This window comes from Megalops cyprinoides, chromosome 13 (assembly GCF_013368585.1).
Source record: "Megalops cyprinoides isolate fMegCyp1 chromosome 13, fMegCyp1.pri, whole genome shotgun sequence".
NCBI lineage: Eukaryota > Metazoa > Chordata > Actinopteri > Elopiformes > Megalopidae > Megalops > Megalops cyprinoides.
Window position 1 is genome coordinate 4,475,163 of NC_050595.1, and position 72,089 is coordinate 4,547,251.

The 72,089-nt window shown below is 41.5% G+C and overlaps 3 protein-coding genes and 1 long non-coding RNA gene across 4 annotated transcripts in view; 3 read left to right on the forward strand and 1 right to left on the reverse strand.

The window, feature by feature from the left end:
* Positions 1-6,274: 6,274 nt before the first annotated feature.
* Positions 6,275-12,753, reverse strand: LOC118788349 (ataxin-1-like). Its single transcript, XM_036544310.1, has 3 exons — positions 12,628-12,753; positions 9,652-10,810; positions 6,275-8,411 (listed from the first exon to the last, which is right to left on the reverse strand). Exons 2-3 carry the CDS (start codon positions 10,657-10,659, stop codon positions 6,996-6,998), a joined length of 2,424 nt encoding a protein of 807 aa, XP_036400203.1. The 5' UTR covers positions 10,660-10,810; positions 12,628-12,753; the 3' UTR covers positions 6,275-6,995.
* Positions 12,754-16,074: 3,321 nt separating this feature from the next.
* LOC118788359 lies at positions 16,075-17,442 on the forward strand. The gene is made up of 3 exons (XR_005005400.1): positions 16,075-16,133; positions 17,017-17,122; positions 17,356-17,442. It is a non-coding gene; the product is annotated as an uncharacterized LOC118788359 (long non-coding RNA).
* Positions 17,443-17,507: 65 nt separating this feature from the next.
* LOC118788244 (protocadherin Fat 4-like) lies at positions 17,508-53,099 on the forward strand (the record flags this gene model as incomplete). Its single annotated transcript, XM_036544200.1, has 36 exons — positions 17,508-17,537; positions 17,808-17,948; positions 18,038-18,193; positions 18,291-18,432; positions 18,651-18,823; positions 19,402-19,530; positions 19,718-19,903; positions 20,073-20,249; positions 26,169-26,267; positions 28,326-28,511; positions 28,672-28,858; positions 35,553-35,725; positions 35,898-36,038; positions 37,099-37,254; positions 37,333-37,474; positions 37,695-37,867; positions 38,457-38,585; positions 38,773-38,958; positions 39,129-39,367; positions 39,462-39,604; positions 39,689-39,913; positions 40,386-40,498; positions 43,336-43,461; positions 43,877-44,026; positions 44,146-44,301; positions 44,753-44,897; positions 45,718-45,890; positions 46,510-46,638; positions 47,281-47,466; positions 47,860-48,104; positions 48,219-48,361; positions 48,577-48,804; positions 50,038-50,262; positions 50,986-51,116; positions 51,885-52,025; positions 52,651-53,099. Coding segments are annotated over 36 exons (5,850 nt in total), but the record flags the coding sequence as incomplete, so codon positions are not given.
* Positions 53,100-65,248: 12,149 nt separating this feature from the next.
* The window catches only part of LOC118788346 (B-cadherin-like), an 11,616-nt gene continuing 4,775 nt past the window's right edge, over positions 65,249-72,089 (forward strand). Inside the window, exons 1-7 of the mRNA XM_036544308.1 lie at positions 65,249-65,426; positions 65,958-66,075; positions 69,613-69,863; positions 70,531-70,671; positions 71,471-71,626; positions 71,724-71,865; positions 72,085-72,089. The exon at positions 72,085-72,089 is cut by the window's right edge and continues 168 nt beyond it. Of these exons, the coding sequence (XP_036400201.1) occupies positions 65,376-65,426; positions 65,958-66,075; positions 69,613-69,863; positions 70,531-70,671; positions 71,471-71,626; positions 71,724-71,865; positions 72,085-72,089 (864 nt within the window). The 5' untranslated portion in view covers positions 65,249-65,375. The remainder of the gene's footprint in view (positions 65,427-65,957; positions 66,076-69,612; positions 69,864-70,530; positions 70,672-71,470; positions 71,627-71,723; positions 71,866-72,084) is intronic.

The window sequence follows — 72,089 nt, forward strand, 5'->3', positions numbered from 1 at the left end:
AATCTGATGACCTTTTGCAGAATATCGGAAAAAATCACTTGTCTCATCATTGTACTAAGATGTACATAGCTGTTCTTAAGGCATTACTGACAAGCGTAGTAATATACAAACCACCCTACATATATATAGATATATATTCACGAACACGTAACTGCTGGTTGATTGCTTTTTAATGTTTTTATATATATATAAGACTATATTAAAGAAATCCAACAATTAACCAACAGTTTGTTTTTGTAACACTACAAGTCTAAGGAAATTAAGTGCAACAGACTTATTTTTTAATTCATATAAAAGAAATAGAGAGACAATCAGAGAAAGACGTGAGTGAGGTTTCATCAAAGTGCAGTGCCTACGGTCACCCCTCAATTGCCTGGTGCATTAACCAGGCTGACAAAGAGCTGGTCTCCACCCCACCTGAGGGAGGCGCTGTGTATCTGCATGTGAGTGTGTGTGTGAGTGTGTGTGTGTGTGTCCTGTCTGTGCAGTGTGCTACTTTATCAAGCATGCTGAGAGAGGATTTGTGTCACACACAGACCTGCAGATGCGTGGAGATGACCACAGCAAGGACCATGCAACAATGCTCGGGTTCCAACTGTCGCAACGAAACTTCTCCCTCCCCCTCACAGAGACGATGTGAGGGAAGAACAATGAAAGTGGAAGAGGATACTGAGCTCTCCACGCCCTACCAAACAACCAATCAGCGCTGTGGAGGGCACAGGCTCTCTCCAGCAACTGACTGTGTGTGACAAAGACACCCACACACACACACACACACACACGGAGAGCCACGCATCAATCAAACAGCCCAGGCCTTGTGAACTAATTCACCATATTGATCAGATGGGAAAACCGAGCCCTCTAGTAAATAGATTTTCTGCTGCTGCAGGCGTTTGCATGATTGCCTCTGGCAGGGGTACCAGCTTGACCTCAGCTGAACTGCTAAACTCGGTCTTTGTGGTGGCCTCAGAGAAGACTACAGTAAGGCAGAAATTACATTTACTTGTCTGCATTTAACACCCTAGCTGAGCAGTCCACGTGGAGCCTCAGACCATTCAGTTACCTGCGGTCACACATGGAAATGGTCGCACTATGACGGCTGAGAGCAACACAGCCACAAGACGAACTGTGCACACAGTCGAGAGCAGACTGCCAAGTACTCTCACTGCAGGTTACTGGTGCTAACAAGAATTCCCAGTGCAGGTTATTGGAACTAAAAAACATTTCCAGGGCACATTACTGGTGCTCAGTTCCCAAGCTACATGACATGATTAACACAAGGAAAGCATTGCAGTTACAAACCATTAAGGTTATATTGGTCATTTTGGAATGAAATACTTTCTTTGATTTTTTTTTTTGCTAAATTTGGGGGAGGAGGGGTATAAGAAATTTGCAAGCCAACATTTCAATCGATTAAGCTTTTGGTCCCTTTCCAACAAACAATTAGCGACATGATTTCATTCAACTCGAGCCAAGTCTGCGCTTTCAAAAAAAAACGAGAGCAATCGTTACGACGCCGGCCCCTGCAGACACTTGCGAGTTTGTGCGCTCATGATAATAAATGTTAGGCTGAGAGAGGGAACAGCAGGCTTGGGCAGATCACCACTTTGTTTGAGCGCAGAGAGAGGCAGGGTGGTTCAGAGCTGTGGAAGACCAGGGCAGACGCACAGATACTGAGTGGAATGTGAGGACCTGCAGAGGCGACATGCACACAGACTGCCTCCCGATCCAAGTGAGCTAACAGAGTGTGAGGTAGTCCTTACTGCGCATTACACTTTACCTGCATCAGGTAAGCACATACTTGCCGACAGAGGGGAAAGGTTTAAAACGATGGGGGGGGCGCCTGAGACAGAATCTACTGCCATCATTCCAGAGCTTCCGTTCCCTGCAGAACAAGAGAGGCTACACGAAACCATGGAAACAGCTGAAGCAACAGCATGCAGAAAATGGTGCCTTGCTTTAGACTCATGCTCCTGCAGATATTCAGAGGAATCTATTATGAGCTTGATTCAGAACAAGGGGACGCCTCCTACGTAGCACTGACACCGTGACCTGGCTAGCTATTTACTAGCTGGCTGTGTAACCTTGCTTGATACATTCTCAAACCATGTTCTTTGAGAACTGATACTGTCACTGCGGTATTCAAACAGTGCGATCAATTGCCATCTACCCCGCAGTGGCCGAACAGCAAACATTATGGGGCTTGCTACAAACTGTCACGAACAGCAGAAGAGATAACACAAGAGGAACTCTGGGATATCAGATGTCTACAAGCACGTGCATGTCAAAAAGAGCGGCAGAGGGCATGTAAAAATTTCCTCATTCTGGACCGGGACACCCCCCCCCTGACAGGTGACTCAACAATTCTGGCATCATGTGGAGGGGGAAGTGCTGAGGGTGAATCAGCGAGAATACCGTTCGGGACATAGCCACTGATAACACTGTGGGGCATGCAGGGCGTGACAGGGCAGACCAGAGGAAACACACACAGATAACACCGAGCGGGGTTGCGTGGGGAAAGCCAAGAGCAGCGGATGACAGATAAGGCACAGCTGAACTGGAGCGACATCATGACATCAACTGGGCTCCTCTCGCTTGCTCCACTCCCGGCATTTAGCCTCCTGTTATTCCCTACGCAAAACCCACAGATCGAAGCCCAGCTCTGTCTGCTCAACCAAACTATCCCCTCTACCCAACCGCTCTCATGGACCAGGAACAAGACACACCACAAGACAAAATGGAAGATGAGAGAAGCCCGAGACAGTTTCAGCTGGAAGTCACTGTTAAGGCAATACACCTCAGAAAGTCTCACCTCAGCGTCCGTGTCAACGTGACCTCCCTCCCAACAACACCCTTTCAGGTGCATCTAAATATTGCCTCATAATCATATCTAACTGTGGAGAAGACAAAAGCTATGTCCCTGCTTTGCAGGAAACAGTGAGGTAATAAGACACCAGGACAATCTATCAAAACAAACTTCTGGGCAATCTGCAAATGTAAGGGATGTACATTTTAAACATATAAGCTACAACGGCAATAACGCAATAAAAACCCAACGAACCCCAGGTCCCCTGTGTTGGGGCACAAGGAGTCGTGGTACTGAACAGTGATATTACTGTAAAATGACTGCATCATGTGACTTCCACCAAGAAAAAAATCCTGCACATAAGCAGGTAATGACACTGAAAAACAGAATATATCGTACATGTCTTACTGCATAACATGCTAAAAACATTTCTTTACTCTTTCACCCTCAAGTGTTGATTATACTGCTTTCTGTATACGTCTGGCAGATTGTATGCCGGAATGCAAAATTTATGTATCAAAACATCACAACAGCGTTCCCATTCTCATGCCTATTCTATCACACTGATTATACATAAATATTTATGTTTTACTATGCATTTTCATCGGAATCCTAGGCCTTCAAAGGCCACACGCCTTCAAAATAATTCCTTTTTTTTTTCGTTCAAAGGGGGAATGTGACCAGAGAATGACTAAAATGAACAAACTGGGGTTCAGCTTAATCACAAGAGAGTGGTCCTTCTGAACAGTTTGGACAACACTAGCCTCTCATTGGTTAGGATGTGTTACACTGGGTGTCCGCACAAATTACTGGACAACGCGTAGATGGATAAAAAACAACATGAGCTTCTTCATTCAGATGCTCCTGTGGTTCTGTGCTGCACATCTATAGACAACTGCACCGGTGATACAGCTGTAATAAACAAAAGCAACTTTCAGACCATAATCAATACGTCCTGGCATTTATGCACAGATCTCCGTGGCTAGTGGTCTGTGGAGAGAGGGGCCTGGGGTTGCAAGCCCAGTGTTTCCATAAATCCTACAGATTCTGATATTAGGAGAGATTCTGGAGTGAATCTCTGTGAAACTAATTTTGACACCAAAGGTCTTTAAAAAGAAGCGGAGCTTGAAGTCCACTTCCACGTGGACACACCTCAGTTGAGGTTACCGGCCAAGGAAGACACACCGCAGCATTTCCTGGAATATCTACATACCCTCAAAATCCGCATCTGCCTGTCAATGCTTGGAATTCCTGGCCTTTTTTGGGGTCACTGTGTACATTCCAAAGTGACACATTTTGTTTTGTTTCGCTGTTCTGAGCGGAACAGTAACCACAAAATGCGGATACACAACTGGCGTTAATCAGGATCACCCCACGGGACACCACACTGACATCTAACCATGGGAAACGCAGAGTGTGACAGAAAGCATTACTGTCATTTAATGTAACTCTTTTTACCCAACGAATAATTAACTCCCTCCCACCCCAAGCCACATGCACGCACATACCTCTGTATTCCCAGAGAAATTAGTCATGAGAGAAATTAGTATCCCCAACAGAAATGAACCAGATGAATAAATAACTATTACAAAAATGCTTAGTCTTTTCCTTACTACAGTTTGAAGGAAAAAAAAAAGAATTATCATGAACTGAGTCACTGTTTTTGTCTTCTTTCTTCTTTTTAAATCTTACATAAATAACAGTGAAATGGAAGTAAGGGTCCTGCCATGCGTTGATTAAACTCTCCTCATCGCTGCAGAGGCAACGCTGCCTCCTAACGGTGTCTGTGCTTCCACAGAGGGAAAGCAACTATTATTGCGGTAAAACAAGGCAGAGAAAGTCTATATTTACACTCAAACTAAGATTGATGGGAATATTATTGTTTCTTTTGGAATTCCGACACAAATTGTTTTGTGTGCGTGTGTATGTGTGTGGTGTAATTGCACTTGCTCTTAATTTCACCCACGTGATTTTTTTTTTTCAGTAACAATGGAAATATGCATAATTATCTTCTCATCAAGTCTGTAAACAGCGTCTTCCATATACGTCAGTTCTGTTCTAGCAAATAAACATTTGAAATATGTTTGAAAATCACACAAATACTTCCCTGCTGAGAAAAGTAAAGAAATTCTACTGTATTTCAGTCAAAACGTCAGTGTGGGTCAAATGCAACTTGCGATGTTCCAGCACAACGTGCTGTGAAGAGACTGTCACTATAAAACACACTGGCTGTGCCAAACAGCAAAAGACAAGAAAGAAACCATATGAAAGAGACAGACATTATTCCTCCACCGATTCCTACTAATCAAGCTTCTCCTGCTCAGATTTTTGGATTTCCATCCCCGATTCCCCGCTTGCCTTCATCTGTTCACAATGAGACAATTTTCCACATTTCAACCATTGGTGTTTTTTTTAAGTTAACCGATTTACCAATTTTGGTAACAAGTAAAATGATACAATCCCAATCAAGGATGATAAAATTGAGCGTCACCTACAGAAAGATTTGGATCAGGATTAGAGAGCTTTAGCAACTATGAAGGTGTCGCAGATCCTGTCTGTATTTAAACCACAATGTAAACAAAAAAAAATCTAAACTGTGTACATGTAACCCAGTCTTGCTGTGTAGGATAACTATTGCTTTGACATAGATAACTGAGTAACCAGTAGCTGATAGGACTTGTCAGTAGTGGTGTAATTTTTTTTGTTTTGTTTTGTTTTTATCTCCAAGGTCTCTGATCTTACTGACTTCCAACACTGCAGCCAAGGGTTTCCAAACGTTTCTTGGATCTTTGGAGAGAGTCACACACACACGCACGCTCACTTTGTTTTTTGCTACATCTTGTAGCAGGAGCAGAACAGAGTTGCCTGCAATCAGATCCGACTCCACTCGATGTTGACTTAGGGGGGAAGAAAAAAAAAAAACGTCAACAAAACTGTCATCAACCAGGAAGAGGAATGTTCCAATCAGGGACAGCGAGGTATTGAGGAGGTCCAGGTTTCCGTTCACCGTTGCACACACAACAGGTGCTGCTTTAAGAAGAACGACCACTGTGCTGCAACCTGCAAAATGGTCGACCGTGGCGCACATACAAATAGAAACACAGGGTGTACACAGAGGTTTCGAGGAATGACAAACGTGGGTCCTGGCTACTGACTGATTGGCTGAACAACTTCAAGGGATGCTGTGCTCTCTTTCCATGCTGCAACTTGCTCTCTCCATAGCAGAATCTCATTGGAAGAAGGAGGGAGGACTGGGAAGAGTATAGCAAGCAAACAGCTACAGAGGTCCCCTCCCGAGAGACACGTGCAGAAACCGTTACACGGAGTTCACTTTATCGAACAAAAAAAAAAAATCTTTAAAAAGGAAATGTAGGAAAAGGGAGAGTAAATGCTCTCTGGGTAACATTAAGCTCAACTTGCTTGACTGTGTGTAGCCAAAACGATATCAAGAGAGAGAAAAAAAATTGATTGTTCTTCTGGAAAATGTCATCAGGAATTTCTCCTACAACAGAGTGTAGGGGATCAAGACGCGCTGCCCTTTGGCTCCCCGCGCCAGACCCAAGTGTCTGACGAATGCGGTGCTCCACGGGTTCATGCAGGACATCAGTCTCAGGTTTCTGCATTTGATTTTGGTCAAAGATCTGACACTCGTCATGACGGGATCCCACCTCCTGTGGGAACGCAGATTAAAGAAAAAGAAAAAAAAAAAACACTTTGGTCGGTACTTTTAACAGGGACTCAATGCTGGCAGAGCACTTTCAAAAACACCAGTGAAAACGATCCAGCAGAGATCTTCATCTGTGGCCAGAGCGAGCCATTCTGGCCCAGTGCTATCTTCAACGATTCGATGCCAAGATGGCCGCCACAAACACAGACGCTGCTTTTCGGCTTCTCCAACCCCTCCAGAATGTGATAATGACGTCCCCTGGGTCTGCCGTGCGTGCCCAGCTATGAGAAATGGACAAAACAGCCTGACCCGGACTGACAGGCCTCAATCGGTCCTGATTCGGAGCCATTTTGTTAGGGTGAAGGAGGTTGCAATCTTTTCTGAGTGTGCAAAATCTCAAACAATCTGAGGCTGCTCTTTCTCTCTATCTCTCTCTCACACACTTTCTCCCTCTCTCTCTCTCTCACACTCATTCACCCTCACTCTCTACATCACGCACTCTTTGACAATCTCTTGCTGTTGCTACTTCCCCGCATTGGAGCGCCCCTCGATGGACAGTTTGACCTCCTGAGGGATGAAGGAGGGTCTCGAGGAGCTGGAGGAGGAGGAGGAGGATGAGGAAGAGGAAGAGGCAGACGGGTGGGCCGCTTCCTCACACTTGATCTCGTATCTTTGGAAGCCGGGGGCTGACCAGCGCCTCTGGGCCGCACTCGTAAACAATGTCACCCCCCCCGCCCCTGCCACTGGCTGGGGGGGGCCCTCGCTGTGCAAATAGTAACTGCTCCGGCTCCTAGTGTGCTCAGCTGAAGTCCTGTCAGGCCTGGAGGGTGTGTCTCCCACCTGCATGGGCTCCTCCTCCTCCCCTCCTCTCCGCTCCCGCTCCCTCTCCCTCTCCCTCTCCCGCTCCCGCTCCCTCTCCCTCTCCCTCTCCCTCTCCCTCTCCCTCTCCCGTTGAGTCCTCTCAGCTCTGAAGTGGGTCGGGGGCCGCAGGTGCTGGGGCGCCGGCGGCCCCATTGGCCGGAAGGCAACGGCGGGGGCGGAGCTGGCTTTGGCGGAGGTCCGGGATTGGCTCTGCTGCTGCGGCTGCTGCAGGGTGATTGACACACAGACGTCGCCCGCCTGCAGGTGGTGGCAGGACAGCCCATAGAGCTGGGCTGTCCGGTCGGGGCTGCAGGAGGACCAGCCCTGGCCGAAGACGAAGAAGGGGTGCTCGGGAGGAACGTCGATGGCCACCCTGCTCTGCTGCTCCCCGACAGTGAAGTGCAGGGACACCAGCCCTGGCCTCTGGCTCTTGCGGATGTCCACCACCATGCTGGAGTCGATCTTCAGCCCGCCGCTCACCTCCGCGCTTCTCACAAAGTCCTGGGTCTGCAGGTCCTCCACCCGCTTCAGCTCACCGGTGGCCAGCTGAATGATGGCTCCCTTGGTGAAATGCGAAGGGCCGGGGGAGGGGGAGGGGGCGACGGCCTGCACCCCTCCTGGGAACGGGACGGGGGCGGAGTCCCGCTGAGGCTGCTGCAGCTGGGCCTCCAGCTCCACCGTGGCCCTGTCAGGGGGGTTTGGCCTGGCCGGAGGCTCGGAGGCTTTCGGTGAGGCGGCCACATCGTTGGGCGGGGCCTGGTAATGCGGCTGATGGTGGTAGTCCAGAGGGACGAGGACCGGTTGCCCGTTGGCCAGCACCACGGCGTGTTGGGGGGTGGGCTGCTGTTGCTGCTGCTGCTGCTGCTGGGGGGGGCCCCTGGAATCATCAGGGCCAGCAGGGTGTGGCACGAACACCGTCCGGCCTGGTCCATAAACATCGTCCCCACGAGCCCCCAGCAAGGCCTCTCTGTCGCGCGGAGACCCCTGAGAGAGGTTCAGGGGGCCCAGAGAAGCCTCCTTGCGAATCCCAGTCACGGCCTGGTTTGCCGACACCAGACGCCCTACGACCTGCTGGACCTTTGAAAAAGAGGGAGAAGACTCAAGTTGAGCAAACTGCGCCTGCCCATGCTGGCTTTCATGCATGCAATGCCCCTTCAGCATGACTAAATATTTATTCACACTAATCGTTTGCCAGGGCCTCTGACCACAGACTTCCTCTCTGCTCTGGGCGGGGACCACAAATCACACAGCAATCTCTGCACCTTCCCAGACGCGCTGATGGGAGTCTGGGTTGCCCAAACAGCGGCACACAGATCGTCTGCAATGAGGAAGGAAGTGGAGAGGACCACCTTCTGCTGTCAGTGCATTGGCGGAGCCAAAGGAAGTCCTTCGGCCTATCTGTGAGAGTGTATCCACTTCAGCTTATTTAAAGACAGCAGTGGGGAAAAATGTCTAAATTACATGTAGTATCGTGATGTGTTTTGTGCATTCTATGATCTAGTGACTGATGTATGGTAGTATACTTAGCTTCCCTTGTCTAGTCAGGTTGCACAGGTTAACTTGTGGTAGGGCTTGAATAGTGTTATGCTCACACTCATGGGTCTGGGAGTGTGTTAGCCTGGTCTGACACTGCTGCTGTTGACACGTGCTGCAAGCCACTCTGGATAAGAGGGTCTGCTAAATGAAGGTAAAGTAATGTAATGTAATGTAAACTCCAGTGGACTGCTCCATAGGCCAAAAACGTTTGCATTCACCTCCAATTCCCAAACCTCAGTACAAATCCATGTGAGAAAAAATGATGGCATCCTTATGGAACATCTTTAGCAAGTCCATATAAAGGTATTACTAATTTTAATTCTTCTTCTAACTAGTTCTATCTAGCTATGCAACAGGGGCCGAGGAACCCAAAAACCGAAAACGGTAACATTCAGGGCAGCTAAAATTTTCCTAAGCCTTGATTCAATCAGCACTTTATAAACATCTGCTTGAACAGCAATCAACATGATTAATGAAAAAACTGTGTCTGCACTGAAAAAAGTAGCACTTTTAATTGTGAGGCAAAGTTGAGGGGAAATGTTGACTGAATCCAGACTTGAAGTCATTATGTAGTCACACCCCCCTATAAACGTGTTATGCACCATCTGTAGATTGGTGTGACAAAAAAATAATTCCAGTGATTAATTAAATGTACCAGACACTTATTATTTCACACCATGGAGGGGCAAAGGCACTACAATGTAAGAAACCCAGAGGGTTGTGGTCCCTGCAATGACTAGTCAATTACCGATTCAGCACAGACACCAACACTCTTCCTCACCTCCAGGTCTGTGTCCGGGGTTTTGGGGCGTCCTGGGGAACCCCTCTCCTCAGCCCTGCGGCTCGGGGGCATCCTGTCTTGAGGGTGCTCGGCCTCGACGGAGCCGGGCACCGCATGCAGCACCCGGGCGTTCCTGGAGGCGTAGGCGGAGTCGTGGGGAAGCTGAAGCTCCCTCCCTTCCTGCTCCTCCTCCGCCCCGTTCACCTTCTTCTCCCGCTCCTGTTGGCCCCCGTGGGAGTCCCGGTAGCTCGAACCCAGAGGCGGCTGGGCTGGCCTGGAGCCCGGGTGGTGGTAGAAGACCGGCACGCCCCTGGGGGCGACCTCGGCAGGGCCCAGGTGCTGCTGGGCGGTCTGCTCCGGGGACAGCACCAGCGGGAGGTTGCCGGCCGCAGCGACTTTGGCAAAGGCATGGGCTGAGGTGGCAGGCTGTGGGGGAGGGGAGACCACGCCCTCCTGAATGACAGACGGGTAGGGCACCAGGTGCGAGACGTGGTGGGGCTGGGGGACGGTGGACTGGGGCGATATCAGCGGGCCGGGGACGAAGCCTGGCGGCACGGCGTAAGGGACCGCGTAAGGGGAGCTCACAAACTGCAGGGAGGAGTGGGGGATATGGGCGTATCCTAAGGGGGGGTAGGGGATGCCGGGGTGCTGCAGGATGGAGGAGGGGACCGTGTAGGCGGGGGAGATGTGGCTTAAAACCGGGTGCAGGCTGGTAGGGGAGTAGGTGACGGAAGGGAGGGCCACTTTATAAAGCATGCCGTACTGGTCGACGGGCACGCCCACGCCGTCCGAGTTCTCCACGCTGTAATGCACCCCGGGCTGAACCCGCATCCATTCCCCGGGGGCAGAGGCGGCTCCTGATTGGGTGTCACGGCCCGTGGAGGCGGAGCCGTGGGAAGGGGCCGGTTCCTCTCCACCCCCTCCTTCCCCCGCGCTGCTGCTGCTGACCGGCAGGTCCCGTTTCTTGGGAGGAAGGCACTCCTGGTTGCGCTCGTGGGCAGGCTTCATGGTGGTCCTGGCTGGGTGGGCTGGAGTGGTGGGGGCAGGGGCGGGGCGGGGCAGTCTCAGTGCGCGGTATGGGGGGCGAGGCCCGCTGACAGGGTGGTTGGCCCCATGGGAACTAGCTCTGAGAAGCTCCTGCCGACAGTACCCAGCTCACCTGGATGGGGCGGGAAGAATTGTGCTGTGATCATCACACAGAACTTGAGGGAAACTTCACAGAAGGGGCGCTTTGCGATGCTTTCGAGACACCCGAACACAAACAGTGTCCTCAGTTTTTTGCTTGTTCAACGCGGCAGCGAACAATTTGTACAATCGTAGACGGGGTTGTGAAATATTTGTTTGTCGGCGTAACCTACAACTGACCACGAATTGCAAAATGCGACTGATGGGAAGAGGAGGGCTACAATAACTGACCACACAAGCCTTATTTTAAGTTCCCCTTGACTGCATGACTGCAACACAGCTTGTTTGCCATGGCAACCTGTCATTTTTTGTCTGAATGACTGGCCCACGGTGTGTGTCACAGGACTGTGTGTGAGTGTGTGTGTGTGTGTGTGAGAGAGAGAGAGAGAGAGAGAGAGAGAGATGTTACCCTGCACAACAGCTGCAACAAGGATGAACTACTCCTGAAAAGTAATGGCTCTCAGATGATTCAATATTCTGGACCCTTTTCTCCTGACTTAATTTTATTGTCTCATCTCATGATGCTGCTGTGATTCCTCTTTGGCAAATTAGCTAAACTTTCAGAATACCAAAATATCACACACACACACTACAACAACAGTACTCCTTAAAATTATATATATCATATGTACTTATATATTACATATATTAAACACACACACACTGTTAAATGCACATGACAGTTAGAAGGTGTTAACAGACGAATGCACCAATAGCACACGACCAGACAAGCGACAGTGGAGAGGAAGCCAGGTATGACATTACTGAGCGCTTGCAAATATGCAGCTCTCCATTCTGATATTGAAATGGAATAATACTGCAGAGAACCATATTTTCTCAAATATGCCACAAGAATGACTGTTTATTTAATAACCTGAATTTTCACAGAATCGTTGCACTCTTATATATATAGCCCAGAAAATTAAGGCAATTGTACACTAGGATACAGCCGCATATATAACTATTGACAATACACATATAAAACAGCTGTCGAAAACTTGTAACGTATAGTTGCCGTTGTTAGTTTTGTTAAAATGTGTAACATTGTTAGTTTCCGTTACTAACTAGCAAGCTACTTCCATTTAGCCAAAGTTAGCCTACAAAGCAAATAGCGCAACTTGTGTGTAATCTCTCGTCACTGTGTTGTTGCTTTACAAAATGTGACAGGACTACTTGTCAAGAAACCGCTAAAAAGATGAAATTCACAAACATAGCATTTTTCCTCGGTGGATTTAAGCATGCAACTCTACAAACAAGTCCACAGCCAAAATCACTTTTTTTTCAGGTCACACCCGGGCAATAACGTGCCATCAACGTGCCATCAACAGCTACGATATCGGATATCTGTGTAATAACTTAGTCAGCAAATGTGATTACCATCATCACTCAAACAAGATAATCTTCCAAGAACGCTTCAAAAATAACAAAAAGTAGCTAACGTCAGCTATATAACATCAGCACAGTACTTGTTTTTTGTTCTGCTTAAATGCCAAAGTTGCTGCTATCTATTAGCTATTTAACTTAATGCTAGAACACAGTGAACACAATTTCAGTGGTTACAAACATCTTGGAGAAAATTTACTTCTGTAGCTAACCAGCTAGCTAGCTAGCTATCTATGGTACACCGCCGTGATGGTAAATAGTTAACAAGGCCAAGCGGCAATACAATTCACGGCAGAACACTGCTTGCCAATCGATGCTAGCTAGCTAGCTAACTGTTTATCTGCCATTACAACTACTTGTTTTCCTTACTTAGCTACACCAGTAACAAAAATATATGTTTCCGCTTACCTCCCCATGGCATTGTGGTACTGACGCCCCTGCTTAAGGTTTCTTTGTGAGTTAATTTGATTCCAATTTTGATCGAATCAGAAATGACAAGTTCTGCCCATCTCACAACCTACCCAGCAGGCGAAACCTCAGCGGCGCCCGTGGATGACGTCACCCTGACACGGTCGTCTTCCTGGACGATGACGCAATAGCCACTGACAATATAGGGTTGGGAAGAGTTTATGCTTGGTCCAATGTAGAAGTTCCCGTGTATGCCTAATTTGTGGAGTAAAGGAGTTCCGTTTGCTTTCAAAAAAGGTCAACAGAATGAGCTCAAAATGTCGCAGCTAGCGGAGAAATGGAGCATCTCCACTGGAGAGACGCTGAGTTACTGAAACGTATAGAGCAGATATTCTTTGCAAGTCAGTAACAAAACATCGAACAGGCACACGGGCATAATTTTTAAATTAGTGCATATAACCTATCCTGTTGGTTTTTCACGTGTCAGAGTGTCGTATCGAATGCAGGGCCACGCCAGAGAAAGGTGCACGCGACTCTTGAGCTCTGCCTACCAGTGGTATACATGCGGTAGTTATACACTGTATATTAGAATACCGTTACAAATAAAACAGAAATTGCAGTACAAATATTCCTCAGTTTGTGAAGAGTTATGGCAGTTTTTTTTGTGAGGGTGTTTAGTCATATGATACCTTCCTCTTGTGGGGTGAGATGGCTGGAACCACAGTTCATGATGGCGCGTGCAGTTACATGAGCGTGAAAAAAAAATTATTATAACTTGCCAGTCTTGATTGTGTGTAAGGTATAAGCATCTTAGCCAACACCTTTCTAAATACTTAAATGTGGGCCAATCAATGCAAGCCAGAGTCGTTAATCGTTCAGAGCAAATGCACCTTCGACATGGCAATGGATCAGGCCGTAGTCCTGCCCACCTTTGTATAGGTGCAGTGCACTAAGAGAATACATAACGTTACATTATTGTCCACGGTTGCCCAGAGTAGTCCAGGTAAAAATCTCATGAGGTATTGCCGTGTATGGACACCTGCAAGGTGTTCCTCCGTGATCAGGTAAGGGCTGGCCATTCATCTGTTGACCTCTTATTTTACTGCGTTTCTAGTCGGCTCACATTCTGGCGACTTGTGACCCCTTGTTTCTGTGTGATCTGCATGTCCACATGGTGTCCACTGGGTGGTGCTGTTTTCATACAGTTTACAGATTTTGAATTCTCAAATCATGTTGGAGATTCTAGATTAGATGCCGGATTAGATGCTGCTAGCCTTGTAATCGCCTGGAATAGTGTATTGTCTTCACTCCCACCATGACATTTAAGGGGAAGTCCATTGTGGAGTCCATTTAGGCAGGAACCCATGTTCAATTGCCTTTTCATGGCATTTTATATTTCCAGATTGGGAACCATCATAGGTTTATTAACTTCTCTGCCTTCAGTATGTGTTTTTATAATATATTTTTACATTTTTCTAAATGTATGTCAATACACCATTGTCCTTAGCAGTAAAATCATTAATAGTAATGTGCTTTTGGGTTGTTAGGATGTTGCTGTAACTCCAGTGTACTGTAATTTGTCGCCAACTTTTGCTCCTTCCATGTTGCAGAAACTGGTATAAAGCTGAAACTCAGCACCATGCTGGAATTTGGAACAGAATGACTACAACATTGTTCTTTACCAGGACAGAACTGTCTTTGCTAGAGTGCATGAGGAGGCTTGCGTTACACAAGGGTTTTCTCCTTATATCCCAATGTCGACACAGTATTCATGACTTTTTGTGCACCCCTGTGGATTGCAGTTGCACCCCTCTGTATTTCCTCCCGTCGCTGAGCCTGCTCTGTAGTACTATAAATTTGAATTGAAAGCATTATTATTTCACCTATGATTTCATAATGTGTTTCTCAGACTTCAGAAAACTCTTCTTTCACAGACCACGTTGGTAAGGGGGCCCTGCAGGGACTTTTTTTAATCAGCAACAAGATTTATGCCTGTTCTCACAACCTGTCTGATCCAGCGTCTAGCCTAGGCTGTTGTACCATCCCATTCAGGATTCTGCGGCTCCGCAGTGTTACAGCGAGCAGCCCGGAGCTGTTCACAACTGCGTTCTCTGGGACACTCAACAGCGTAGCCAAAAGATGTGCAGCTGGAAGCTGTCTTTGTGCCGAAACAGACTTCCCTAATCATAGCTGCGGCTCGTTCTTGTGGTGGCAGATAGCTGTTTAAAAGGAGAAGCCGTCCAGACCAGCTCACAAGCCCTCTGCCTCAAACACAGCCACCTGGTTCTTAAACGAAGCACTACTGTTCATATTCTCCTCACAGACAGAGGAGGTGACTGACTTCTGTTCCTGGAAACTACATCATGCTGTCTGTGCTGTGTTCAGACCATAGGTTCTTGCAAAGATCCCCTCCTGGTTAGCTGTGTATTACTGAACTAGACCCTGAAGTAATTGTCTCGTGGAGAGAGATTCTCGTGTTGTTGCTGGTGAATGCTAATGGCTTTGAAGTATATCAGAGCCATTTGTTTTAACATTACCACCTGCTGTAACCGCGTTACCTCTTAACTGGCTAATCTCACAGTCTGAGTCACCAGGCCACCTCAGACTATTCAGAGTGCTGGACTCAATCCACTAAAATAAGCCCACGTCTCCACTTCTATGTGTTTCCTTTCATTAGATTCCAACCACTGACATAAATGTCTGTTTACTGTATTTCTGTCTCAGCTGTACCTATTATTGTTGCTCCTTACTGACATGAATAGCACAACATGTCATATTCGCTTTGTCAATTTCTAAAAGAGATTAAGATAATCTGACAAAAAAAAAAATAGTACAGTACCCTGAGAAGTGTCTTGGAAATTGGTTATCAAAAGTACACTGGCGCAAGAGCAGGAAGAATATCGGGGCATACTTCATATAGAGTTATAGAAAGGGTAAGATAAATCCTGAAATATAAAAAGGAAGAATAATGTTCCAAAGATTTTAATGTGTTTCTCCAAGTCGCCGCAACGTTGATGGGCGGCGGTGTAGCATAGTAGTTAAAGGAGCAGGACTCGTGCCAGTTTGATTCCCTGCCGGGGCACTGCTGTTGTAACCCTTGGGCAAGGTACTTAGCCCCTAATTGTCTCAGTAAAATATCCAGCTGTATAAATGGATAACATTGTAAAAAGTGTAACCTATGTAAGTCGCTCTGCATAAGAGCTAAATGCCAATAATATAATGCTAGCAAGACCAGCTTGCAGCATTCAATACACTACTACTGTTTTAAATGGACTGTGAAGGTATTCATGGGCCCAAAGCCAATGGTTTGCTCTAGATATTTGGAGCTTCCTGTGAAAATTGTTGTGGTTTGGGTGCAGACAGACAGACGATGCTATTTAAACTGAGGAAAGACAGCATATGGCTGAAAGAGAGAAGTGGTTAAGAAGCTGCTTCTCATTTCTCTGAAGCTCTTTAACCTGATGGGTCCTGATATGTCTGTTGAAGCAATCCTTCTCTTCATGCTTGTAAGTTTTTGTTTCATCACTGTATAGCCTACTCTGCCAGGAAAATACAAGATCAGAATTTGTTTTAGATAGTTACTTTCATTTTTAGACTAATGGAGGACAACTCCAAGTACAGAAGTATATTTGAAAGGCTAAATACTAATTGGAAGACTAAATCACAATTAAGAAATGCTAACAATGTATAGGGCTACAATAAAATGTCTTTAAACTGAGTAGTTAATTTGTCAGCCAATATCATCAAATGGAGAGATCAAGTCACAATCAATACTGTTGTTCATTTGAATTGTACTTTACTGTACATTACTGTTCATACATGTTTCGATTGTTCTGTGAGCTCTATTTCTGTAATAATTAGGATCTACCATTGTATAAAAATCAATGCTGCCGTTGGAGAAGAAAAAGAAATTTTATAATATTTGCTATACAATGTCACTTGTGATTAAAGATATACAGCCTACAGCCTTGCAAAAGTGTTCAGACCCTTGACCCTTTTTTTTTTAACATAAAACCAATGTCACCTTAAAGTAATTAATTTTGGGTTTCAATGTTTTTAAATAAAATGTCACACAGAATGAAATGTCACAAATGTATCATTTGTAATTCAGTAAAATATAAGAATTGGTCAAGGATCTGAAAAAGTTTGCAAGGCACTGTATTCTGTATGGAATATATAAGGAAGTATAAAGACAGAATAAGAAATGAAATATTCTACAAAATAAAGTTTTGAAGCTTTCAAGTCAAATCCATAACAAAATGGAAGTGTTTCTAGCTTTTTAAATGCATATTTAATAAATGGGTAAATAATTCAATTTTTTTTTTGTACAAATGTCTCCAATGAAAATTGTAGTCAATTTTAGTTTTAACAGTTTTACGTAAACCTCAGGTATGGGCTACAGGTGTACTGGGAGAGACATCACCATGGCAAACGAGCAACATCTCCATTGACTCAGACGCAGCTCATCTACCTTGGGACAGGATCATTAATACAGGTACATGTTAATGCATTCAACATATAATGTGCTAGACTACACAACCGGAAACATCCATCTTAGCATTGATGCCTCTAACGTAAGAGTCCAGTCTTTAAGTCCTTAAGTAAGTTGTGAATCTGTCACTTGTATAGATGAAAATTAGCATCTCAGAGCTGAAAATGAATGAGCTTTACACAGCATTTACACAGCCATTCAGATTATTCATTTTCAAACATGCACTTTTATTGAAGTGGAGACAGACAGAGCGGTCAATGTGAAGAGGGCTGTGACCATGCATGATGGACACAAGAACCTCCCAGTCAAAGCTCTGGACTCCAAGGGGAACAGAGCAGCAGCTAGAGCCAGACTGCATGAGCCCAGCAGCAGCCGCCATCACCATCACAGTGAGGTGGACAGTGTCACTCAGGAGCAGGTAAGAGCGGTGCCTTCCTCTGTAGCAGAGGCAGTGCTGTAGTGACCCCTGCTGGTGGCATGGTGATTATCTTGTATCTTTTTTTTTTCATTCCACTGTCTGCTTTTATGAAATAATCTCAAAAAAAATTTTATGCAGTAATCATTGGTGTTCCACGTATTGTTTTCATTTTAAATTTTCACTGTTATCAAAAAAAGTTTGTGTGTGTGTGTGTGTTTAAATCTGTCATTTACAGTGAAGTATACTACAAATAACATCTTGCCTCCTCAGGCTGAACCTGCTCCAGCTGTCCCAGTGCTGATGTTTCCACAGTCTTCAGGAGGTCTGAGGAGGAGGAAGAGGGACTGGGTCATACCCCCCATCAACTTCCCAGAGAATGACAGAGGCCCCTTCCCTAAGAAGATGGTGCATGTATGTGACTGTAGCTCTAATTTGGGTTTTGGTTGCAGTCCACAGTGGCAATTTCAGTCAGTAATATTGGGATGTGTTTGTATTTACAGATCAGATCAAGCAATGATAAAGAGATTAAAATGCAGTACAGCATCAGTGGCCCTGGGGTAGATGAGCCCCCTGTTGGGCTTTTCACCATTGACAGAAACACTGGTGAGCTCTTCGTGACTCAGCCTTTGGACAGAGAGACAACAGACAAATACAAGGTGAGTGGTTTTCTTAAGAGTACCTGAATTTCATCACAACTGGACATTCGTAAGAGGTTTCTTGAGGTTAATTGTTGTTGTTTTCCCCTATTTACAGCTTTTTGCACATGCTTCGTCAAGTCATGGTATGGCTGAGGACCCCATGGAAATTATTATCAATGTAATTGATCAGAATGACAACAAGCCTGAATTTACCCAGGATCCCTTTCAGGGCAGCGTTCCTGAAGCATCACCAAAAGGTACAGTCATTTCACAGTTGTGTTTGATTAATGATGTAATGCCATATAGCTCAATGAAACAAAAATTAAAACCCATATTTTATGAATGCAATATTCATAGTTGCATTCTGGATCATCTGTCCATGATCCTAAGGAATATCTGTGGTAATTTCTTGTCTTCGTATGAACACAAAAATTTTTCTGATTTTTATTTTCTGTTTATCACTTTCAACTCTCAGATTTTGAGTTTATGAAGGTAACAGCCATTGATAAAGATGAGCCTGGAAATCAGAATTCTGATATTAGATACACCCTTTTGAGCCAAGACCCAGAGCAGCCACAGCCCAACATGTTCACCATCAACCCTGTGAGCGGAGGAATTCGACTGAATTCAGGTGGACTGGACAGAGAGGTGCGTTCTCTGCTCAAAACAGCATCGAAATGTAGGATGCAGTGACATTGATTGAGGGCAGTTTCTCTCCTACTTTGTTGGACTCTGACTGTACTAGAAGTGTGGTTCTGATCTCTCTCAGGGTGAGAGATTCTGTATTTTCGGTCCACCAAATATTTGTGCTGTATAAATGCAAACACAGTCCAACCAGAAATACCACTCAAAAAAATCAGATCCATAGTTGTGGGAATGCCATCTTGTGAGGTAACATATTTACATTCACTTCAGACAGCTCATATGACGTGACGTGAATGGTCACCCAAAGGACCGTGTCTTCCACCCATTCTATGTTGATCTGAGCTAAACTGTGAAGTTTCAATCGAATTCTGGTCCACATGTAATAAAAGAGGACGAAACCAGTTTGAATTGTTCAATTTCAGTACAATGGACTTTTTTGGTCAGAAATGAAGCTAAACTAAATTTGAAAAATTCTTTTGCAAGTTGACCAGATACAAATCACTGCCAAGTAACCTTTGTGTGAAAGTGAGGAAATGCAAGCATGCACTAAACTAAATATTTATTTTGCGTTTCTTTTCCAGAAATTTCCTAAATACACGTTGGTCATTCAAGCTGCTGACCTGGAGGGGTATGGTCTCACAAATACCTGCACAGCAATCATCACAGTGACAGACAGCAACGACAATGCTCCTCAGTTTGAGCAGACTTCAGTAAGTTAGTTTGTTCTTTATGTTTATTTTCAGGTTCATGAAGGTTTATAATAAAATCTATGTCCTAGATGTGTAAATATACATGTATGAGTGTATTAGTGATTCATGTAGGAGCATTCTTTAACACTTGCTGTGTTTAAATCATGTATTCTTCTTTAGGTAATACATATACACTTTCCTTCAACAGTACACAGTGTCTGTCCCTGAGAATAAAGTGGGTGCTGTGGTGGTGAAAATGCCAGTAACTGATGGGGATGAACCTCACACACCTGCCTGGTCGACTACATACAAGATCATCCAAGGGAACGATGGAGGGTTCTTCAATGTCAGCACTGGACCCAGCAAGCTGGAGGGCATTATTACTACAGTAAAGGTAAAACTCCATTATTTGGAGACCAAACATTTCAAAATGTCTCTGAAGCAAAGGGCATTGTCATTTTTGTATAATTTTTGGTTCTGTTTGTAATACTTTGCTTCAGGGCCAGATTATTACTTGTTACTAATTTGAAAATAATTAACTGAACATTGGCATCCCTATCCAGGGCCTTGACTTTGAGAACAACAAGTATACTCTGTTGGTCACCGTGGAGAACGATGCTGCATTTGCCACACATCTGCCCACCTCCACTGCAACAGTGATTGTGAATGTGGAGGATGAGAATGAAGCTCCAGTTTTTAATCCAGTTGAGAAAGTGATCACCAGACCAGAGAACCTGACTGTTGGCAGTGACCTATGTGCATATACAGCAAGAGATCCTGACACAGCGAGAAATCAAAAAATGTGGTAAGCACATTTTCTGTGCATAGTACATATTAAAGACTAGAATGTTCATAATTTATAGCATGTATCCAGTCATTTATTGACGATTTCTGGTATTGCTGACTTGATCTATAAATTCATTTGCACACTAAGTCATTATTAGCCTCTGCCTTATACACATGAGTGTTTTTGTGTCTGAGATACACATTTGAATTTATGGATAAGGTGTCAGGCTGAATTCCTTTTTATTCTTCAGGTATAAAACGGGCAGTGATCCTGCAGGATGGCTGAATATTGATAAAGAGACCGGACTCATTAAAGTCAAGAGCCCCATGGATCGAGAATCTCCCTTTGTCAAAGATAACAAATACAGAGCTCTGATTCTAGCCATTGATAACGGTACTGGATTTTGTTAAATCTCCATAATATTATTTTGGAATTATTTTACCAGTGTCATACTTTAAGTGCTGTAAACTAAGGCTGCTGTTTTTGGATTCATAGATGATGTTCCTGCGACTGGCACCGGGACCCTGTTGATCGAGTTAAAAGATGTGAATGACAACGCTCCAACAATCAATGAAAGATCGATCACCGTCTGTAACCAAGCAACTCAGCCCATCCTTCTGTCCGTCAGTGACAGAGATGGGCCGGGCTTTGCAGACCCTTTCAGAGTGGAACTCCTGGGATCATCACAGAACAGCTGGGCCATGGAAATGAACAGCGCGAGTAAGCGTCTCTGTGCCTTACAGACGGGTCTTGTGGTGGAATCATGTTTTCATAAACTTTTATATTTCCAGATTGGACTCTGTCATGTTTAAAGTATTCACAAACCTCAATGAACCTTTTGTCAGAACACATTTTTCACCAATTCATTTATGTTAGCAATGCTTTTTTTCTGTAAGGGAATCAACTGTTCACGCCTGAAGTTGAGGTGCTTTAGGAGCACGGGGATGCTGCTGAGCTGTCCTGCAATTTGTTGTTACAAACAAACTTTTAATTCTTATTTTCATGCCATAGAGACTGCTGTTGTACTGAGACTGAGGACCATGCTGGAACAGAGAATCTACAACATTGTCCTGAGGGTTTATGATAACCAGGGACTTTACCAGGACAGTACTGTTATTGCCAGGGTCAACGAGGAAGCTTGCATTACAAGGGGTTATTTTTGCATGAGGCCTTTGTAGACTCATTATCTGAGTGTATTTTAATCGTGATCAAATCATTTGATTTTAATGTAAGTCAGACGTAAATTAGCATTGCTTTTATATGCTTGATATTGCTGCCCAGTAAAATAGCTTGTGTTGTGTGTAATAATTCTCATGTAATTTGTAAGTGCATTGTGACATAGAATTTTAGTGGCTGATTGTGAAAAGTAACTGGTTTAATGCATTCGTTTGCTTGATTTAATTTTGTTAAAACTAATCTCAATATTGTAATGAGACAGGCTCTTTTTTCTACTTTCACTGGTCTTAAAATAAAACTGAGCAAAATTTTTTTGCAGCACTTGTGATATGACCCCACTGGACAGGCAGTAGAAACACACACACAGAATCCAACAATTTGCAGAGAGTGACTGTGTATTTGGTTTGATTGCTGTGAGATGGCCTGATCATTTAGCTAAGTAAGTTATAATTACTGCTGACATTTTGGACATATATGTGAATACAGAATATGTGTATATATATATATATATATATATATATATATATACACATATTCTGTATTCACATATATGTATACATGCATATACATACACATGCAGACATGCACATCTTCTTTTCATCACATCAATAAGGATTGCGCCACTGCAGATTATATTCATAATAAAGATGTTCTAATCATTTATCCAAAACTCCACCCCCTTACGTATGAACAGTGTCAGATGCCAGTTACAAAACCCCCTGAATTTTAGCTCTCCAGCTGAGCTCTGCCACAGTACAGTGTGGCACAGTGAAATCATAGTTGCTTGCAGTGAGTATGGTAATATCATGATGCTGACATGGATTTTTGTTTAGCACCATGCACATTTTTGTTTAGAGTAAATGCACGTTTTAACCGTATATACGTAAGGTAAAAGGTTCAAGTCGGTTCTGAAATGAGAACTGTTTGATACATGCTCTGTTGCAGTTTTGTGAAGTTACTGAGAAGTTGTTAGGCCAATGGTTTGCTCTAGATGAGTTTACCTGTCTGAGGTTTTATAGAAAGAGGATGCTAATAGCCAGGAAGTGCTACTTAAGCACAAGAAAGAAAAAAAACTGCTTCTCATTTCTCTGAAGGTCTGATCTTGATGGGTCGTAACATGTCTTTTGAAGTCATTCTTCTCTTCATGCACGTAAGTTTTTATTTCATTGCCGTAGTTTATAGTCCAGTTTGTCTTTAAATTAAATTTTTGACAGTTCCTTCATACACAGTAAGTTTAAATATGTTTAGACTACTGCAGAACTGCAAGACATCTCCAAGCACAGATGGAAAATATATGTCAATGGGGAGCTAATTTCTAACACTACCACTAACACAAAATCACAATTAATGAGTACCAAAAAAAGTATGTGGCTACAATTATTAAACAATCAAGGTGTTTGTCACACGATTAACAGATATCAATATAGTCAATATCACCTGGATTTAGCTTCCAATCTTGTGTAAATGCAAAGTATGCAAATTATTTGCAAAAAGGTCATTTCATTAACCTACGTTATAATCATATGTAAACATTATTTGGATCTTAAATAATAAATGTCAGTTTACAAAAAGTAACAGAAATGGACACATCACATTTTAGAATGGACCTCTTCTATCAATCTTTATTCACAGATATAATCGTACAGATAGATCAAGTCACAATCAATGAATCTTTTTAATTTGATGTCTAGTTTACTGTACACTTCCATTTAACTTCTGTGTTTCAATTGTTCTGTTAGCCATATTTTCTTGAAAATATATTTTAATTTATTTTCTTTAAAACCATTACTACTCATGGAAAAATGGGCTACTCTGTAAATCTTGCAATATAATTTCATTACAATTTTGCTGCCTCAAGGTATGCATTCTGTGAAAATATGTAGGGAAGCAGTTTCATTAACCTTTGACCCAGGATGTTCTCTGTTATTGTTAAATGTCCTGTCAGCATTACAGCAAGAGCAGTTTTGACCATAAATGGTGTAGGATACTTTCATGTGACATCACCAGCATGGACAGAAATGAGGATGTGGAGGACAGCCTTTGCCACATCTTCCTTGGACTGAATGCTAATTGTAAATTGTCAGTTGTGTGTCAGTCATTTGTAATTACAGTATATTCACATATTGGCAATTCGTTTGGAGGACCAGTGTATTGGGTAATGAGCCACACCTTGCTAATGGAAACCTGATTAAATGCAGGTGTGCCTGGGGAGCAGGGATGGCTTACTTTGTCCCTGCTGTGGGCTTGCATGGGCTGGTTTCTTTGTCTGTTTGGTTTTAAAATAAATTATTGGTTTCTAGCCTTTTGTTTTGGGCCTGTTTATTGGACAAGTATTGGCCAGCTACCCTACAGAAGAACATAATATTCTCCTGAGTACTACACATTTTGGAATACATGCATGTTTAATTTCATCAAACAGACAGCAAAATGGAGATATTTATCAAAATTTTCTCAATGTATTTGACTGAGTTTTTTTTCCCGTAATAGTCACTAATAATGGCTGCACTCTTCATAGTAGGTTACACTGGCACAGCATTGACAAAGATATTGTAGTGTATGGGGTCTCCAAGCTTTGTTTCAGAACAAACTTGGAAGAGAGAGTCAGGGACAAGGGATTGCCATTGGAGAACATGTATTCCCTGTTGTGTGCCCCTTCCCAGTTCTTATTGATATACTCACAGCAGGGGAGCAGGGGGACAATGAACTACAGAAAAGCACCAACTGGTACTTCCTAGAATACTAGCTAAAAATGTTGCGATATTTAGATGAATATTAAGGTCAGAAATAAAACCTTCCCTGAAGGACACAATGCTTCAATCCATAACTCATCCTCTGTTCTGTGAAGTGATTTCACTATACTGTACTAAGCAGAAAGGGAGCCCTCTTTGAAAAAACTAAAAAGTAAAGACATTTTTTTCACTCAGGTATGGGCTTCAGGTATACTGGCAGAGACATCACCATGGCAACTAAGCAACTGTTCCATCGACACAACTCATCTCCCTTTGGACAGGATTCTCAGTACAGGTACCTGTAAATATATTCAGTTTATATAACCTGTATATCTGATAGACTCAATGTTACAATTAGCATTATGGTACATAGTGTAACAGTTCTGTTTCTGCTGTATGAAATGAAAGAATGTCAGTGACCAAAATGCTCCTCACGATAATTCAGCTGATCTGAAAGAGGCCTCTTCAGTCTGAAATTCCTGCCACTGATCAAACAGTTTGCTGCCATCATGTAAATACATGACCTACAGTATATAACCATACATGGCCAAAAATAACAACCACAATAATAACAAAATATATTGTGGTTTTAACTGGTCGAGCCAAAAAAAATAAATGCAGTGTTAAAATGAAGTCTATAGATATCTAATTTTTAATTCCATAAAGGGGTAAGAATGCTCCCAAAAAGATAGTTGCAAGAGAGCTTCATAACAGTATTTACCGAAGGAGCAGGATAACATTAGAAGTGAATTTGGCTTCTTCACTCTTAACTGGACACTGGACAGAAGACATGTCTTAACAATGATTGTGTTCCCCCAAACTATGTTTTTTCCTACCCAAAAGCCATGATTTCATTCACCCACTCAATGAAATTGCAGGGAATCAGTGATTCTATTGGACTAATTGAGTGACGGGTTATATTTCTGCAAATGCATTGCACCAAATTCTTATTGGCAAGACTTGTGGTGCTAACTGTGCACATGGAAACACCCAAGATGCATAGGAAATCCAGCCAATGACAGCAGACAATGTCCCAGGTGATGTCAGCGAAGCGGGAGCAGGAAGCAAAGTGAGGGCAAAAAAACGCAGCCGTTGATTGTGTATGATGGACAATTCAGTGGCAATTCTGCCTGTGAACGGTGAGCGGTGAGTTTATAAGTGCAAGCTGATGCTATCTGAGCGCACGTACATAGATGTGAGCACGAGCTGAATACATTTGCATTTGAGAACAGGGGTTGTTGAAATAAACATTTATTTAAATGAAAAACACCACTGGGTGCCCATTCACTCATATCATTCAGAATTATCCCCTGAGAATTTAAAATGAGAGCGAGAATTTTTTTATTGGAATTACACAGTCATCAGAATTAGTCATTTGAATATGTATTTTCAAACGTGAATTTATATTGAACTGGTGACAGACAGAGCGGTCAATGTGAAGAGGGCTGGGACCATGCATGATGGACACAAGAACCTCCCAGTCAAAGCTCTGGACTCCAAGGGGAACAGAGCAGCAGCTAGAGCCAGACTGCATGAGCCCAGCAGCGGCCGCCGTCACCATCACAGTGAGGTGGACAGTGTCACTCAGGAGCAGGTAAGAGCGGTGGCTTCCTCTGTAGCAGAGGCAGTGTTGTAGTGACCCCTGCTGGTGTCATGAGTACCTTCTCCATGACTAGCTGTCATGAATGTGGCTTCCATTGTCCATACACGAAAATTCAATGGTTTTGTTTTTTGAAACAGCTGCTGGGCTCCACTAACAGCACCACCTGCTGGTGGCAATATTATAGGCATCTGTTAACATTTCATTCTCATACACGTACTCAGAAAAGTATTTTAATTTTTAATTTAAAATTTCAGCATTTTTATATTCTAAAATTAGCTTTTATTTACCCTGAAAGGACTTCATGAAAGCAATTTCCCTTCCACAGCCCAAGGCTCTCCCAGTCCCACTGCTGGTGTTTCCACAGTCGTCAGGAGGTCTGAGGAGGAGGAAGAGGGACTGGGTCATACCCCCCATCAGCGTCCGAGAGAATGACAGAGGCCCCTTCCCTAAAAGAGTGGTGCAGGTACTTGTTTGCAGTTCGAATTTGAATTTACTTGCAGTCAGCAATGGTGATTGCAGTCTATAATATCTGTAAGCGTTTGTATTTACAGATCAGATCAAGCAACGATAAAGAGATTAAAATACAGTACAGCATCAGTGGCCCTGGTGCAGATGAGCCCCCTGTTGGGCTTTTCACCATTGACAGAGACACTGGTGAGCTCTTTGTGACTCAGCCTGTGGACAGAGAGAAAACAGACAAATACAGGGTGAGTGGTTTTCTTAAGAGTACCTGAATTTCATCACAACTGGACATTCGTAAGAGGTTTCTTGAGGTTAATTGTTGTTGTTTTTCCCTATTTACAGCTTTTTACACATGCTTCGTCAAGTCATGGTATGGCTGAGGACCCCATGGAAATTATTATCAATGTAATTGATCAGAATGACAACAAGCCTGAATTTACCCAGGATCCCTTTCTGGGGAGCGTTTCTGAAGCATCACCAAAAGGTACAGTCTTTTCACAGTTGTGTTTGATTAATGATACAATGCAGTTCAGCTCAATGAAACAAAAATTAAAACCCATATTCTGTGAATACAGTAATGGTCTTTGCATTCTGAATAATCTGTCGATGATCCTAAGAAAGGTTGGGGTAAATTTTGTCTTAGCGTGAACTTACTTTCATTTGCTTTATCACTTTCATCTGTTAGGTTTTGAGTTTATGAAGGTGACAGCCATTGATAAAGATGAGCCTGGGAATCTGAATTCTGATATAAGATACGTCATTTTGAGCCAAGAGCCGCAGCAGCCACAGCCCAACATGTTCACTATCAACCCTGTGACTGGAGTCATTCGACTGAATTCAGATGGACTGGACAGAGAGGTTTGTTTTTGCTAATAACAGCGTCTAAATATAGGAATGCAGGTAAAGTGGTTGAGGGCAGTTTCTCTCCTAACATGTTGGACTCTGAATGGAATTGAAGTGTGGTTCTGATTCCTCTCGGAGAGTGATATTCCACATTTTCAGTCCACCAAAAATTTGTCCCGCATTAAAGCAAACATATTCTTGCCACCAACACCACTCAAAAAAGAATTTCCAAAACTGTGGATCTAACATCTTGTAAAGTGACATATTTACATTCCTGTAGCCCATTCCTCATATAATTCTGAAGATGCTCGTGAATGATTACCCAAAGGTAAGTGTCTTCCACAGGTTCTATGTTGTACTGACCTCAGCTGTGAATGTTCAGAAGAGTTCTGGTCCGGATGTCATGAAATAAACTCAGATTAATCAATTCCATCCCTATCAAATCTTCATCTGAAATGAAGCTAAACTATTTAAAATAATACATTTAAAATAATCAAATAATAAATAATAATTTTAAAAATCAGATCCGTAGTTGTGGGAATGCCATCTTGTGAGGTGACATATTTACATTCACTCATAATTCTCATAATTCTGATGATGCTCGTGAATGGTCACCCAAAGGACCGTGTCTTCCACCCATTCTATGTTGATCTGAGCTAAACTGTGAAGTTTCAATTGAATTCTGGTCCACATGTAACAAAAGAGGATGAAACCAGTTTGAATTGTTCAATTTCAGTCCAATGGACTTTTTTTTGGTCAGAAATGAAGCTAAACTAACTTTTAAAATAGTTCTTTTGCAAGTTGACCAGATTCAAATCATTGCAAAGTGACCTTTGTGTGGAATTGAGAAACTGTAGGCATGTGTGAAACGAAATATGTATTTTGCATTTCTTTTCCAGAACTTTCCTAAATATACGTTGATCATTCAAGCTGCTGACATGGAGGGGAATGGTCTCTTAAGTACTTGCACAACCATTGTGACAGTGACTGACAGCAATGACAATGCTCCTCAATTTGAGAAGACTGTGGTAAGGTCATTTAATTTCTTTCAGTTACAACAAGCACCAAGTGTAGCAGCAAATTTTATTTCTTTTTCATGTACTAGCCTGACATGTACTATAGTATAAGTGAATTGTAAAGAAGCATCCAGTAACAGCTATTGTGTGTGCATAAAGTTTTGTACGCTGTTTAACAGGCGTGCACTTTATCTTGACAGTACACGGTGTCCGTCCCTGAGAATAAAGTGGGTGCCCTGGTGGTGAAAATGCCAGTAACTGATGGGGATGAACCTCACACCCCTGTCTGGTCGACTACATACAAGATCATCCAAGGGAACGATGGAGGGTTCTTCAATGTCAGCACTGGACCCAGCAAGCTGGAGGGCATTATTACTACAGTAAAGGTAAAACTCCATTATTTGGAGACCAAACATTTGAAAATGTCTCAGTAGCAAAATGGATTGGCTTGGTCTGAACCACCATGCTTCAGAGCCAAGCTATTAGTAAAGCTGTCACAAAATCTAAATTGTTTCTTGTTATTGGGTGTTTGTTATCCCTAACCAGGGTCTTGACTTTGACAAGAAGAACACGTACACTCTGTTGGTCACTGTGGAGAACGATGCTCCATTTGCCACACATCTGCCCACCTCGACTGCTAAAGTCATTGTGAATGTGGAGGATGAGAATGAAGCTCCAGTTTTTAATCCGGTTGAGAAAGTGATCACCAGACCAGAGAACCTGACTGTTGGCAGTGACCTATGTGCATATACAGCAAGAGATCCTGACACAGCGAGAAATCAAAAAATGTGGTAAGCAGTTTTTCTGTGCATAGTACATATTAAAGACTAGAATGTTCATAATGTATAGCATGTATCCAGTCATTTATTGATGATTTCTGGTATTGCTGACTTGATCTATAAATTCATTTGCACACTAAGTCATTATTAGCCTCTGCCTTATACACATGAGTGTTTTTGTGTCTGAGATACACGTTTGAATTTATGGATAAGGTGTCAGGCTGAATTCCTTTTTATTCTTCAGGTATAAAACGGGCAGTGATCCTGCAGGATGGCTGAATATTGATAAAGAGACCGGACTCATTAAAGTCAAGAGCCCCATGGACCGAGAATCTCCCTTTGTCAAAGATGGCAAATACAAAGCAATCATTCTAGCCATTGATAGCGGTACTGGATTTTATTAAATCTCCATAATATTATTTTGGAATTATTTTACCAGTGTCATACTTTGAGTGCTGTAAACTAAGGCTGCTGTTTTTGGATTCATAGATGATGTTCCTGCGACTGGCACCGGGACCCTGTTGATCGAGTTAAAAGATGTGAATGACAACGCTCCAACAATCAATGAAAGGTCGATCACCGTCTGTAACCAAGCAACTCAGCCCATCCTTCTGTCCGTCAGTGACAGAGATGGGCCGGGCTTTGCAGACCCTTTCAGAGTGGAACTCCTGGGATCATCACAGAACAGCTGGGCCGTGGAAATGAACAGCGCGAGTAAGCGTCTCTGTGCCTTACAGATGAGTGTTGTGGGGGAAAGTTCTGATAGAATTGTCATTTCATAACCTTTTACATTTCCAGATTGGATTCCGTCATCATTAAAATTCAACTGAATTTTACCAATACTTCTTTTCTGTAAGGGAATCACAGTCCATGTCTGAAGTTGAGGTGCTTTAGGAGCATGAGGATGCTGCAATTTGTTGTGACAAATAAACCTTTATCTCTTCTTCTTTTCATGATGTAGAGACTGCTGTTGTACTGAGACCGAGGACCATGCTGGAACAGAGAATCTACAACATTGTCCTGAGGGTTTATGATAACCAGGGACTTTACCAGGACAGTACTGTTATTGCCAGGGTCAACGAGGAAGCTTGCATCACAAGGGGTTATTTTTGCATGAGATCTACGTGAACTCATTATGTCTGTGCATTTTGTCAAAAATCATTTTTTAACATTCATAACAAAATCATTGGATCTTCCTGAACATCAGACTTAAATTAGCATTGCTTTTATATGTATGTGATTTTACTGCAGTTTTTAGTTTTGCTGCTCAGGAAAAGAGTGTGTGCTATGTGTAATAATTATAAGGTCATTTTCATTGTAACTTTTTGCTTGCTTTAATCTTTAATACTAATCTCAATCTTCTAATGAGATAGGCTCTCTTTTTTGTCTAATTTCATTATCTTAAAAATAAAATCAGCTGAGCATATAATTTTATGGTGCCGTTTGAAGTGATAGGGACACAAATCTGTCACAAAAGAGAACAGTGACATTAGAATAGATATTAGTTAAGGTCTCAGTGGGTACTTCAGAGTTCTGGAACTGAGAGCTGAGAGTTCTGGAACTGATGCAGGGAGCTAAGAGTTCTGGAACTGAAGCAGGGAGCTGAGAGTTCTGGATCCGAGCTGGAGATATGAGTTTTCTGGATATGAGGTGGACAATTGTAAGGTGTGGAACTGACGTGGAGAGCTGAGAGTTTCAGAACTGAGATTGAGATATAAGTGGCTTGGAAGTGAGGTGGAGAGCTTATAGTTCTGGAATAAAGGTGGAAACCTGAGAGCTCTGAATACGATGGATTTACTTCTTTTCCAGGTGGGTGTGCGTTCTTCTTCCTGCTGTCTGAATGAGGGGTCTGTGATCTCCATCTCTGTTTCAGTCATGCTAACTTCCTAGAACATGGACCTGTGTTGGGGTGAAGGATCAAGTAGTGCATACCTTTGAAGAAATCTCAACACAGTCATTATTGAACATTATTGTTTCCAGTTTTCTTCCTCCTGAATCTATGGTAGTATTTTACTTCAGCAACCCATTATAGCCAGCGAGCAGCACACCAGTAGAAAGGAGCTTTCCTATTGGCCCACAGACACAATGAAAAAAAAGAAGTTTTGAACAGGCAGGGAGTCAGAGTTCAAGCGCTGCCGGCACTGGGTGCATGTGAGACACGGATGTCTAAGGTAGGCGCCGTTTTTTTTTTTTTTTTTTTTTAAAGCTTAATCTATTACTTCTATTTGTACATAGGATTGGCCTATCCCACAGGGTGTGGCATTCCCAGGGACTGTATTTTGGTAACCTTTGTGTGCAGATAAATGATCTCAAATTTAGGGCAATCAGGGATAGATGTTTTTGGTTTAAATTGATTCCCTTTTTGATAGATCATTGCACGGTCATAGAACCTGGAATGCTGGATGGGAGTGTGCGTGCCGAACCGAGGTCTCTTGTTTCGGGCCGGAATGGTAATGTAAATATTGCATGTAGACATTTAAAGCTTTAGTTGTTCATGTACGATGGTATGCAAATAATGTTTTTATTTTTTTGGTCTTAGGCATGTGCATGGCCTAACCATTTCCCACGTTGCTATTGCTAGCTAACCCGCTCTGCGGCTTGTGCATGCTAATGGGTGTGTTATCACAGGAGAGGTATTCAGAGGGGTGAGGTGAACCTCATAAATTCTCCATCAGACTTGCAGTCTTCCTGGTGTCTGATTAAGGTGAATGCGAGAAGTTGAAATCTTTTTTTGGCCCACAAGAAATGAACAAAAGGTCCCATTGCATACTAAGTTAGGTCAGTAACAGGCTGACCTATTGTGTCCGTAGTAGCTGTGACAGGTGGTTAGTGGTGGGGGGGCCTACAAATGCTATTCAATAAATAATAACATAAAATTCTATAAATAAATAAAATGACATGCAACCTAAGGTGAAGCAATGCAACAGGAAAAAATCCTTCCACCCACCTTTATGTGGGTGCAAACAACAGAGAAAACAGCCCAGGCATATGGCATGCAAGGTGCTGGAGTGCATGGACACCTGCAAAGTTTTGCTCTGTAATCAGGAAGGAGCTGAGCATCTGTCTCTTGTGTTGTATTCCTTTCTACCTGGGTTAAACTCTGCCAACATATGGCCCTTCCTATGCGGCAAGGATATTAACTTAATTTCCACTAGGTGTCACTGTTTTCTTACAGTTCACAGGCTGTTCCAATATAATTGGTTGTAGTGTAAATGGGTTGTAGTTTGGAAGTCGCAACACTGTAAAACCTGTGAAGCTGCTATAGAAAGTGATCAGCTATTTGCTCATTCTGTAACTGCATTTTAAGAACTGAAAGATCAGTTCTTAAAAAACGTACAGTATTGGTCATTTGTGTGAAATCCTAATAGACAACAGCATGGACGAGTAATATTTTAGTTATATTCATTTTCCCCCAAGAAATATTCATTAGCAACAAAGTCCGATTGTAATGTTAACCGCTTTACTAGTCCTTCAACAGTAAAAAAAAAAACTATGGTTTTCAATGATTTCCATAGAAAGGAAAACTGATCAGCACAATAGAAATATGCATGACAGCACATGTCTATGACAGCTGCTCTGAGTTTGGTAAAGGACAGAGACTGAGGGGCAAACACTGGCTGTGTTCAACAATATGGCAGAGATGGGTAAGAATATTCTAGAACTTGGCATGTGGCTTCTATGGAGTGATGAAATTACTGCAAACCACCTGACACGCATACTGTATTCAGACATTCCACAGTAAGCCATACAGATAAATAGGTGAATTTATACTCAGATATTAAATTTCAGAAGTTAGCGATGCAATGGTTCAATCAACAGTCAACATTGTCCCCCTCCCCCTACCCTGTGCCCCCTAACCTTTTTTCCCGTCACTCACCATGGTTACTTCTCAGTCTGGTTTCCTGAGTTTATCTAAACAGACCACTTCCTCTATATTTGCTGAGAGTGTGCTTCATTTAAATAAATGTGTAAGTTTCCCCCACCCCACCTAACGACCTTTCTGTAAGAAAGGGCATGATTCCACAGTTTAATAGAAAAAAGACATACACTGACTGCTTACATTTGAATAATAATAAAGCGGTTATTGATTATTTGAGTTTGAATTCTGTAATAAGAAGACATTTTACTGATCGTTATGTACCAATGAATTTGCATTGTGCCTTAAAGTCCTTGAAAATAAAACTTTACATGAATGAATTTTATTAGTTTCTACATGGCACACCCAATGCTAACAAATTAATGCAGAATAAATGTACAAAGAAGCAGCTGAAAAAAAGCACATAAGCACAGAATATGAGTTACAAGTGTGTAAAAAAACAATACACAAATAATGAAAACAAGCTGAAAACTTCTGGGAAAAAAAAGAATTACACATAAATGAAAGAAAATTTAAATAAAATATTGAAATAGATCTTTCAAAGTGTTTGAAATTTTGACAGCGTTCAAAGCCCAATTATAATTCAGAGACTTCCCTTCTCTTCACTCTCTCTTGATTTACTGGCTATTCTCATTTATTTATTTACAGGGGACACTTTAAATGATATTGAGAGATTTTACCTTGACCAGGGCTTACTCAAAGGCTGAATTACAAAAAATGTTAAAGCTGTAAATGGAATCCTCAGCTGAATGTGACTGTAACAGAGTTGGTGGGAAAGGTTTTAGTAAATTGTATAAATAATTGTTGATGGTAGCATAAATAGGGTGAAAGACAAACACAGTGAACATCTCAGTCATTGCATATATTTTCTATGTCTTTTTTTAAATCAGCAGAAAAGATGTTGGTGCATGGATTTTAAAAAAAACCATCTTTAATCATATACATTGAGATCCCTAATGCTATTTCACCTTAAGGCTCAAAGCTCAAGGGTTTGCACCTGATGCTCTGAATGTCATTTGATGGTTGAAAAGTTGTGGTTTTAAAAAGAGGTGATTAGTAGAGGCGTCTACAAGAGACGTGCACTATTTGCTTCAGAGGGAAGTGATAAGAAGCTTTATTTTACTTTTCAAAGCTTTCTCAGACTGATGGGACCTGAAATGTCTTTTGAAGTAATTCTTCTTTTCTTACATGTAAGTTTATTTCTATAATAATCTGCCATTACATGTAATTATTAAGAGCTGAATGACCTTTTTACATAGTTGCTTTTATTATTCAGACTAATGCAGACTTGTGAAACAAAACCATGTATAGGGGGACTTTTAATAATTTCAGATGCTCAGTTGACAAATGAATATGGCTCCAATTGATCATCATTCAACTGATTAATGAGTTATTGTCACAGTTAATTTGTAACCTGATGAGTGTCCATTTTACAGGTCAAGTCACAATCAATATATTTAGCTATTTTTTATCCAGTATTTAAATTGTGTTTTTCCTCAACATTTCCTGTTTACTTTTGTAATGTAATTGCTGCTTTCTGTGTTTGCAGTGCTTTGTATTAAGCAGTACTACTTAAGACATCAGTGAAGCCCATTTTAATATTCATTTACTTTATTATTTCAGTTAAATTCAAGTACAGTAGCAGTCAAGGATTTTGATACACCTCCACTTTTTGGAATAATAGCAAAGACATCAAAACTATGAAAAAACGCAATTGCAGCCACCAAAACAGTGGTAAACAAATCAAAACTATCTTATTGTTTTATTCTTGAAGGTAGCCAAAAATGTTTTTTAAAAATATTTTTTGGAAATGAATTCATGCATATGCATCAACTTCACTATTTACAGTTGTTTAAGAAACAAATTTCAAGCATTCAAGCATACATTTTTAGATCAAAATTTCTTTGAATGCATGTTTCCCATTATCTTAATCGGGTTTATCCAAAGTTTTGACTGGTATTGTACTGTTTATCGAAAGAAGTATACTTGTATGTTCATAATGGCATCCTCTTTTAAAAAGTTACAGTTATTTCAATAAATAAGGAAATTATTTACACTTAAACCTTAGGGGCTGGCTATAGGTAAACCAGCAGAGACATCACCGTGCCGAGTGAGCAACCACTCCATTGACTTGGATTCATTTCAGCTACCTTGGGACAGGATTCTTGACAAAGGTGCATGCGAATGTATTCAACATACATTAGCTACATATCCGATGGCCTCCATCTTAGCATGTGTGCTAATGATGTAATAGTCCTGTTTTTGTTGTTCGTAGTCTGAATTGATCCGATGGAAGCCATGAACATCTGTTGAACTTCAGTCAGTCAGCTGTTGAATATGAAATTTGTGCATTTTACTTTCCTTATTTGCGTCTTGCTTCTTCCATGCAGTTACATTACCTTAGTGGGAGTGAAAATGACAGCGAGGACAAGCTCTGTTACTGCGTCATGGTTCTGAGCGTGATGATTACAGCTCGTATGACACATGAATCACACAGCAAAACCGTTATGTTATAAGGCACAGCTGTGTGCAATAATGCAATATATTTAGAAAAATGTTACAGTAGTAATGATAGAAACTGGTATGCAAAGATATTGTAGCTCTTGTTTATGTAGAAAACAAACACCAGATTAATGTAAAAAAATTCACGCGTAATCATTTGAATGTGATCATTTGTCAAAATTAGCAGCCCTGACTGTATAAAAATAACCAACCATTATGAAGCTTTACACTGCCATTTCAAACGTGAATTTATATTGAACTGGTGACAGACAGAGCGGTCAATGTGAAGAGGGCTGTGACCATGCATGATGGACACAAGAACCTCCCAGTCAAAGCTCTGGACTCCAAGGGGAACAGAGCAGCAGCTAGAGCCAGACTGCATGAGCCCAGCAGCGGCCGCCGTCACCATCACAGTGAGGTGGACAGTGTCACTCAGGAGCAGGTAAGAGCGGTGGCTTCCTCTGTACCAGCTGCAATATGACAGTGACTCATACTGCTTAGAGTGTTAAAGCCATCTTGCTGAGATTTAGCCCATCAAAACTGTTTTTATTTTTTTTTTTAATCTGTTATTTACACTAAAAGGTAAGTCCAAAGGTGCCATTTTGTTTCCTCAGGCTGAACCTTCTCCAGCTGTCCCAGTGCTGATGTTTCCACAGTCTTCAGGAGGTCTGAGGAGGAGGAAGAGGGACTGGGTCATACCCCCCATCAACGTCCAAGAGAATAACAGAGGCCCCTTCCCCATGACAATTGTGCGTGCATGTGACTGTAGCTCTAATTTGGGTTTGTTTGGAGTCCATAGTGGTTATTTCAGTCTGTATATCTGGATGCTGGATCCAAAATTAACTTCATGGTCCACCAGCCAGGGTAACTGCAAGATGTGAAAATTAATCAGTCAGATTTTACACCTGTAAAAATTTGTAGTGAATCAAGCTAGTGTACATTTTAACTAGATCCTGCAATGCACACATCTCTATGGTACCACATAAGCTAAAAGCACTAGGCAGTCAAAATCAAGAGCGGTTTCCCCTCTTTTTGATGGCATGTATCATTCTGAACATAATCATTTCTCTGCTGTGTGTTTACTCAGTCAAATGGTTTAGTTCATCTCCCCACATTTTTAAACTGATAGTAAAACCAATTATCAAAATATGCAATATCATAGACACAATGTCGAATCAAGCCAAATTTTCTGGCGATAGAAGAATTCTAGAAGAGACTGCACACAGAGATGACCTACATGGTATTTCACAACTGGAAAATGACAATGGGGTCCTCCCATGGACTCACAGGGAAAAAAAAACTATAGGAACTGGACTAAAAGAAGTGGCGGATTTAGGTATGGGCGACATGGGCGCCCAGGGCGGCATCTTGCCGGGGTGGCACGGGACGGTGACATTTGCGCGATCGGTTTTCTACCGCTCATTTGCACGTCATGTCAATGATATCATATCACCATGTGGGTCAATTAACCTTGTCGGAGTGGGCGCCCTGACTCTAGTTTGTGAACTAGGCAGGCTACTGCCTGGGAAGGTCTCCCACTCAGAGGTACGAGAAGTAGGGGGGAGGTAGGAAGCCCGAGGTAGGAGGAGCGGGGCACCTCTAATTTTGTACAGCACTAATGCAGTTAGTAAAATTAGGGGAGCCATACAAGCTAGAACCGCCACTGACTAAAAGGTGTGTGTAACAAAAAAGACACACCCTAGATTGACTAGTAACTCTTCAACTATAACCTGCCAAATACACAGCCTACTTGTGTTTGTGAGCTGGTGTTTTCAGTTTCAATTTCAATCCGTGTGAATGTGTTTGTACTTACAGATGAGATTAAGCAATGATAAAGACATTAAAATACAGTACAGCATCAGTGGCCCTGGTGCAGATGAGCCCCCTGTTGGGCTTTTCACCATTGACAGAAACAGCGGTGTGCTCTATGTGACTCAGCCTTTGGACAGAGAGACAACAGCCAAATACAAGGTGAGTGGTTTTCTTAAGAGTACCTGAATTTTATCACAACTGGAATAATTAATTGTTGTTGTTTTTCCCTATTTACAGCTTTTTGCACATGCTTTGATAAGTCATGGTCAGGCTGACGACCCTATAGAAATTTTTATCAATGTAATTGATCAGAATGACAACAAGCCTGAATTTACCCAGGATCCCTTTCTGGGCAGTGTTCCTGAAGCATCACCAAAAGGTACAGTCATTTCATAGTTGTGTTTGATTAATGATGTAATGCCATATACCTCAATGAAACAAAAAATTACACCCCATATTTCATGAATATTGTACTCATAGTTGCATTCTAAATCCTCTATCCAGGATCCCAAGGAATATCTGGGGCAATTTTTGTCTTAGTATGAACACAAAAATTATTCTGATTTTCATTTTCTGTGTTTATCACTTTCAACTTTCAGATTTTGAGTTTACGAAGGTAACAGCCACTGATAAAGATGAGCCTGGGTCCCTGAATTCTGATGTGAGATACGCCATTTTGAGCCAAGAGCCAGAGCAGCCACAGCCCAACATGTTCACCATCAACCCTGTGAGCGGAGGAATTCGACTGAATTCAGGTGGACTGGACAGAGAGGTGCGTTCTCTGCTCAAAACAGCATCGAAATGTAGGATGCAGTGACATTGATTGAGGGCAGTTCCTCTCCTGCTTTGTTGGACTCTGACTGTACTAGAAGTGTGGTTCTGATCTCTCTCAGGGTGAGAGAGAGAGAGAGAGAGAGATTCCGCATTTTCGGTCCACCAAAAATTTGCTGCATAAACGCTAACAAAATCCAACCAGAAACACCACTAAAAAAAAAAAGTGGGAATGCCATCTTGCGAGGTGACATATTTACATTCACTTCAGCCAGCTCATAATTCTGATGATGCTCGTGAATGGTCACCCAAAGGACAGTGTCTTCGACTGATTCTATGTTGATCTGAACTAAACCGTGAAGTTTCAATTGAATTCTGGTCCACATGTAACAAAAGAGGACGAAACCAGTTCGAATTGTTCAATTTCAGTCCACTGGACTTTTTTTGGTCAGAAATGAGGCTAAACTAAATTTTAAAAAAGTTGTTTTGCAAGTTGACCAGATGCAAATCACTGCCAAGTAACCTCTTTGTTATAAGTGAGGAATGCAGGCATGCACTAAACTAAATTTTTTTTTGCGTTTCTTTTCCAGAAATTTCCTAAATACACGTTGGTCATTCAAGCTGCTGACCTGGAGGGGGATGGTCTCATAAATACCTGCACAGCAATCATCACGGTGACAGACAGCAACGACAATGCTCCTCAGTTTGAGCAGACTTCAGTAAGTTAGTTTGTTCTTTATGTTTATTTTCAGGTTCATGAAGGTTTAGAATAAAATCTATGTCCTAGATGTGTAAATATACATGTATGAGTGTATTGGTGATTCATGTAGGAGCATTCTTTAACACTTGCTGTGTTTAAATCATGTATTCTGCTTAATGTAATACATATACACTTTCCTTCAACAGTACACAGTGTCTGTCCCTGAGAATAAAGTGGGTGCTGTGGTGGTGAAAATGCCAGTAACTGATGGGGATGAACCTCACACACCTGCCTGGTCGACTACATACAAGATCATCCAAGGGAACGATGGAGGGTTCTTCAATGTCAGCACTGGACCCAGCAAGCTGGAGGGCATTATTACTACAGTAAAGGTAAAGCTACATGACTCGGAGACCAAACATTTGAAAATGTCTCTGAAGTAAAGGGTAGTGTCTTTGTTGTATAATTTTTGGTTCTGTTTGTAATACTTTGCTTCAGGGCCAGATTATTACTTGTTACTAATTTGAAATTAATTAACTGAACATTTCTCCTCCCTGTCCAGGGCCTTGACTTTGAGAAGAACAAGAAGTATACTCTGTTGGTCACCGTGGAGAATGATGCTCCATTTGCCACACGTTTGCCCACGTCCACTGCTACAGTCATTGTGAATGTGGAGACTGAGGCTCCATTCTTTAATCCTTCTCAAAAATTTATTTTCACATCAGAGGACCAGGCTATTGGTACTGATTTGATTCAATACAGAGCCACCACTCCAGATGGAGCTAAATTCCAGAATGTGAGGTCTGTATTGATATTGTCCTATGTAATATCTGTAAATATTTGTGTGTTTTTCCTGAAAATAATATCATTGATTGCCATAATTGCCCCACCTCAGGTATACAATGGGCAGTGATCCTGCAGGATGGCTGAATGTCAATATAGAGACTGGACTCATCAAAGTCAAGAGCCCCATGGACCGAGAATCTCCTTTTGTCAACGATGGCAAATACAAAGCAATCATTCTAGCCATCGGTAGTGGTATGTATATTCTTTAAAAAATCCATAACATTATATTGGAATTATTATTCATCTTTACACATTATATTCCTTTTGGATTTATAGGAGGTATTCCTACAACTGGTACTGGAACCTTGTTGATCGAGTTACAAGATGTGAATGACAACGCTCCAACAATCAATGAAAGATCGATCACCGTCTGTAACCAAGCAACTCATCCCATCCCTCTGTCGGTCAGTGACAGAGATGGGCCGGGCTTTGCAGACCCTTTCAGAGTGGAACTCGTGGGATCATCACAGAACAGCTGGGCGGCAGAAATGAACAGCGCGAGTAAGCATTTAAGTACTTTAACAACAAGTATGGAATGGAATCTCATTTTCACATTTTCCACATTTTCACAGCCTTTTATTTTTCTTTCATGTTTCATGTTTAGAAATTCCCAGAGCTTAAATGCATGTTTTTGTTTTTGTTTTGTTTTTTTTTTTTTTTGGTTTTGTTTTTTTACAAGATTTTAATGGTTTTAGATTTATTAAGATTAGTTTTTAAAGTCTGATTTTTTTTTTTTTTTAAATTGTGTTGTAAATTTTAAAAATATATTTTATCAATACAGGATTATCTTTTAATAGTGAAAATACTGAAGCTGACATACCTTATGCTTTAGTATGCTGCTGAGCTGGACTGTCTGTAAGGAAATCAACTTCACATCTGAAGCTGAGGTGCTGTAGGAGCACGAGGATGCTGCTGAGCTGAACTGCAATTTGTTGTTATAAACAAACCTTTAACTCTTCTTTCATTCTCCTAGAAACAGATGTCATACTGAGACTCAGGAATTTGCTGGAACAGAACGACTACAGCATTGTCCTGAGGGTTTATGACAACCAGGGTCTTTACCAGGACAGTACTGTTCTTGCCAGAGTGCATGAGGAAGCTTGCATTACAAGAGGGTATTTTTGCATAAGGCCTACTTAAAATCATTATCTCTGCATTTTCATTTGACACACACATTTTTTTTAATATTCATGACCAAATGATTAGACTTTCCTGCTTTTAAAATTTTTTATTGATATTATCTGTGATTGTATTGCAGAATTAGGTATCATTGCACATGGTATTGGCATATGCTTGCGGATAATTTGTAAGGGCATGCTAGAGTCTTATCTTTTGCATGCCTTCTTTCTTAATTCTTGTTAAGGTTTTTTAGCTTGGTTTATTCTGGTTTGAAATAAAACAATTTGTTCTGAAAAAAAAGGATACAGGAAGTTTTTCAGATTTTTAATTAATTAATTTTCTTATCTTAAAGAAATCCAGTGAATAATTTCTGTGGTACAGTTTTAAATGATATGGTTTCTTGCCAATGATATTGATATTCAATATAAATTGACATTATACTGATATAAAATTTATATATAGTGTGATACTGTTGTAATGTCTGGCATCAATTAAGTTATACTGTCTGGTCAGAGTCCCTGAAAACCTAATTTCAGCTTTAACAGTAGCTAGCACATATCATGTCCCTCTGCTCTCATGGAACAGTTAGATTATGTTTATTGTATAAAGTCTGACGTATGAAGATACTGTTACTTACTGTTACTTTGCTCCCCACCCATAAAGCAAGAATATAAATAACATAAATGTTGGTAACCATATTAGAATACGGTGTGGATGTACTCTGTTAGTGCAGAATCAATATGCAGGGATTGTTAAGAGAATTAAAACATTGTTCTAAAAGAACTATATCTTGAGGAGTTACAGGTGTATGCAGGTTTCATCCCTCCGTCTGTTGGAAGGATCGTACGCACAGCTTTGTTGTCTAAATAGATGAATCATGAGGGTTTTCATGTAGGATGTAGGACTGAAGGTCATGACAACAGGAAAACAGAAAAAAAGTTCAAAATGAAAGTATTTCTACACAAAAATGCTGACTTTTAAAGTTTGTACAGGATAAGGGCGTTTGATCTGATAGCCCAGGAAAACCACCATGGTACAAGCACCTACTGAAAAGGAAACTAACACACTGGGCCTCTGCAAAACCACTCAGCACACTATCACACAGACTGCTGGGCTCTACATTCATGTGCATTTTCACCAGAATGACTCTTATCCCCTTCATGATTTCACACTCATATGAAGTTCCTACGATTCTGTTCTCATGATTCTGTATGTGTTCCCTGATATGATGGTATAGGAGTTCATTTTTTTCTCATGATGCAAAGGGAGTAATCTTTTGTTTCCTGTTAGGCAGGTACTGGTACAAAGTGTGAGACTAAATAATGAAAACACCTCTCTGTCTGTCAGAGGTCACCTTCACACCTCACCTCCGTTCCCACCCACAGCTGAAGATCTGACTCTGCTGATTCAGGTGAACAAACAGTCATAGGGACACAAATCTGTCACAAAGGAGAACAGTGGAGACATTAGAATAGATAATAGGTGAGGTCTCAATGGGTGCTTCAGAGTTCTGGAGCTGATACAGACAGCTGAGAGTTCTGGAACTGAGGCAGGCAGCTGAGAGTTCTGGAACTGAAGCAGGGAGCTGAGAGTTCTGGAACTGATGAAGAGAACGGAGAGTTCTGGAACTGAGGAAGATAACTGAGAGCTCTGGAATTGATGTGGGGAAACAAGCTTTTTGGATATACCCTTCTCCTGATCCAGGTGAGTGTGGATTCTCTTGTCTAAAAGCTCTGTGTTATTCCTACTAACAGCTGTGCACATGGGCCTGTTTCAGGGTGAAAATTCAGTCGTTGCATAAATTAACTTTGAGGATAACTTCACTTCGATGTGAGAACCCAATTTATTCCCTCTTGATTCTACAACTGAAATACTGAGCAAACCAGGATACTATTCAAGATGGAAATGGATGGCACACAAATGAAGAAATATGTCAAAAGTTTTCTTTTCTGTCTTGAATCCCAGGGTTGGGCTACTGGCATATTAGCAGGACTTTCGCCATGCCAGTTTTGCAGCCGGTTTGTAGGTGGGTTAGTCCGTAAATTGGATGGAAGTCTTGTACAACAGGGCACAATTTTTGGTAAAGGTAAGATGATTTAAGACATTTATTACATTAATAATATGCTTAGTTTTTTATTGATTCTATAGCAGTACAGTCTATCAACAAAAACAATTTAGTTACTATACTAAAGTATTGTGTCACTTTGCATTGCTTACATTGACAACTACATGTCAACCAAAGTATCTGAAACGGATGAGTTTTTAAGCACTGAGTTCATGGAATTATGATGTAGACATAATGTTGTAATGTGTTAATGTGTAAATAAAGCATTTGGGCCAGAGTGATTGTGCAGGTCTGTATTTTATCTGCATGGGCTTGGTTTTAGTGACACAAAAACATGTTGCAGTTGTCAAAGGCACTTGGCGTGGTTTTTTTCAGTAATTTGACGTCAACACACAGGCAGCAAAAAACAACGTCCCAGCCCACTTCCCAATTGTGCTGCTGTCTGCATCTGTTTTGCCAGTTTTGCGTGCTGTCAAAACACCAGAATTGTGTTGGCTCCACCTCTTTTTTCTTGCACTTGACCAATGCCCACTGTTGTGGCAACATCAAAATCAGGCCCCATGATTTCAAATTGTGTCATCTTTCAGACACTGTCTTGACTTATTATTTTGCAGGGAGTTTTTCAGAAGGCAGGGGGAGACAGAGAGCCCCTTTTCTCTCAGAGGATTCCCGCTTTAAAGTGGAGCCAGATGGAACAGTCATCTTAAAGAGAGCTGTGACCCTGCATGACGGACACAAGAGCTTCAGACTCCAAGCCTGGGACTCCAAGGGCAAGAAGAACACAGTCACGGTCACAGTGGTGCATGAGCACAGACAGAATCACCATCACCATCACAGCGAGACGGACAGCGCCACTGAGGAGGACGTAAGATCTGTCAGCTTCGATATGTTTCCAAACTCTCTCTGGGCAGTAGGGTGGTGTAGCGGTTAAGGAGTTAGTCTTGTAACCCAAAGGATGTGGCTTCCTTTCCCCAGTGGGGCCTATGGTTGAACACTTAAGCAAGGTACTTTACTTGAAAGCAGTATATATCCAGCTGTGTAAATGTATGACATGGAAGCTATTTAATTGCTGGGGAGAGGTGAATCTGCTGAGTGAAGAATGTAAAGTTTTCAACTTACATTAAATCACTCTCTAAAGAGCTCATAAATAATCCCTCCAAGAGGCTGCTAACATTGCTGACACAGTGCAGTATATCTGTTTTACTATCTATCATTCCAACATTTTCTACAAGAAAATGACCCACCTCACATTGTTTTCATTGACTCCTTTTTCTCCACAGCATATAGCCAGTGGAGATGCCCAGAGCTTCCCAATATTGCTGTTTCCACAGTCTTCAGGAGGTCTAAGGAGGGGGAAGAGGGACTGGGTCATACCCCCCATCAACTTCCCAGAGAATGACAGAGGCCCCTTCCCTAAGGCAATGGTCCAGGTATCAACCTCCCTCCAGCTTGTGCTTATGCTCACAAATTTCAGCAGCTGATTTGCTGATGCGACCTCTCTTACTTGTAGATGATGTGGGCAGCAGACCTTCTCGTTTTTATATTTTAGATCAGGTCCAGCAATGCTAAGGAGATGGAGATCACTTACAAAATCACGGGACCTGGGGCTGACCAGCCACCCGAGGGGGTTTTCACCATTGACAAGCGTTCAGGCATGCTGTTTGTGACCCAGCCACTGGACAGAGAGAGGAAAGATACATACATGGTACGCAAAACCCATGGGAAAGATTTGGGCCAATTGCAACAACATTAGCAGGGTCTGAAATCTCAATATGGAGTTAACCCCATTGGGGGTTGCAGCTGGCCCAGATTGTCTGTTTTGGTCACCGGTTTAGGCCACTAGACCATATTACTTCAAATGGCAGTTTTAGCAGTTAAGTGGCTGGTACAAACCTTTGCTAATGCTGTTTTGTAATCATCCTTAAAGTTAACATATTTATATTTTTTCATTTGGCAGACGCTTTTATCCAAAGCGACTTACATAGGTTACAGTTCTTTACAATGTTATCCATTTATACAACAACTGTGGGTTAAGAACCTTGCCCAAGGGTACAGCAGCAGTGTCCCAGCGGGGATTGAACCGGCAACCTTTCGGTTACGAGTCCTGCTCCTTAACCACTATGCTATGCCGCAATCTCTTGTCTTCCTGTGTGAAGCTGCTGGCACATGCTATGGCCGTTGGCATTGGCAAAGCTGAGGAACCCATGGAAATCATTATTAGAGTGACTGATCAGAATGATAACAAGCCGGAGTTTACCCACAATCCTTTTCTGGGCAACGTAACCGAAGGAGCGCCACCAGGTGGGGAAATTTGGAAAAACTTGGCATTTTTTTGTGTGTACAGTCATGATTTATTTCACGAATGTGCTTAGAAAAACCAGTAATATATTCATTATCAGTACATGTTGTGTACTATTTATGTTAAATATATTTTGTTTAAGTTATAGCAAAACACAGTGAGTAGATTGTAAACTGGAAATAAGTTTCTCATGTTTGTAAAGAATTTAGGTCAGAAAGTAAGAATTTCCTATATATGTTAAAGTTCCTATATATGTTAAATCAAGATTCATTTAAAACATTATCTGAATAGGTAAGGAATGTACAGTTAAAACATGAATATGCATATCCAGAATGCCATATGGATTTGACACTTGTACTGGGCCCCCCACAGCATTTTTTAATCAATCAAAACTTTTATGTCTCATTTCATCTACTTGTAAGAGCACAAAAATCTGGCAAAACAAGGTCAAAGCTAAAATAAAACTCAGTTTTTATTTATTTTATTTTTAATTGATTTTTTATTTTATCAGCAACAATCACATGTGGGCTGGGAATTGATTACTTTTCTCAGAATGATGTACACTGCTCTTTGTAGATTTTTATTTTTAAGATTTTGCAGTTTTTGCAGTTTTGCAGAGTAATGTTGTTCATAAAGTGCAGTTGTTTGTAATATTCTACATTCAATTTATTCAGTTCTTATAAACAATAAAAAGTTCTTCACTGTATATTTATGCAGTGTGTGTGCCTGGGTATAATTTAGTATTGCTACAGGGGGTGGCAATGTGTGTGTGTGTGTGTGTGTGTGTGGCAGTGTAGCACAGTTAGGGTTATTTCGTTTCAGACTCTACATTCATGAGGATTACAGCGGTGGATAAGGATGATCCCTCCACAGACAATGGCATTGTGAGGTATAAAATCCTGAGCCAGGAGCCGCAGTTGCCGAGTCCTCGCATGTTTGCGATCAACGCGGTGAGCGGCGTGGTCAGTGTTGCCTCGGAGGGGCTGGACAGAGAGGTAGGGCTCCTCCTCTGCCTTTCAGCATTGAACCAGGTTTGCTGTTGATGAATGTGTGGTTATACAAGGTGATGCTCCTTTTCAGCACTGTTTCAGAAACTGTGTGTCAAAGACGACCTTTGATGCTCCCCTGTGTCGCTAACCATGAAGAAAATGCACAGGATCAATTAAACAATCATGCAGTTAATCAAATATTACATTGCATTGCGTTAACATCATTTCTCAACTGCTTTTATCCAGAGCGATCTAGAGTGGCATGAAAGATAGGGTACAAAGAGGACACCACTAACCACACATGAAGAAGCAAAGATATTACTCAGATTATGCATTAAGTGCGTGCCTAGATCAGCATGTACGTGCAACATCATGTACACCACAGAGGGACTACGCCACACCAAACACAAGACTAGCATATAACCTAAAGTAAAACTTCAACACATATAGCTACACATAAGAAGAACAAGCACTACGTCAATATACTTCAGCAAATCTGAGCATTCATTTGTGAAACGCAATCAAAGTCATTCTACAATGCAAACTTTGCCATGGCCTTTAATGGTCTGAGCCATGCTTTGATTCCTTTTTAAGAGTTCCCTTCACTGATCTCATTTGCATCCAGACACACCCGGAGTACAAGGTGGTCATCCAGGCAGCTGACATGGAGGGGATTGGACTTTCTAGCACCTGCACAGTGATCATCACAGTGACGGACAGCAATGACAACGCCCCTCAGTTTGTAAATGCCTCTGTGAGTTCACGATACCCCTCCCTGATGCTGGGTTCCTGCACATCAACCACTGAACCAAGTGTTATAGAGTCAGGAAGCTGGTGGTTACATTTTACATTAAGTGGTGCATGTGTATGTCAGACATTATAAAGCACAATGTTTTCTTATAATTTGCTTGGTGTAGTGGGAAGGCCATGCTCATGTTGGCGTTATGTATGCCTGATGAAGTGAGACATTCTGGAATCGTTCCAGTTTTCCACTTTCCTGCTTCATTTAACATATGTCCCATGGCATAACACCAGTCTTTATTTATCTGTTTAACCCTCTTCTTTTACTGTTTGTGTTTCATCTCCTGTTTTACTGTGCTGTTGTCTCTGTTTTCAAAAATGTTTGGATCTTATCACTCTTACTTATACACTGCACTTGTGTCATCTTTTTGACTTTTGAGAAACGTGCTACATCAGTAAAAGTTAGTGCTATTATTGTTATTATTATTATATCTTAACCAGCTGATATTAGATCAGCACCATATTCTACTATTAATTCTCATACCTATCAACATAAATGTGTCCTGATATTTTTATAACGGTGGACTGCTCTGAGTAATAAAATATCTGTTTATGCGGGAAATGTATAGCATAGCTGAGCTGTCTATCCCTGCAGTACTCTGGTTCGGTGCCTGAGAATGAAAAGGGAGAGATGGTGGTGAAGATGCCAGTCACAGATATGGATGAACCTCACACATCTGCTTGGACCACAAAATACACCATCATCCAAGGGAATGAGAGAGGGCTCTTTTGTGTCAGCACTGGGCCCAGCAAGATGGAGGGCGTCATTACGACAGCCAAGGTAGAACTACCGAACAAAAAGACTATGGTCCAAATTCATTTTAAATACAGTATTTTTCACAAGGTTTACCAACTATAGAATTTATGTTGAACATAAAATAAGCATTTAAAAGGGCACCTGAAGCAGTTTGTTGACATTTAATCAAAATGATCTTAGTGATCTTTTAAAATGTATGTCTCATTAGCTTTGAAATATTATTTGTATTTTTATCTCAGGTTGATAAGATTTGGTCTTTTAGATGAAGTATCAGGTAAATCCTTTGTGCTTGAACTGAGTTGTTCAGTACATCAATGAATAGATCATACAAAATGTGTTAATGTGAGTAGAGTACAGTTACCAAAAACTGTTTAAATAACATCATATAAAAGTATAATGTGTTCTCATTGATATTAGGACCTGGATTTTGAGAAGAACAGGAAGCACACTCTGCTGGTTACCGTGGAGAACGATGCTCCATTTGCCACACGTCTGCCCACCTCCACTGCTACAGTCATTGTGAATGTGGAGGATGTGAATGAGGCTCCAACTTTCAGTCCAGCTGAGAAGGTCATTAAAGCACCTGAGGGCTCTACTGTGGGCAGTGACCTGACTGAATATAGAGCCAAAGACCCCGACTCTGCTAGGAAACAGACTGTCAGGTGAGACACACATACACGCACATACACGACCACACACAAATGTGTACTCACGCGCACCTCGTTTTATAAGTTTCATTCTAAACGCTGATTTCTTTTCGCTATTTGCCTGCTCAGATTTATAATGGAGGATGACCCTGCAGGGTGGCTGCGTGTCAACAAAGAGACTGGTCTCATCAAAGTCAAGAACCCCATGGACCGAGAATCTCCCTTTGTCAAAGACGGCAAATACAAAGCAATCATTCTGGCTTACGACAACGGTAAAGAGTGTGTTCAGATCATTTAACTGCAGAGAATCAGATCAATCTGACTAATTACTTTTAAAACTTTTAAAATGCGCTAGTATTGTCTTACAAGGTTTATTTCCCTCACTTGTAAGTCACATAAAAGCGTCTGCCAAATGAATGAATGTCAATGTAAATGTACACTTCCATTTTAATTTGCCAAGTGAGAAACTTTAGTTTTTTTTGACCAGCAGATGACACTCCGGCTACAGGCACAGGCACTCTGGTGATAGACCTAGAGGACGTCAATGACAACGCGCCGACCATTGACCAGAGAGAGGTGAGCATCTGCTCAGAAGATCCAGAGCCTGCCCACCTGACCATCAAGGATGCTGACGGTCCAGGCAACACAGGCCCTTTCAGAGTGGAACTGCGGGGAGAATCCAGGAGCAACTGGACTGCCACAGTCAACAACACATGTAAGCTCTTTTGCAGATGATTAAGCTCTAGTGCAGATGATTAATTGGACAATCCTGTTCATTTCCTTAGTGAGCTCCTCAGCTCCACCTAGTGGGAAAAATACAGCAGAGTACAGATGATGGAATGGAAAACTAGTTATTATCGCAGAATACCTTTTAGCTCACTCAGGTGGAAACAGTGCAGATGGTCAACAGGAAAAAAATACCACGAGAATACCTCTGTAATTCCCTCTAGTTGTAACAATGTAGACTGGAAAACTATAAGCATTTCCTTGAGCAGTGCTATTTAGCTCCCTCTAGTGGTAAAAGTGTAGATGGTCAACTGGAAAAGTACACATATTTCTAGCAGTCTCAACAGCGCAACAGTCTCTAGCTCCCGTTAAGCCAACAGAAAACTACGCTTATTTCCAGCAGTGCACTCTCCAGCTCCCTCTGGTGGTGCAAGTGCAGTGAATCAACCGGAGAATACTCTTCAGCTCCCTGTCAAGGTGCTGATGATCAACCCAGAGACTACAGTTACCTGTATTTCCTGCAGTGCACTTTTTAGTACCCCCTGTAGTAAAAAAGTAGAGAACTATGTCACGATTTTCAGCAGTACGTTCTTCAACTCTCCAGTGTGATCAAGGTGCAGATGATCCACTCACCATCTAAAATTTTTAGTCAATTGTCAAAAAGGCAGCCATTTTGTCACTAGTTCACTAACTGACAAGGGACACAGTTCTCGCCCCTAGTGAGATGGCAGAGACAGTGCCCTTAGTTAACTAATCACGTCTTTATGATTAAATGTTAAAAGTTTGCCATACTTTTTTGCTATTCCAGATGGTATAAGAGCGGATGGTCAACTGAAAACCAGTTATTTCCAGTAGTAATCTCTGTAGCTCTGTGTTGTCGTAAAACTTCAGCTGATCAACTGGAAAACTAGTTATATCCACTATTATTCTCTTTATCTCGTTCTAGTGGTGGAAACACTGACAGTAAGCGGAACAACTACAGTGATTTCTTTTAGTAAACCCGTTAGCGCCACCTAGTGGTTACAATGCATATAGTCAACTGGAAAACCATGGCTCTTAAGCGTGTTTTAGTGATAAAGCTGCAGATGGTACACTGTACAGCAACACTAAGCATTAAATAGCTCTTTAGCCCCCCTTAGTGGTGATAACCGGATCTACACCTCACTACCAGCTTGTGTAAGACCCTTGTCATGATGAATATCATTATTCCTTTCTTCTCCAGCTGGCAATATAATTAATCTAATGCCGAAGAAGAATCTGGGGCAAGGCGACTACCACGTGGTGATGAGAATCTACGATGTGGGGGCACACTTCCAGGACAGCACAGTTTACGCTGAAGTCTGCCACTGCAGAGGAAGTGTTTCCACCTGCGTTCGGCGTCCGCCAAGCCCGCACACTCACGAGCCAGCCACCTTTGGTGTCTTAGGAGCTGTCCTTGGCATCTTATGTACGTTTTTTTTTTTTGTATTCTTCCATGGCACCTCTGGTGGTGAGAAAATCAAAAGTCTTTAGCTGGACACATAGTCCAGTGCATTTAAATAGCAGCCCTGTAAGGGTCACTGATTTGGTTAAGTCCAACAAAACACTTTCCTCAGAACTCATTTTGAAAATGTCTTTCTGACTTTTTTCCCCTAAAACCTAAAATCAACTTCAAGATCTAGTTAGATATTTATGTGTTCCATGTTAGATTGATGACAGTTATAAGCTGAGCTCCTCATACTTTTAGCCTATTAAGAGTCCTAGGTGCCATATGCCATAAGCCAACTGCGTTCCGGACATCCTAGGAGACATTCTTATAATCACTCTACTGTTAACTACTATTGTCTGTCAATTGTAAATGTCTTAAAGTACATTGCATAATTTGTCTCTAACTCTATCTGCCCAGTGCCGGCCAGAAGCAGATGGGCCCCCCCTATGAGCCCGGTTCTGCTAAAGGTTTCTTCCTGATAGGGAGTTTTTCCTTGCCACTGTTGCCTTCGGCTTGCTCTCAGGGGGTCTCAGGCCTGGGAACAATGTAAAGCTGCTTTGTGACAACTTGTGTTGTAAAAAGCGCTATACAAATAAAAAAAAATTAAAAAATGAATATAAACGGCTCATTTCTGCCAGTTTGATTTCTTTGTATTTTGCCCAGTTGTTTGTGTTGATAGTGTTGCGCTGTCGTTCCTCCCAGTGCTGGCGCTGCTGCTGCTCGTGTTCCTGAGGAGGAAGAGCGGTGTGAAGAAGGAGGAGCTGCTGCTTCGGGACGACGTTCGGGACAACCTCTACCGCTACGACGAGGAGGGCGGCGGGGAGGAGGACCAGGTGGGTGCTGGGGGATCACACTGACTGAAGCCAAGGGGTCCCTCCTCTTAGGTCATGTTCATGTTCACGTCATCTTTGCACTATGTGGGCGACAGTGTAGCATAGCGGTTAAGGGGCAGGGCTCGTAACTGAAAGGTTGCTGGTGTGATTTCCTGCTGGATCATTGCTGCTGAACCCATGGGCAAGGTACTTAACCCACAATTGCCTCAGTAAATATCCAGCTGTATAAAATCGATAACGTTGTAAAAACCTGTAATTGACATAAGTCGTTCTGGGTAAAAGCATCTGCTAATTGCCAATAATGTAATGTAATGTAATGAAGTTGACACCTATGTGTAACTTCTTATGTTGTTACGGATCTCAAGCACAAAACAAAAACTGTTCGTTCCAAGTACGGTCAGCATGACCATTATTCTAGGACCACATTCCTACTGTACCTAGTTAATCCTACCAACACTCACTGTTTTTCTGCACTGTTGTGAGTTAAGTTATCTTAACACACCCTCATAACATGATGGCCAGTGCACCTGCACAGTTCCTTCTCCAATCTCTAAATGTCCATCATCAAGCAGGCCAATCCTATCCAACACCCTTGTTGGGGAAATTGAACTTACACAGAGAGTTAAGCGGGCTGTTTCAGTCAATATTCTTCCGTGTGCATGGTCGGTTCAAGACAATTTTTTGTTTCCTTAGCATTTAAAATTGGTTGTATTTGATTTTAAAATATTAAAGTTATTAAGTTTTGGGGTTTTTTTCTTGTCCTTTAAGGAATATGACCTAAGCCAGCTCCACAGAGGTCTGGTCCGGCCAGACGTCATGCGTAACGATGTGGCCCCAACGCTGGTGGCTTTTCCACTGTACCGACCACGTCCTGAGGAGAATGAGGAGATTGGAAACTTCATTGAAGAAGTAGGTGCCATCTTACGTGACAGAGGTGTGATGGCAAAACGTCTGCAAAAGGCACTAGTGCCCTGTCTTGCATCTGGGGTGGTGTGTAAGGAGCAGGGTTGAAAACTGACAGGTTGCAGGTTCAATAACCTGGATGGGCAATTCCTGTGGTATTTTCAGTGCTTCTGACTGAGTTGACTCCCCTGAATTGCTCCGAAAAATATTCAGATGTACAAATGGACAATACTTACACTGTATTCGTCACCCTGGATAAGGGCGAATGATGAGAAAATAATGTTATGAATTTTTGCATCACTTTCCCTTGCTGCTTCACACATTTTATGTGCTGGGGGATGGGCCACATGCTTGTATTGAAATGGAAGCCTCTTCATCAGACTGACCCTGTAAAAGCCTCTCAGAGCTCATGTTCTGAAAGTGCTCACATTAAACAAGTGAAACCAGTTATCTTCACTAATTAACTCTGGCAGCTCTCTCTCTCCCTCCCTCCCTCTCTCTCTCTCTCTCTCTCTATATATATATATATATACAATATTCCCCAGCTCTCTATCTCTCTCCAGCACTGACAGGATATTTTTATAGCTTTTGTAGCACAGTAACTTGCCACGTTTTCTCTGGCGTTTTTCAGAACCTGAAGGCTGCGGATAACGACCCCACCGCGCCACCGTACGACTCCCTCCTGGTGTTCGACTACGAAGGAGCGGGCTCTGAGGCTGGCTCTCTCAGCTCCCTCGACTCCTCCAGCACTGAGGAGAACCAGAGCTACGAGTACCTGAGCGAGGCGGGGCCACGCTTCAAGAAACTGGCAGACATGTTCTGTAGTGGAGAGGACTGTGACTCAGACACACTGCCTTCGAAAACAGTGTGGGTCTGACACAATAATGGGTGCAGTGACAGCATCCTATCATATGTCCTCAAATCCGGTCACATGACTCCTTAGCCTCAACAGTACCACAGATAATGTTGACTTTCTCTCAACATGTTAAAATGGGGTTTAATACAGTCTCCCTTATGACTGTTCATTACTTTATTTGTTAATAATGTTTTATATGTGTATAGATAAGCATTTGTTTTGCAATGCCACCATAAGGAAAAATAAAAATAAACTAATTTTCATTCTTTTCGGTTGTGGTTGTGAAAATTTGAGAACCTTCGGAAAACTGAAATTCAGAGCTGCATACATTCCAGAAGTATACCTTTTTAGGGAGTGATTGTCAGGGTGCCTCTACACACATTATACACAGTTATACAAACATTAAATATACAGATATATACATATTAAATACAGGATCAGACACATTTAAAAAGACATTCCTTAACTTTTGCTATCCCACACCTGATCACAGAATCTGCTGACACACAGAATGCTTACTATGCCTTCTCTACAAACAACTGCATTTCTTATATCGCTGCTACCTTTGGATCCAGACGAAAATGACTGATATGTATAAAAGAGATGTTTAAAATGAAAACCCTTTAGTAAAATACCCCATTCTCAACAGTGTCACTATTAATTAAAAATGGTGGTGGCATGTAAAATATGACAGAAAAATGCTTTGATTTCTTCAAAGAGCCAGTGAAGCTACAAACCTTGCAATTTCTTCCACATGATACACTGGGGATCGGAAACTGTTGGTTTCAGAAACGTCACCATGTGCTGTACCACCGCTTTCCATTAGGTGGCGCGATTGCGTTAAGGTTGTCTGGTCTGCGAAAATGGAAAAAAAGTGAATTTTTAGGCCTGCAAATTCTACAAAGTCACACACTGATAATTATGACCCCAGTATCCTCCTAAGAGTGTTGCTGCATTCTAAGGGTGTTGCTGATTGGTTTTCTAATTGGCTCAATGTTAGAGCAGTATTATGAGAATCTATGACACACAATTGTCCTGACAGTGGTTAAGTGCTTCTGACAAACAAAATGAGATGGAGTATACTACAGCCTAATTCAAATGAGGGTAATGCTTTGCGCACAGTTTTTATATATTGTCAGAACATGATACCCATCATTGTCCATCCTTTCAGACAATCTGCGTGTAAATTAGGCTCCTAAAAAATTTTTTTTTTTTTTTTGCTGAGGAGAATTCTCCATTCAGTGCTTTGGCTCCTGAAAAAAGACAAGCTCTAAGTGGTCTGAGGAGATAATTTAGTATCATATTAAAAAGGAAATGTATTAAGATTCTCAACACTACTGGACTTTGGGGTTGTTTTGGATTGCGACACAACATGCCTTTGTTCTGGAAACCATCAGGGTAAAACGATCTGTGGGTAGTGTTTGACTCTAAGAGGATATGATTCAAACAAATTCTTTGGAGATGCCTCGCCAGATAAAAGACTCCTGTCATAGTTTCGTGTAATGCAAACAAACAGCTGACTTAGATGACTGATTTTTTTTTCTACTGGTAGATTTTCATTGGGAATAATTTCATAATATTTTTCGAGAGATCTCTGTTTCTGAAGCAAAATATACTGCAAGATGTTTGATATTTATGATGCTCAACAATCCTTTGTATTTCACACATAATTAAAAAAAAAGTGACCTTCAGCTCTGTCCATTACAGAATCTACAGCACTCTCGTTGGTCCTTATCGGATTGTTTGTCAACCAACTGCTAAATTAGTCTTTAAGCTTGGATTGCTGTACAGCCAAAATCATTTAAAAAATGCACCAATGATGGAGGAAGACATTTGATAACCTATGATTCACAGAACTGCATGATCTCCTAGATGCACCGTAACAGTTCTAATCCTCTGTTTGAAATAATTACCTATCATAAGAGGCAAGTCTTAACCTGACACTGCCTCGCCCTGCACTTTTGCTATTATGTGATTAAAATAAGACAGAACCTGAAGACAATGTTGTCAAAAGTCATTAACGTTTATGCAATAATTTAAAATGGAATGCAGAACTCCAGCTGATTGCAAGTCTAGAGTCGTGTCACATATACATTGCCCTCCATATTTATTCATAAACCCTGGTAAAACAGACACTCGTCAATGTTTCCTGTATGTATCATTCTACACGATCTAGCAGAAAAAAAGATATCCTTCAAAAACTTCATTTTTTTCTTTCACATCATGTTTTGGTCCTATTTAATCAGTGGTATGAATAAATAAAGAGAGCACCTTTTGTCTACGTTCCTATCAGGTAGACACTATAAATCATTTTCTACTGATTATCAATTGCAAAGGCTCTTCACATGACCTTCCTCTAACTCCCGGCAGCAGCCACAGAAACCCAGTTTCCCCGACACATTGGACAATTAATCGCTGCTGTGCCTTTAACTCCTGTCTCAACCTGAAATACCGGTTTAGATGGAGACTGATAACACCCTAGCCTTCCCTGCCACTACCTGCATAGGCTGCACATTATCTTGAGCAAATCGAGCAGACAGTGGAGTCAGGTTCTAACTTCAGGTTCTGCCGCCCTCACCTCTTAAGAGTGAAAATTTGCAAGGTAATAAGCACCCTGTCTTACACTCTGAAACTGTCATTGAATGGAAGCGTGCCTCAACTGAATAATTACATCTCACTACAGTGTGCTCTTTACCAGTAAATAAAATCAGCGCTTCAATACAGTACAATGCTGAGTTACAGACAGAAAGCAACGCATAATTGCTGAGATACAGAAAGAATGAAAATGATTATATGTTTGCTTTTGTAATTATTTTGGTAGGATATTCGGTAAAGGGTTATTGTTGAAAAAAAAACATCTAAATTGAGACTAGTGAGGTTTCAAGTCAAAGCTGATCATTTGCCAGATTTGTCTGAGTGAAACGTGGTCATTAGCCAGATGCCTGTAATTTACAGGGCACACCAACACTATGCATCAACAACAACGGATAAGCTAAAGTTATGCGGCATACGGCTCGGGTGTGTCTGATTGGAGCTGTGATAAACACAGCTTCCGCCCTGGGGGGGGGGGGGTCAGTGATTGACATTCTCACCCCGCAGTGGACTGTGCTGACTTAGGCAAGCCCACACCAAAGTAACTCCTCACCCTCTCCTCAACAAAAGGCCAGTGTCAAAAGAGGCTGTTTTCTGTAAACAAACTGCGGGTGCGTGAAGGCACAGCAAACAGGACAGAAAACTCAAAATGAAAGAGCCACTCTACCCCACCACCACCCCCCTCCTCCTCCTAAGAACTCAATCCACCCCCCCCCCCCCCCCCCCCCCAGGCTGCCACCCTGGAATGTGGGGTCATGTGACACCGTCGCCGATGTCAGTCCTTGGAAAGACTCCCCCTCAAGCGAGCTGAGGAGCGTCTTCAGACACACCGCTCCTCGCGATGACATCATCACGGCTAAGAGCAGATCCAAGGACGTTCGCAGGCCCCTCCCGAATCTGAGAGCTTTAAGCTTCCTTGCTACACTTGGAGGCCATCAGAGAGACACCAGGGGACCAGGCTGCTGGGACAGAGACACTAGGAAGCTCGAGGAGCTGATCAAATGTCAAATGCGGCATTCAAATTCTAAACTCACGCGGGGGGGGGGAGCGGGATGGGGGGAAACGTGACGTGAGAACTGAACTTTGCTCAGAATCCTGTAATCCCTACATGCACTTGGATTGTTTGTTCTGGCGAATAATGCTAAAAAGTCAGATTCTGATGGTACAGAGTGCCATCCAAAGTGGGTCCGTATGTTAATAAAACTGAAGGGTGGTGTTTTTTTTAATACTTCCTGGTCCCTCACTGTGAGTGCCTTTGATGCAACCATTACTTCATTACCTCATTTGCTTAGCAGATTCCATTATGCAAAGTCATTTACATAGCTTACAGCTCATCCACTGACACAGTGGGGTATACACCGACGAAACCGTGGTTAAGTAACTTGCTCACAGGTATAACAGCAGCGTCCCAGATACATATTGACTTATCTTCCCCTGAAAATACCATTAAATTTTCCACACTGGCACACATGTGAAATGACTGACACTGAGGTAAAGGGCTGACCTTATGCAGAAAACAGCCAGTGTCTCTCAACACTCAAGCAGTCACAGACAGGGAGACGTCTGCCTGCCCAAACCGCAGTTTGCTCCTAGTAATTAATTTAAGCAAGTGTCAGGCCTGCTTTGCTTCAGCTTCTTACACAGCATATTTTAAGCTGTTCATTTCAGAAACGCATGATGCTGAGGAGACAGTACAAAATTTCAAATGAAATGTGCTTAGGTGCGCTTCTCTGAGTTTTGGGTTTCAGGACGCTGCAACTGGGCTGCTAACTTTGAGCCAGGAGGAGTTTCAGTGGCCCGGCGGGGGACAGGAGAACTACCTCACATTCCAGGAAACAATACCCTGAGCAACACAAGACCGGTCTTGTCTCATTACTCGCAATGGTGGCCTCGTCTGCCTCGCCAGACAAATCTGAGCATGTGTTTTTCGAGGCTTAGCCTGAACAAATAACTGGGGAGGAGAAGAATGGCTGAAGCTGTTTAGAAACACGATTCCACACCCTGATGCGATCCGGAGGCTTACAGAGCCTAAGCAGTTGCAGTGTCTGAGAGGCTGCCCTATCTTAATGGGCTTTTAAGATGGTCGCTGTGAAAGGGGCAGTCAATCAGCATGACCCGACGGGAGAACGTCAGGGCCGATTAAAACATTAAAGCCGGCGCCCACTTCCACGCCGACGCCATTCGCGCAAACCTCTGATGTGAGCGTCCATCAAGTCTGCACAGGGCACACTTTCAAAAGGCTATTCGACTGGACATTATCATCATCATTCAAACGTGACACATGAAGAAAATTTTCTTATAAGAGATACTGCATCATGTCAGAGAATTCCATTTTTTTGTGGGGAAACTTAGCCTCTTTGCTTCCTGTTGACGCAAGCCTGCAGGAACATGCTTTGATGGTGTAATAAAAGCACTTCTGTCTCCATACATAAACAATAACCCTTCCCCCACTTAGTTCTACCTTGCCTTGTTTTCCTGCATTGCCCAACAGGGCAAAGAGTCTGTTGTTTGAGCCGCAAAACACTAGACTATATATATAATTCATGATCCATCTCCAACGCCCTTTTATTCCTGGCTTTGCTCTCTGGATTTGTTTGAGCAGGAGTTGTGAATGAAAATAAAAGGCTTTCAGCATACAGATCAACAGAGATATAATTATATTTTGCTCATGCTCTTGTTCTATCCAGCATTTATGTTATGTGAACCATTTGCAACAGGACAGTGCCAGATATTTGGTGCGAAGTAAATCGGGCTCCACAGCACACTAATTAGGTAACTATGCAACTCCCTACACACAGGATGACTGAGGTGGTAAAAGCAAATATTTGTTGTCAGAGCGAAACTATCGAGGAAAGACCATGAAAAAAGCTCTGGTTAATGAATGACAAACTTCCATTCCAGTCCACAGCCTGTAGCACTGGTTTCCACAGTATCTTTGTCACAAACTTGTTGTACCAAATGCCACTGAGGAAATGTAAGCCTTATTTTGAGAACACATTCATTCACATAATCCTCTTTTCTATGAGGCACCTCACTTTGAGGTGATCAGTACTGAAAAAAAAACAAATTAGATACTTAAACGCTTACTTAGAGACAGTCTTAGAGATTCTTCCATTCTATGATATTGTTTTTTTTAATCAAATAAGGTCACCACAGTGCAGTAATCACAATCTTAAACCACTGATTCAGACTCCTGTCAAAGATACATTTCTTTCATTTTCTTTAAGTCTAAACAGGGTGGAACTTCTCAGAAAATTGCTTCATTTTCCTTAAAATGTTGGTTGCGGTTTTAAAGTTCAGATAAACAAACTCTAAAAAAAGATCTACAATTTATGAATAAAAGACAGATAAGCAATTGGTATTAGATATCACTGCAAGTTACAACCTCAGTCAGCTTGTCTTGAAACCATTAGTCATTGTGGCAGACATTTTTGCTTTCAGAATAATTTTAAGAAACCAAGCTTTGGATAATATTACACAGGCATTTTTACAATAATTGATGCACTATGACCGCTTTAACAGGTCTGAACACATTCAGCCTCTTATGGGACTTACCCATCCCACAGAAATTACACAATCCTTCTGGAAGAATCTGAGTATAACATCAAAAACTCCATTTATGGGACAAAAGATATTTGACAGGAAATGATTTGGGGGAAAAAAAACAGACAGCTTCTTATATTTCAGTGGAAATATACACTCATCCTGCTAACGTAGTAATGCGTAATGCTGTCCCTTTAGAGCACACAAAAAGGCAAATGATCTGATTTTCTCGAAGGCCGAGTACTGCGTCAGGTCCCTTCTGAAGCTCCTCTCCTTCCTCTGATTGCACTTACACCAAACTACACTGAGGAAACCCAAGCCTTTTCTGCAAAAGGTCCAGAGAGACCAAGCATGTACAGACAAACCACAACAATGTGCTTGCATGTTGGTTTGTTTGTTTAACCAAAAGCACAGTACCACACCATGCTATTTTAAACACCCATTCTGTTCCATTAGAAGCTAAATATAAGATTTCTGTAGCAAAGACTTCAGCCAGTAAGGTAAAACATACTGAAACTGTGATATTAATGGTTGTCATAAAACAAGTTCAGCTATGCCAAATTTAGTGGCCAGAACATATGGAGGACACGACAACTTGGTACACAGGTGATGACTAAACTGTGACAACATAAGATGATTGCACAGTTACTTGTAGAACAGACACCCAGCCTTTTGACTTTTGTCTGGGAAAAGACTCCCACCCAATTCCACAATCTCTCCTCAGCCTCAGGTGCTCTCTGAGATGTTGTACTCCTCTGGGTTCAAACTTCAAGTGAAGACAACCCAGCCAAAAGAAGGGTAAACAAGAACTCCCCATTATTCCAGAAATGAAACTTCCTTTAACTTGGGACTGAGTCAAGAAAAACTTTGGGGAGGCTTGGTGTTTGTTATCCTTTCTGTCCTTTGATGAGGGTGAATAATGAAGGCATTTTTGCCCACCAGAGCATGCTTTTGATATAAAATATTAACTAGGACAGAGGCAAGCATGCATTTCCCCAGTACAGTAGTATATACGTTGACACTGCTAATGGTTCAAGCAATGGTCATCATATATTTAAGATTGGGGAGCCTTTTTGCAGATACAATAACAAATGAGGTATCATACAGATTTAGACAGCCTCCTAAATGACTTGCAGTGTAGGCCTCTTAACACGTTAGAACCCTGTGTTTTACAAGTGAAATACAGAAACTCACAAGAGACCCAATCATTCAGGAAATATTGTTCTCTAATTTCTTTGACACATTTTTTCCACACAGTACAATCAACTATCTATCTGAACGGTCATCAAACAGACACATGACTCAACCAGTCTGTGATCTGCTGTGGTCCCAGCATGTCATTATGGGTTTGCTGTTACACTTCATAGTGAGAACTCAGACACAGGCATAAATTATGACCAACACAATCACAGCTGCTGTTCCTCTGATGGTTAGACAGACAACATCAGTTCAAACAACTCTGGACAAGCTGGAATGGACTGAAAGAAAAAAAAAGGGTAAGATCATAAACTTGACTAATCATTCACCCTTTAATGTGAAAGAACAGTGGGTCTCTGTGAATCAGATTTTTTGAGTGCTTCTTAAAGTGATGTCATATCATTTGGATGTATTGCATATCTGTCATACTGCGAATACCTTGGACATACTGTATTATTACAGTATTCCATATCATTATTGAACTACATTTTCGTTTTGCTGACCTGGGCCATTCCAGCTCAATTGCTTTTCATGGTCGCCAGTAACTATCTAATTGTAAATAGGTACTTCAGCTATCTCTAAATCATATTCTACTTCTTCACGCCGGGCTTGTGTAACTATAGATACCAACTTTACGTCTTTAACTGTGGGCCAATGTTAACTTGTTGGCTAACAAGATGAATTATTGCATTCCATAGTTTGCACAGCTGTGTTGCAATACAAATTTTTATCTCCACGGTGTCCTCTGTGTCGTTTGTAAATGAGCATTTTGTTACCACCAGTGGAGTCTCCCAGACTTAATAGATGTGCTAATAATTCAATTACGACACAGACGGGAGCTGCTAAGGCAAGAGTCGGTTTGCTAATCGGGAGGGATAACTATACATCTTTCTCAGCAAACGGCTTCAGTTATTAGCCCAATAATTATTGAGACAATATCACAGCCCAACACTGTTCTAATTTTATGTGGGCTACCAGGATATATTATTTTTGTTTTGGTAATCACGCATTGGCACTGTTTACACCACAGCTCGACTCAGGCTAGTTAACAAGAAAGCTGACGTTATGACGCTAGCTAGGTGGTACATTTAAAATGTGCATTTTAACGGAAGCTGCAACTAGAAATATGTCTTGTCGAGTTGCTTTTTGGTTGGCTGGACAGCTTTGATCTCTTCGCAGAAAGACGGTTGTAAGTAACATTATTTTATTTATTCTTAAATATAAATAACATCAGCAACGGATTTTTTTTTTAACTTTTCTTTTTTGTTAAGTAATACGTGTTACAGCACACTGGTTGAGCTACAGACAAATTTTGTTTTGACTGGTCGCGTTACAGGCCGCCTTGATTAAACAGGCCTAAACGGTTCTTCAGTCTGCTATTTGGGTACCTGGGCGTAGGCGAGGCAGACCGACACTCCTTCAGCACTCAATAAAATTTGGCATGCCTCAGGGTAAGGTAGTTGATGGTCTGCATGTTTAGGCAATACCTGACCTGGGAAATGGACTAAAACACACGCAAGACGGGACTGTACCTTGACTTGTGAACAATCTTGCACATGGATGCACGTAAACAGTGTCTTTGAGCAGCGTGCTAGATGCTAATCCAAATTTTGCGGAATGTTATTTCACGAAGCTATGCAATTATCGTGGAGAAACCTACAGATCCTGCTGCCTGAATGCTTAAAAATACATTTCCAAGCATTGATTTGGACAAATATGCCTTATCAAACATCTATGTAATTCATAAACGGAGTGTTACATTATAATACTGAATAAGATATTTTACAATTAGTGAGAAAAAATACACTGGAAATACATTAATACGCTTTCAAAATGTGCTTGTCATTTGGTCTGTCATGTAGAATGTCTTCATCCTTCAAATTACTCATTTAAACTAAGATAAATGAACATTTTTAAAGAACTAAATCCATAAACCTATTTACTTTTGGACTTATTTGGTGTAATAGGCTTTTCATTAGGAAGTGATGACACTCATCTTACACTAGTATGAAACCATTAAATACACAACTCACTTTAGCGTATTTAGTGGTTTCAATAGGAAGTGTTCCCTTTTAGACGTTTTCAACATAAATCACATTAATTTGGAACAGTGTTGAAGGGTCATTGCACTGTCAAATAGATTATTCTTCCTAGCCAGCTACAATCTAGCTTCAGGAACACCTCATAACAAATAAAACATGACATTTCACTGGATAAAAATCTGTTACTTTGAGCATTAAGCTACATCATCATCATCATTACGTATGTTCAATGCCTCACGTTGGGTTTTTCTCATTGCTATTGTCCTTCACTTCCTTTGTCGGAGATTATAAAACACTTGAAACCACTCTCTCTAAAATCATAGACAGCAGTTCACCTTACAGTTAGGAAAATGAACGCCAAGGAAGGTGTTTCAAGTGAATGAGAGACACAAATGTCAGGGTTCCTTATAAGGCTGATTTATAAATGGTGCCTAAGTATGTCCAACCAGACGCTTTGCTCGGGTTAGATTTTCACCTGGAACAACCCCTGCTACCTTTCAACATCGGACTGCAGGCTGTTTGTACACTGCCTGTGAGAACAGAAGTAATCTAATGCTAATGGCATAAGCTTTTGCTGTGTACCGTACATTAATGTGGGTTGCCTTGAGGAGAAAAGATTGGGTATGGGAAAGAGATCAATACAGCTCAGAACCATGAATGATTAACAGAGACGCAGGACTGAGTGTGATTTACTTTCACTCTGCACGGGAGCGGATTTTAAAGAGCACCTCCTCAAAAAAAGAGTATGGCTTGAATGTACAGCATGTGTGGAAACATTATGAATATGTTTAACTTTAAATAAGTGATTCAAACATTGGTTTAACCCACAAGGTTCTCACTCCATGTAAGTTAAGGGTAAAGTCCTGGTTCCATAAATGAAAAGGAACACTACTTCTTGTTGCTGTGTTGAAGTGGGTAAGACCCTCGACATAATACCAACTATGATGTAACTTTTATTTCCCATTTACATTTACATTTATTTATTTAGCAGACCCTTTTATCAAAAGGAACATAAAAAAGTGCATACTGTAAGTATAGCGACAGTACGGGGACAGGATGTGTACAGTTCCACAATGAGACAGTAGTTCTCAGCTGAGAGCAAAGTCTGTTTCAGGACGCAGTACTAGCTGATTTTACCTCAGGTAAATTGCTTTAGTGAATTGCTACAGCCATCCATAGATATTTGGTATCCCGATCCTGTGTACAAACTGGAGTTTTTGGTTACCATCAACACTATTTGTGAAGAAGGAGCTGTGAAATGAGGGACACTGGGTGGGAAAAGGAACCATGACGTCTCCCTCTTTGACTGTCCCTGCTGCATTATTGATATCTAAATTACTAATCAGGAGAACAGGAAGCTGCAAAATGATGAGTAAGCACCATTTACCTTGGGATTAACATCACATGGTATGTAATGGTTTCTCATAACAGCTGATATTAAATATCAGCTGTAACGAGCTGTTAAATGACAGCTTTTAAATGATAATAATCTTAGACCTTGATATGAATGCTGGGGATGTCAGATGCAAACAATGCACATTTCAGCGTGAATTCATCAGTCAAAATATCTTACGTGCTGGAAATAAAATGAATGCAAAAAAATAGAAAATTTGCAGGGTTAGGATGAAGTACTGGCCCTGTATAGGGAAGCCTATATGAGTCTGTTCTCAGAAAAAAAGAACTGGGTGGTTCCCTCTAGTGCTGCACTATTAATACATGGCAGTAGTCTGAACATGTATGGACCTACCATCTCAAGATCAGATGATCTACAATAATTAACAATAGTCATATTCAATAAAACTTCGCTGTTTTGTTGACAGTTGTCATTAAAAACATTTTTATGAAATATGTATTGTTTGGACAGTGAGTAATGATACTACAGCTTCAGCTTGCACACACTGTTGAGTAGTGTAGGAATCGATATGTTGAAATGGATGATTTGCCAGTAAAGAATATGGGGTGATTTTTTTCTGATGTCCCTCAAATTCTAAATCTGAGGTAATTTTTTTTTTTTTTTGGAAAAACAAAGTGGTAAAACGTAATCAAAAATTGAGGGTGACATTATTTGGTATTGGTATAATTTTTGTGTATTCTAACAAAATATTCAATCGCCTGCAGAAAAATCATCCTCAAAAATACTAATCACAGGAGAAAAGTTACCTGTGGTGTGTCCTACAGCTGCTTTTTAAGTTGCAGTACAGTATCCTTATTTTATAACAGGGATGTATTGAATTAATGAGCCAAAAATATGAGTTACTGTATGTTTTAAAAACTATGATGTTGGTATCTTGAGTTTTTGGAAATATTTTTATATTAAATAACAGCCATGTAGTATTATTATATTAAACATGTAATGTGTAATATAATTATGCAATTTCTACTACTTTTATTGTTATGGAATGCATTGATGAATAGTAAGTACAAGGAAATAAATATATATTGTGTTTTTCAATTCTTTCTCAAACTATTTAGTCATCATACAGTGCCAGTATCAGTATGTGATTGTTTTGCAAGTGCAGTTTTAGAAATTATGGTTTTATAAGATTCAGGGTTTACTGTAACAGTATACATACAGTGTGCTGTGAAAGATGCTGAACTGTTTATCTGTCATTTTTGTAACAGATCTGAATTTCTTTGCAGCCATTACTACGACATTTTAAATTAACCATAGATATGGATGCATTTATTTTATGCATTTATTTTATTTTATAGATGAGAAAGTAAATATACCAAGCCTATGAAACCCAGATAGGCATGAAAATTCGTGCCAGCGATTTCCAGAAACAGACGAGTTTCTAACCCTCTGGGTGTTTCCGCTCTCGTCTGAAGGGGATTCACAGGACTGAGCTTTCTGCTGGCGTTAGGACCCAACAGGCAACACCTTGATAGGTGTGGATAAAAGGATCCATGCCCATACTTGGAGCTTAGAACCTGTAAGGGCGAGGCCACCTGCTGCATACGTCATTTTTTTTCCCGAAACTACCTGCTGTGGTTAATTCGTGATAAGCATAAGCACTTTACTTGCTCAAAGCACAAGATCGTGGAATATTGTCAGGAAGAGCGACCTGAAACGGATTCGTTTTGAGACTTTCAAGTTTAAGTGGAATTACAAAGGATTTTAATCGAATGGGGAGGCTACGAAGTTTGGAGCTGGGAGTAATCCTTCTCTTTGTCCAGGTAAGATTTTTTTTGCCCTGATTAGCTGCTTGTGGATGAAGAAATAACCTAATCTACCTGTATGGTAACACGTATGGAGAAAAAAAATGACCGTTGGATCGCACGGATTATTTTACAACACAAATCGGTGTTTAAATGATAAAGTTTATAGTGGTGATATTTGTTGTATTTCTAATGGTTTGAGAGTTGTTCATTGATGAGTTTAAAGGTTTGATGTTCTAATTCAGATCGTTACAATAAGATTTGTATTGTTTCACAACGCAATGATATGTTTCTTATAGATATCTTAAACCCATCTGATATCGATCTGATGTAAGAACACAAAACAAACATTTCATTTATGATGCCACGTATTATGTCCGCTCAACAGTAGTTGTATTTTTGATTCCGTGGGGTACTATATGAACGTAAAATTACTCAAAAGTGACTGTGGAACGCTTTGCAGTGCTTGGTTTATGTTCTGTTGTTGTTAATTTCACCAGTAGTAATGGGAATTTATTTTAATTTATTTATTTATTTACCGAAATTAAGGCGTTCTCGTCGGGACTTTGTGAAGAGGAAGTGCCATGCCAGCCAGGCTTCAGTTCAGACCTTTTCGTCTTCAAAGTTCACAGAAACCATCTCCACAGTGGCAAGAGACTAGGAAAAGGTAAGATCTAAGTACCTTTTTGAAAAAATATTTCCCTTTTAATCTCGGCCTGCAGTTCTTCTTCAAAGAGCTTCCCTTCCAGCAAAGTGCACAGTAGGTGTTTTTCTAGTTTAGCCCTCCCTGCAGTTGTTTACGACTTAGAAATATAAGCCAGCCTCCGCACTTGTATGTTTTTGAAAGCACCAATAATTCTGTGTACAGCAGGTATGGCGTTGCCTGTGGAGTGAGAGGTGGCCCCATGTATATCTCATTATTATCAGTATTTGTCCTTTTTCGATGAGTTGCCCAGATAGCTTTCATTTGTACTAATCAAACCGTTCACAACGTGTAGGCTAGTTAGACATGAGGACAGGTGTTTTTAGCTTTTCTGTTTTAATTGCTGGTCTCCTCTCTGGTTATAGACCACATCTGTAGGCTTTTGAAGTTAGCATCTGCTGGTTTGTCTGTCTGCCACTTCCTAATATTGCCATTGCTGTACACAACCGCTCCGGCAATATTAGGAAGGGCATATTCGCTTCCTGGCTGGATAGAGCCCATCCTCGCTTCTGCGTTTCCTGTAGGTCGTTTATATCCGATGCTAACTAACTGCCTCTTATGCTTTGCATTTTTCAACATGCATGAGTCTTACAGTTGTTTCTCATGTGCTAGTGAGTCAAAATCTCTGGCCTCCCTTTTTTTTTTTTTTTTTTGATAAGACAGGAGTGGTGTTTGTGAAAGAGCAGCTGGGGAGATCGGCCTCTCCCTAACCGGCAAACAGGCCTGCCTCCCCTGTTAGTTCTCTTCGATTTCGATTGCATTGTCTCTGTGGCTGCTGGCACTGGAAGTAATGGAGGGCTATTAGTGGCCACACCTTTGCAGAGCGGGAAAGTCAATCATTACAAGTGTGTGTTAACTTCCTCGTAGGGGCCTTTTGTTCAGGCTATCTGTTCGTTAGTGACTCAAGTCCATTTTTGCTTTATTTATTTAAGTGGAGTCTGTTCTGTGGTGTCTGTGATCTGGAGTTTCTGAGTTGGTGAATAAGCAGGAATTGGAACTCGCGCTGCTAGGCTGAGTGATCTCATCTTTCAGACGTGCTGAAATTTCTGTCAGTTTCGTTGGGCGTGTGAGCACAAGTTTGTACCTGCCAGGGGAGAAGAACTGGTTTTGACTTAAGTGCGGTAGAACAAAGGCCACTTTTCTGAGGGCATTTCTGTGTAAGAAGGGGGGGCAGGAGGGGGTTGCTCAGGGACCAAGAGGTGAGACACCAGAATTAACCTACTGCACATGAGTTGGAAATACTTTCCTATTCTGTGTACTGTGGGTACTGTAGACCTTTTTTTTCCCCCCCTGATGGAGCACATGTGACCTTACTCTCTGTGCTGTGCAGTTTCACATTCATTTTGACTGCTAGGTGTGTGGGTTCACATTATCTGTGCCATATTTAATATTAATATTTATTATTCTACATTGGTGAAAAATGTACACCAACACTTGTAACAAGTACACAAGGGGAAAATATACCGGAGAAGATCAGTACAACAGAAATTTCATTTGCCATGTCCCCACTGGATGAAAGCAGAAAAAGGGGACAACTTTAGGTGTTTAAAGTTAAACATTATCTGAGACTGTCATTTGGTTATTTATCCTTTAATATTGTAGCCATTAGTTATGAACTGGCTGTGTGCAGTGTGGTTTTATGATGCCATTGTGTAAACAGGGCTCAGGCGGACTTTGCTCTTTGGTTAATGGATACGCAGAAGCAGGGGAAATGCCCTGGAGAAACGGTGCAGCTCATGATGACGGTGATGATCATCATCGGTTGGATTTATAACACCACCTTTGATCCCTTTTCAAAGATACCTGTGCTTCATGATGCGGTTGTCTCAGTTCAGCCACCCACCTGGCCGATGCAAGGCGGCCATTTTATGCCAGAACGTTCACATGACAGCCAGAGTGGAGAGGGAGAAGGAAGCTGGCTGTACTGAAATGGTTCAGCTGTTTGGCCAGCAACGATACCAGACACCAGTTAAAATCAATGATTAGCTGTACAGATGAAATGCGGCTTCGTTTAACTAGTTGTCTTGTGCTTGAACATACGCCTGATTTTATTTGTGCAGTGATTGTCATTTTAGCTGTGTTTAGGTCAACTCGAAAAGATGCCAGTGTCTTTTTTTGGGGGGGGAATTTCATAGCTAATGTCATAAGTAACCAGAAGTGACAACTTACTGAACAATATGTTGACGAGTCACTTACAGTATTTAATACTCAGTGTAGACTAAGACGACGAATGGTTCTGTACAACGTAAAGCTAGTTTAATGCCAGGGAGAGTTTTTGGTGCTTTCCACCTGCATGTTGTCTGTGTAAGAATTGTTGGGTGTGTCAGGTTTGGCTTATCAACTTCTTTTGGTTTCTGTTTTTCACTGCATTAACATAAGTCTGCAATTCATCGTTACTGGTGACCAGTTTAATCCATTTCTTTCAGACTTTCTCTTGAGCTTGCCTCACGCCTTTACAGAAGAAAAGTTGAATCATATTTTCATCACTGTCTTACCCATATGTTCTAAAGTCTTTGTAGAATGTGGGAACATGAGGTTTTGGAATGAATAGCAGCGTCTGAACATCAAAACGGCCACAGTTTAGGCTGATATCCGTGGAACTGGAATGAATGGGCATTTGTGACATTCCGGCCGACAGAAGCAGGGCTCCCCTCTTTTGAAAGCTGTCATCTGTGGCATCTGGGTACTTTGATGCCTTTAAGCCTTCAGCATTCCTTAATTGTATGGAACTAATAATTTGACTTTTTAAATTGTGCACGCTTGCTCATAACATGTCCTGTTCCGGACACGTAAGCCATGTAACTGCACATTTTCCTAGGATAAGAGTGCTGTGGTGCCACTCAGACACTGGTCCCTGAGGTGCGGTCATACCCAGACCAGTGGCACAGAGTGCTTTCAAAAGCAATTTTTGGCTTTTACATCGGCGGTATCCAAGACCATTACTAATTCATTGCCCATACTTTTTACCATTAACACTCATAACCAGCTCCTCCTAACAGTGTATTATTGGACAGTTGGTTTCGTGTGCAGACTTAAGAACATCCTTAAAGGGCAGTGTGGTCTGTTGTAAAGGATTTGCTGACAGTAGGGCTGCTGTGTTCAAACCACATGGGTATGGAATATATCACTACAATGTCATTTTTAAAATATGTTTTTCATGTGTGTGTGATACATTTTGGCACAAATCATTAAAGGACATGTCCTTTTTTTCTTTTTCTTAGTGTGGAGAGCCAGGTTAGGTTAATTATTATTGCATTTCTGTCTATTCCTCTTGGATAATTTCAGGGATGCAGTTTGTTACATTTTTCTGTGAATTTGGTTCTGTGAAATGGTTTTGAAATTGGTCACCCACCTTTAATCAATAATTTTGCCCATTTGTTGGACTAACCAGTCTAATTCTCATGACAGTGGAATCATGACTATTGTGGGGTTTGTATTTTTGCATTACATGTTCTTTGACTAAACATTGACCCTCAGCCTTTTGTTTTTTTTTTTCTGCAGTGAGTTTTTCTGACTGTGAGGGGAGACAGAGAGCCCTATTTCTCTCAGAGGATTCCCGCTTTAAAGTCGATCCAGATGGAACAGTCATCTTAAAGAGAGCTGTGACCCTGCATGATGGACACAAGAGCTTCAGACTCCATGCCTGGGACTCCAAGGGCAAGAAGAACACAGTCACGGTCACAGTGGTGCATGAGCACAGACAGAATCACCATCACCATCACAGCGAGACGGACAGCGCCACTCAGGAGCAGGTAACATGATTGGCCTCTCTTCTGTTTGCTACAGAATGACAGCGCCCTCTGCTGGTGGGGAAGAGTAGTCACATTTACCCAGTGTTCTCAGGCTTCAAACATGGACTGGACTTTTATCAGAACAGCTGTGCTTTCAAGCAAATGTGCAGTTCAGTCAAAGCAAGAGACCACCTAGAATTAATCTTAATGAAGGGATTCCTTTGAGCTGGTGAAGACTACGGCTCAGGAAGACAGATCTGGCTGCCAATAGCAGTGAATTTTCACAGTGATTGACACCGTAGATTATGTCTCATTAGACTTGCAATAATAAACATCCCCTTTCCTGTTATACTCACCTGCTATTTTATTTATTTTTTTTAGAGATTGAATTGTATTTTCCTTAAAAATCCATTGCCAGTTTTGATTGAAACATAGTTCATGGTTGACTTTTTCAATTTTTTATTTGGTACAAACCATAGGGTCCCCTTTAAATGTGTCACTCTCCTACCATTACAGTGAGAGGTCAGTCAGCTTCCACTTTAACAGTCTTTCTTATTTGTGTTACTGAGCGTGTATCAGTTATTTAATAGTACTTAGTCAGATTTGGCTGGCAAAGAAGCAGGCGCTGTTGTGTGTAATGCTGTTACTCCTGCAGCATGTAAGTTGCTAACGTTCTTTGCTTCCTCAGGCTGAACCTACTCCAGCTGTCCCAGTGCTGATGTTTCCACAGTCTTCAGGAGGTCTGAGGAGGAGGAAGAGGGACTGGGTCATACCCCCCATCAACTTTCCAGAGAATGACAGAGGCCCCTTCCCTAAGAAGATGGTGCACGTATGTGACTGTAGCTCTAATTTGGGTTTGTTTGGAGTCCATAGTGGCTATTTCAGTCTGTGTAGCTGGATGCTGGATCCAAAATTAACTTCGTGGTCCACCAGTCAGGGTAACTGCAAGATGTGAAAATTAATCAGTCAGTCAGATTTTTCACCTGCCAAAATTTGTAGCAAATCAATCTAGTGTACATTTTAACTCCTGCAAGGAGCACATCTGTGGTAACGTATAAGCTAAAAGCACTAGGCCGCAAGATAATTGTTTAAGTAGCCTACACAAAGAATTGAAGTCAGATTCAAATTTACTTGCACAGCCACTCAAAATTGAGAGGGGTTTCTTCTCTTTTTGATGGTATGTATCATTTTGAATGAAGTCATTTATCTGCTGTGTGTTTACTCAGTCAATTAGTATATTAGTGTCTCCACATTTTTAAATTGATAGTAAAGCCAGTTATCAAAATATACAATTTGATAGACACAGTGTGGAATCAAGCCAAACAGTCCTGTGGTAGAATTGGTATTTGGCTGCCATACATAACTTTTGTTAAGACAACACTAGAAACTGCACACAGAGATGACCAACATGAGATTTCACAAGTGGAAAATGAGAGCGGGGTCCTGCCATTGACTGACAGGGAAGAAAAAAAAAAAACTATAGAAACTAGACTAAAAGGAGTATGTAGTGAAGGAAGGTACCCCCTAGATTGACTAGTAACTCTTCAATTTACTGCTAAACACACAATCTACCTGCGTTTGTGAGCTGGTGTTAATTTCAGTCTGTGTGAATGTGTTTGTATTTACAGATAAGATCAAGCAATGATAAAGAGATTAAAATACAGTACAGCATCAGTGGTCCTGGTGCAAATGAGCCCCCTGTTGGGCTTTTCACCATTGACAGAAACAGCGGTGAGCTCTATGTGACTCAGCCTTTGGACAGAGAGACAACAGACAAATACAAGGTGAGTGGTTTTCTTAAGAGCACCTGAATTTCATCACAACTGGACATTCGTAAGAGGTTTCTTGAGGTTAATTGTTGTTGTTTTTCCCTATTTACAGCTTTTTGCACATGCTTCGTCAAGTCATGGTATGGCTGAGGACCCCATGGAAATTATTATCAATGTAATTGATCAGAATGACAACAAGCCTGAATTTACCCAGGATCCCTTTCAGGGCAGCGTTCCTGAAGCATCACCAAAAGGTACAGTCATTTCACAATTGTGTTTGATTAATGATGTAATGCCATATAGCTCAATGAAACAAAAATTAAACCCCATATTTTATGAATACAATATTCATAGTTGCATTCTGGATCATCTGTCCATGATCCTAAGGAATATCTGGGGTAATTTTTTGTCTTCGTATGAACACAAAAATTTTTTCTGATTTTCATTTTCTGTGTATCACTTTCAACTTTCAGGTTTT

Excerpts from the sequence above, each read along its gene's own strand:
- LOC118788349 (XM_036544310.1), bottom strand. The coding sequence starts at position 10,659 with ATGAAGCCTGCCCACGAGCGCAACCAGGAGTGCCTTCCTCCCAAGAAA. Across the intron at positions 8,412-9,651 it reads CCCCGGACACAGACCTGGAG|GTCCAGCAGGTCGTAGGGCG; the intron begins GTGAGGAAGAGT and ends TCTTTTTCAAAG.